This window comes from Gambusia affinis, linkage group LG10 (genome assembly GCF_019740435.1).
Source record: "Gambusia affinis linkage group LG10, SWU_Gaff_1.0, whole genome shotgun sequence".
Classification (NCBI taxonomy): Eukaryota; Metazoa; Chordata; class Actinopteri; order Cyprinodontiformes; family Poeciliidae; genus Gambusia; species Gambusia affinis.
Genome location: NC_057877.1, coordinates 27177874 through 27238821, shown reverse-complemented (window position 1 = coordinate 27238821; position 60948 = coordinate 27177874). Strand labels below are relative to the sequence as shown.

At 35.1% G+C, this 60948-nt stretch overlaps 3 protein-coding genes across 3 annotated transcripts; all 3 read left to right on the top strand.

Moving 5' to 3' along the window:
* The first annotated feature begins 219 nt into the window (after positions 1-219).
* On the top strand, positions 220-15177 carry LOC122839052 (glutathione hydrolase-like YwrD proenzyme). Its single transcript, XM_044130299.1, is given in 13 exon segments — positions 220-402; positions 1488-1641; positions 1722-1875; positions 2372-2449; positions 2452-2589; positions 5322-5474; positions 5556-5646; positions 6757-6928; positions 8657-8813; positions 9280-9450; positions 9659-9743; positions 10736-10831; positions 12124-15177. Coding segments are annotated over 13 exon segments (1695 nt in total). The 5' UTR covers positions 220-302; the 3' UTR covers positions 12270-15177.
* A 100-nt stretch (positions 15178-15277) lies between these two features.
* tm4sf18 (transmembrane 4 L six family member 18) lies at positions 15278-24368 on the top strand. The gene is made up of 4 exons (XM_044130309.1): positions 15278-15789; positions 19734-19802; positions 21178-21320; positions 22142-24368. Exons 1-4 carry the CDS (start codon positions 15610-15612, stop codon positions 22338-22340), a joined length of 591 nt encoding a protein of 196 aa, XP_043986244.1. The 5' UTR covers positions 15278-15609; the 3' UTR covers positions 22341-24368.
* A 1363-nt stretch (positions 24369-25731) lies between these two features.
* On the top strand, positions 25732-43447 carry LOC122838594 (ceruloplasmin). The gene is made up of 24 exons (XM_044129340.1): positions 25732-25979; positions 27336-27580; positions 28348-28560; positions 29647-29820; positions 29896-29987; positions 30658-30820; positions 31573-31711; positions 31792-31931; positions 32654-32794; positions 32880-32924; positions 33012-33226; positions 35040-35190; positions 35310-35522; positions 36637-36841; positions 37744-37883; positions 39039-39167; positions 39288-39394; positions 39830-39885; positions 40221-40292; positions 40795-40886; positions 42033-42172; positions 42242-42298; positions 43081-43186; positions 43271-43447. Exons 1-24 carry the CDS (start codon positions 25819-25821, stop codon positions 43291-43293), a joined length of 3219 nt encoding a protein of 1072 aa, XP_043985275.1. The 5' UTR covers positions 25732-25818; the 3' UTR covers positions 43294-43447.
* Positions 43448-60948: the final 17501 nt, after the last annotated feature.

Below are 60948 nucleotides of genomic sequence, written 5' to 3'. Positions count from 1 at the left end.
CTATTGGTGAAAACACCGAATAATTGATCAAAACATCAATGATTTAATATTATCAGACGGACCAAAAATATTAATATCAAATATTTAATATACATTTTAAAAATATGTCTTAGTGATTTGAGTTACTTGTCAACTTACTAAACTTGATATTAAGCAATTGATGTGTTCTGAGCTCCTCTTTTCTCCCAGCCCAACACAATCAATTACAGAATAATCGATCAGAAGTTGAAAGTCCGCTTCGGTTTGTCTTATTTTCTGCATTTTCGCGCTGTTTTCTCGGTCTCTGCGGGCAGCTGCGCGGTATGAAAGCCGACCTTCCTTTCTCCTCTCGCCGGTCTCCCGTGCTGTGCTTGCACGGCTGCGTGGCGTCCAGTCAACCGCTGGCCTCAGCCGTGGGTCTGGGTGAGTGAGTGGGAGGGTGGACGACACGTGATTTGTTTATTTATTTTTTTCAGTTCTGCGTTTTTAATTTGATCGTGACTAATAAAATCTGAAATGCATGCAACATATGAAGAGGACGGCAGTATTCAGAGTTGTCTTCTTTATGAACAAAACACGCAGGGACAGCTGATTAAAGTATTAACTGCAAGAGCCGCCGAAAACTGGACTTTAGACGGTTCTGTAGGAGCTCAACTGGCAGTTGAAAGAGGGATCTATATGACTTTAAAGCTGCAGTATGTAACTTTAAAAAAATATTTTTTTACATTTAGAAATTGTCACTCTGTCATGACAGTATGGTATGAGACAGATAATTAGTGAAAAAACTGAGTTTCCCAGAAACAACCAAACAGACTTAGCGCTGTCAATCTCTGCCAAATTGCAGCTAGCATAGCATGTTATGAATGCTAAGGCTAGTTAGCATGGTCATCATGATGATGGTTAAATGGTTTTCTTGCAATAGTTAGCTGCTGTTTCTCTGTCATTAGCACATTTAGCATACATATGTTAAGACCCGCCCCCTCGCTCTGATTGGTTGTTTCTGGTGACTTTCACAGATTATCTCTCATAACAAACTGTCATATATTATCTAGTTTCTTGTGCAAACATCTCTGTATACTTGAATTAAGACAAAACTAACTTAAATCTAACTTTTAAGCAACACATAGAAGCTTGTTTTAAGTAAATAATTTTGTAATATTATTTCTGAAAAAACTACTAGTTCCACTTAACAAGACATTTTTCCTATGTTGCGGCAATGGAACTAGTACTTTTCATTAATATTAAGGTATTATTTACTTAAAAGAAGCTCCTATATCTTAAAAGATATTTGTCAGTTACATTTGTCTTATTTCAAGTGTACTTAAATGTTTGGATTGGAAACAAGACCAAAAGTACTTGGTAAGATTTTGTCTTTTTGTTCTAGAAAGTAACTTGTAATAACAGAAGAATCATCAAACATTAACCTAAGGAATCCAGAGTATGTTTTGACAAAGAGCTGCAGGAATGCCATAAACCGTTTACTGTCCTAGGTCTGGTTTTGCGTCCAGATGTCCTGAAGCGTGGCGGGAATGCTGCAGATGCGGCCGTTGCCATGGCAGCGGCTCTGGCGGTAACGGAGCCGTGCAGCACTGGACTCGGCGGCGATGCCTTCTGCTTGTTCTACGATGGGAAAACTGGAGAAATCCGGGGGATTAATGGCAGGTTGAGACTCCTCTGTCAGGTTTATTCTCACCTGGATGATGTTGAGTAATTATCTAAGCTTCATTCATGTTTCTCCTCAGTGGTCGTTCACCTCGAACTTTGACCCTAGACTTTCTGGAAGGACTCGGCTACTCAGCAGAAGCTCCTCCTTCGGTGTTTGATGCTTTAAATGTGACTGTCCCTGGAGCTCCTGCCCTCTGGTGCGACACAGTCCAGTTGTTTGGAAGCCAAAAGGTTCGTCTGCTTCTCTGGTCATCATGTTTTCTGCAATAATCTGGTAATTAAAACCCCATTTAGCAGGAATTTAAAGGACATAACCTCTTTAAAGGGACAATTTTGATGCAAACAGATCATAAAAACAGATAGAAAAGAAAATCCATCTTGTTTGTGAATTGAAGTAAAAATAAAGTTTAAATTTAGAGTTTTTGCTGATCCTTGAATTCATGAGTACATTCATAAAAAGGTTGCATCAGGCCAAGACAGTTTATTTCACACAAGAAAAAAGCAAAATTAGTTCAAGGTCTTTATCTAAAATTAAACTCAACTGATTACATTCAAATAATTTAATATTGATACAGTGCAACACATGCATGTTTTCAACATATGACTGCTATAAAATAAAAACTGTCTGTTACTGACGCTAGCCGCTACAGAGAGGTTTACCACAGTGACTCTGTGTTCCTGCTCCACACTGCTTCCTGTGAAATGCTTCCTCTTCCTGTTTCCCCAGCTGTCCTTGCAGGAGGTTTTGAGTGGAGCGGCGACCCTGGCAGAAGAGGGCTTTCCGGTTGCCGGGGTTAGGGTTAGGGTTCCAGGCACCACTGGAAAAAGTGGGCGGCGGCTTTGGGCGAGTCGGGGAAGGAGCTAGGGGCGGACCTGCTGATCGGCGGCCGTCCACCCAAACACGGAGAAGTGTTTAAAAACACTGCGATGGCTCAAACCATGAAGGTAAATCCCTGAAGTTAATAAAAACAAACATTTTGACTTTTGTTTTTTAACATCCATACATCTTTTTGTAGAAACGTTTAAGCTGATATTTGCATTTCCTATTAGAAAATAGTTAAAAATGAGAGAAACACTGGGAATTTAAATGAAAGGGTGTCCAAAGTGTGGCGCAGGAGCCATTTGTTGCCCTTAAAGTGATTTTGTTCGGCCCCTGATCACAAGTCAAAAAATAGAGAAAATTTTTAAATTGTCTGTTTCCTTTTAATAAGAAAACTTCTTTTAAAAAAACTGTTTACTGCTTATCAGGTAAAACTAAAAACAAAAATCACAATAAACTATTTTTTGGATTTTCAATTTGATTTAATGAAAATGTGTCCCGCCTGTAGTTAAAATGTTCCAGTTTTTAAAACGTTTGGACAGAGGTGGTTTAGAGCAAGGAGGTCAAACTCATTTTCATTTTGGGCCACATCATAATTATAAATGTCATTAAAGGGCCGGTTGTGACAAAATGTATTGATTAAACTCAATTAACAAACTTTAAAATATTAATAATGATGAGTACTTCTTAAAATTAAACATAATAATCTTTTCACATCATTATTTTGACTCTTGTGGAAACAAAATTGTGTGGAAACTCTTTTTTTTTTTTTTAAAGAGCATCTTTTTTATTACACCTACATTAATTAATGTAATGTCTGGCCAATTTTGTGAATATTAGGTTAAAAATATTTTGTAGGAATATTTTTGTATTCTATCAGTTAGACTCCAGGAAGATTAATATGTTTATTTTATTAATAATGTTGTCATTTTTTACTAACATTTGTGCCCAAACTTGTCAAGGCAAAAAATTAATATTTTTAAAAGCTCTAAAACCACAAAACAAAATGAGTATTTTTTTATTAGTCAACAATAAACTAAGCATCCAACTTTTAAATTAAGCAAATAAAGTCCAGTTTTTATAGAAAAGGAAAGTTTATACCATCGTTGATCCAAAACTTAAAAGAAGGTAATTTATTTTGAAAATTATTTTGCTTGTTGTTATTCCCAGCAGTAATAACAAGATTTGGGAAACTCTTTCTTAAAAAATCCTAACTTTATTAAGTCAGGTTTGGTTAATTCAAAGAAGATTTTAAGTTTCAAAGTAAAAGTCAGTTGATAAATGTGTTCTTATTGGTTAGTGATAATTTTGCTTTAATTAAAAATAATTTCCATCTGCTTGCCACACAGAATCAATCCACGGGCCGCAAATGGCCCACGGCCTGCACTTTGGACAACACTGCTTTAAATAATCTGCAAACATTTTTATAAAACCATATTTAGGCAGAATGCTGACTGAAGGGGACTTAATATGTCCTTAATATGAATAAAAATGTGATTTTTCTCACTTTTTCTTTCTAAAACATAACTTTCCCTTCCCCTATTCAGACTTGTAACCTTTATTGTGAGTATTTATAAACCTCCCCTCATTTTTTCTGTCCTCAACACTTCAATAGAGGTAAAGCTGAGGTCACTGTGAGTGGATGTGAGCGTGCGTTATCACCTCTGAAGGAGGAATTCCTGATTTCAATGGCGTCCTAAAAATCTGCATTATGTAACGCCATAAAACTCTCCATACACCCGTAACACAAGCAGAACGTCACGTTGCAGAGCCAGAAGAAACAATGGAAATGACCTCACCCTCAGTGATGGCGGCAGTCACTCCATGATGAAGACAAGTGTGTCATTTCCTTGCTCTCTCACACTTAGACAGCCTTTGATTCACCCCATTGATGGAAATGTACAAAAGCAGACGGAGGCATGACTTCACTCTGACGATTTGACGGTGTTTAGTCACCTGAGTCAGTTTGACTGGGGGACCAAAACTGCAACAAAGAACCGCTGACAGAATCGACACGAAAATCTCTGAAGACACTGAGCGCAACTTCCTTCTTCACAAAACGTAAACAAACATGGAGTCAGATTTTATTGGTGGAAGAATTTTGCTTTTGTACTTGGTGAAAAACACCAAGTGCAAATGTAAATGTTACATTTGTCATGGTAATATTTACCCAGAATGCAGTGCTCTGGTCCAAAATTTTCCTCCTTTTGGATCGGTCTCCGATCAGGTTGGCGTTCACTTCAACCGAACCGAGACCTTGGTTTGTAGGTCCACCAGAATTCGCTGTTTTGATCCACATCAGAGTTCGATTGAGCTAGGATTAAACTTCACGTTTTTTGTTGTCTGGAAAATTAGCCATTTCAAAAACGCCTGAAATATAACATCACCAATCAGCAGACACTGCCTGTAACCTAGCAACCCCAGCAGAGCTCCAGCAAATTTGTTCAGCTGGCATTACTGCTGCGTGCGCTGTACAATGGCTGCTAGAAAGAAGTGTTTTGTTGTTGACTTACTATTCAGAAACCCCTCGCTGCATTCTTGTTGGTTGTGCAGGAACCTCTACTTCTGCTTTTCAAAGACATACGATTGTATAATTGCCCATCTGTTTGCACGTTCATGTCTAAGAGTAAACTTTGAGTTGGGGGGGCGTGGCCATCATCAGCTTATTTGGATTTAAAGTGACAAGACGCCCTAAAACAACTCATTCTGAAAGAAGCTCAAAATACTCAAACATTTTTTTTAATCTTAAGAATGATTTTGTGTAATGAACATGTTTTGTTTAGAAATAAAATAATGAAGCCTCTATAGTGAATGTCGTAATGGTGCACCAACATAACATAAATGTAACTTTTCCCAGGAGCTCGGTGAACAAGGCAAACCGGGTTTCTACCAGGGCCGAGTGGCTCAAGCTATTGTTGATGTCATCAGCCAGAACGGAGGGGTCATGACCCTGGAGGACCTCAGCAGCCACGACAGCGAGGTCGTCAGCCCCATTAGCACAGATTACAAGGTCGGCAACCCGAGTCGGTTATCATGCCTGTGCCTTCATTCCCCGGTCAGCGGCGAGTGACTGGATTTGTTTTGTGTTCAGGGCGTGCGTCTGTGGGAGCTTCCTCCCAACGGTCAGGGCCTGGTCGCTCTGCTGCTCCTCAACATCCTGGAGAACTTTCCTCTGCTCAAAGGTACGGGGCAGGAACTCCGAGGAGATGCAGCCGACATCCTCTGAAGCTCAGAGGGGAAATATTTATCCAGACCCTGAGGATTTTAGAATCTCAGACTGTTGTGTGTGCACTGCAAAAACACAAAGTTTTGATCCCCAGAACTCAACATGGAGAAGCAGCTTTCAGCTTCTGTGCACTGCAACTCTGGAACAAACTTACAGAAAACTACAAAACAGGCGAAAAACTGAGCTCCTTTAACTCCAGACTAAACCCACCTGTTCATAGCTGCTTTTGAAACTTTGTAAATAAAGCATTTCAATCTGTAATGATGGCATAAATGCAAATTTGTGCCATCACAAATTTGAAGTTTACCTTTAGAAGGTATAATAGAGTGGGGTCGGGTGCTAAAATATCTGTAGTTTTTAATACCAAATCTGATAATTTATGTATTCCCCTAACTTTCTTCTTTTTAAAAACGGAGTTACTCAATGTTTTCCATAAGTGGCTTTATTTCAATCATCCCTTCTGTGAGTTGTACAAGGCATAATAGTGGTGGGCTGTGAGAATGTTTGATTAATTACAAGGACAATATTAGCAGCAAAAAGATGCAATTTTACCAGAAAAATGCCCTAAAACTAAAAAAAAAATTTAAAAAATAGAGTTGCTTTAATGAGAAAATAGTTCTTTCTTTAAAATACTCGTTAGATTATTTAATAGTCCTGCTTCTGGTAATTTGATGTTAAAAGATGAAATATTTCCTTACCTGTAAAACCAACAGCAACTTTACAAGAGGCTCATTATTCCTCATTTTTCATATTTTTTGTGTTGGAGTTACTCCTTTACTCTCCAGATATTATGACTATATTCAGTTTTTAAAAAACAACCACTTTAGTCTTTCATTATTTTTGACTCTATTGTTGTTAAAACATGGCTTTATTCTCATAATCGAAAGAAACTCCTACTCTAATATTCAGTTGTGCAGTTGGCATGAATTCAAAGTTCAAATGAAAAGAAGCTGTAAATTACGATGTACTGATCCAATATAAATAAATATATAGAATATAAATAAAACTCTGCAACTGTTTTAATTGAAACATTTTTGTTGCTGCGTCTCGTTGCGTTTCCTTTCAGCTGGAGGCCACAACAGCTCAGACTACATCCATGTGTTGGTGGAGGCCGTGCGTTTGGCGCAGACGGATGCCTTCTGTTACCTTGGCGACGCCGCCCATGTGACCGTCCCTACAGAAAGCTTACTGGCGAAAAGCTACAGCCAGCAGCGGGCGCGGCACATCAGCATGGACAGGTGTGTGTGTGTGTGTGGGTGTGTGTTGGTGCCATGATGTACCAGTTGTTCTTTGTTGACTTTAGATAGGATTGTGGACTTTTACTTCCCTTGACCTTAACGCTCCTCTCTCTTTGTCTCGTCCCTCGCATACGAAGGTGTGGGCCCGTATAGCTGGTGTGTTTACTGACCAGCAGCGTGTACTTTGAACTTTAAATCGTTATCAGCTGTAATACAAATAGACTTAGTATAAAACCGTAGAAATATAATAATCCATTATGCTGAATTCAGGCACACAGAAACACGCTGAAGTGAAAAATTTTAAATTTAGTTGAAATCCTTTTTGGTTTTGAAATGTTTGTCACAATAAGCAATAAATCAATTAATCACATAATAAATTAAAATGAACTCGATAACTTAATTCAGATAATTTATTGTTTTTCTTTCTCTCTTTTTCAAAAACTGGATGACAAAAGTCTTGAGTCTGGTACTTTTGGTCTCAACTTGCCCTTTTTTTTAAAGGACAGTTTTGTTTCCAGAGACTTCATAATTCATTTTATTTATTATTTCTGTTGTTTTGTTGATCTATTTTGGATATTTAAAATGTCTTCCGGTTCCAGTGTTAAATATTCATTAGAAATTAAAGTTTATTGATCTTTGAAAATGTGTTCTTGCACTTTTATCATTACTTGAAAATGGTCTAAAACCACAATATTATCGTTTATCGCAATAACTTCTGGGACATTTTATTGTCCACCAGAATTTATCGTAACGGGCCTAGTTGTTTGTAATAACCTTTAGTGATATATGTTGGGTTTTTATATATTGTAATAATTTATAAAGTGGTAATTTAGGTTAATCTGATGTGTAGGATAGGATAAATATAAGTCTTAAACTTATTTTCAGTCAAGTTGTTTAAATTGTTGCAGTGTTTTGAAATACATACAATTTATTTGAATACTGACTGAATAAGTGTTTTGCGATGTTGCATTGCTGAGCCTCAAACACTTAATAATGTTTATAGCACTGCTGTAATAGTTGATTATAAGTGAAAGGAAGGGCCTCCTGCAAACGTGTTTACTGACAGAAAAATCCCCAACATAAGTTTGGAAATCCTGCTTGTTTAGTTTTCATTTAGCATCAGGTTTAGAGCTCCAACCATTGATTACCTTAGTAATCGCTTATTTTGTAAGTTGTTCTGACGATTAATCGATTATTCCAATGTTTAATTGATCAATCAGATAAAAAATTGCCACAATTTGCAGATTTTTCATTTAACCCCTGAATCGGAAATAAAAAAAATAAAAAAAATGCAGATAAACAAATAATTTCTTTCTTTCTTTAAGTAGTAAATGTCTTTTGTCTTTAATCTTTTTTGTAAAATGTTTATGTATGCTTGATCAACTGTAGATTAATTGATTAATTTTTGCATTAACTGATTAATATTTGGCTAGTAAAATGTGTTTAGTAGGAGATTTTATTTTATTTTTTTACAGAATCTAAAACTATGCCACTAGAGGAATTCTGGGTATAACATATTTACAGAAGGTTTTTTAATTATACTAAATGCTAATGTACCTGTATTTGTACAGTTTTCTTTTAATTACTGCTCTGAATATCTTGTTATTCTGGAAAATAACGAATGATCCAGTTAGCAATTAATCGGTTAATCATGATCAATCCGATTAATCGTTTTAGCTCTGATCAGTTTACTTTCTTTATTGTAAAATAATGTCTGTGGATCTGCAGGGTGATGGCGCGAGTGGAACCAGGTCTGCTGACAGGAAGTGACACGGTCTACTTCTGTGTGATTGACAGTCAGAGGAACGCTTGTTCATTTGTCAACAGCACCTACATGGGGTTTGGGACCGGCCTGGTCCCGAAGGACTGCGGCTTCTCGCTACAGGTCTGGTGTAGAGGAGGATACTGTTCTTTATTCAGGGTTCACACTTCAAATCCTTGAAAATGCTTTAATTTCTCAACCAGTGTGTTGTTTATTCCTCACTCCCTCTGGCTTCTGAACATACAAATTTGTTTTGTGTGGCTCCTCAACTTGGTTTTCCAACAACTACCAGTCAGAAACTCAACATTTTCCCACTTTCTGCTATTATGGCTGGCCTAATTAATAAAGCTGGAATCAGTCAGTCAATAATACGATTTTTAAATATACTATATGTGTCATAAATGAATTAGAGAGCAAAGTATCCTAATTTCTAACCGGTTTTGCATATTAACACCACCTCAAGAAGAACGGCCTGCTTGTGTTTTATGCCGTATTAAATAGTTAATATAGCTGATATTGTTTCCTTATTTAAGCATTAACTAATCAGACTGAACGGCAGCGTTGAAATTCATATTCTTCTTTCTTGCAGAACCGAGGTGCCAACTTTTCCCTGCAGCGCGGCCATGTTAACTGTGTTGCTGGAGGGAAGCGGCCGTATCACACCATAATACCTGCCCTCCTCACCGACTCAGAAAAACCCCAACTACTCGCTGCCCTGGGGGTTATGGGGGCTTTTATGCAACCTCAAGGACACATCCAGGTACGCAGAATTAGGGCTGCAATTAACGATTATTTTATAATCTGTCAATTATTCTGACAATTAATCGGATAAAAAAATAGGCACCTTCTTTTGATTTACACCTCAACCTTTTTAGAAATACATCTATTGAGTATTTTTGGTTTAACCAATTAATAATTATGTAGCAAAAGGTATTTGATAGTAGATTTACCTGGTCTGTTGTGTTAAGGTCCTGCTGAACATGGTCGAGTTTGGGATGGACCCTCAGCAGGCTTTGGATGCACCGAGAGTCTTTGTGGAGTACGATAACAAAAGTATGCACCTTAAAACATTTTTCAAAAGCCAAACAATGAAATCATCACTACAATTTACACCATAGTATGGCATATATCCCTAACAATTTGTTTTTGGCTCTCTTAGTTATTTTGCTCAGGGCCGCAACTGACGATTAATCAATTAATCAAATAAAAAAAGCAAGTTCTGCAGATTTTTTATGAAACCACTGACACTTATTTGCAATATTAGAAAAATAATAAAAATGGCAATAAACAAATTCCTTTGTTAAATAATGAAGATTTGTTCCTTTAGTGAACACTTAATCATTTGAAGCAAACGATGCATCTGCAGCTAAAAACATACTTCTAACATCAACATGTGAAAATCTCAGGACTTTCTGCTGGAATCAACACCAACATGATTATTTTCTGCATTAACCAACTAATAACTGAATAGCAAAAGGTGCTTAATAGATTTGTTGTACAGAATTTAAACCAAGTGAAGCTAAAACTGCCACTTGAAGTTCTGACATATAAAAAAAAAAAATTCAATGCAGTATATTTGTACAGTTTAAACTTTTCTACTCTTAGTGTCTTAATCTTTTTTAAATGCTTTTTTGAGTTTGTATACTTCAGTTAACAATTAATGAAATACAAAATTAGTTGATTATTTGAATAATTGATTAATCACGATTAATCGTTTCAGCCTTAAATGTTTTGTCACAGTACGCTTTATCTATAAATCTTGGATCTTTCATAACTGAATTTTCCAGTGGAAAATAAAAGTACAATACACTAAGTAATGTTATTTGTATTTATTTCAATCCGAATTGACTTACCTTATTTAAACTTTACATTTTCTGCTCTATAATAATTTATTTTATCTTGAAATATAGATATGAAGCTTATTCCTGCATACTAAGGTGATCGATTAGCTCTTTTCTGTCGTGTATTATGGGATCATTAGTATAAAAATGATAATTCTGCATAATTTGAAGGAGAAATTTTTTTTTGGTGATTTTGTCTTGCAGCTGGTCAGTGGTTAGTTAATTTGGAGGAAGGGATCGACCAGGAAGTGGCTGAGGAGCTGAAAAGAAGAGGCCACAGAGTCAACTGGCCTGTTACAGGTATTTTATCTTTAATGTACAAAATATGTTTTAAATTTCTGCATTTAAAAAGTCGGAAATGCTTTTGGTCGTAGTTTGGACTGTTCTGCATTGACTTACAGTTCACATTTTACCACCAGCAGCTAAAGGAAGTTTATGTGCCAGAATAAGTGTTTTATTGATATACTTTATAGTAACATCCATAAAAAATTACTGTTGCTGAAATAACATTCTGTCTTAATGTCAATAAACCACAGTTTGCATTAAACATTTTGGTTCCTTTTACAGGCAGGATGTTGGTATTTGTTCCTCTTCTCTTCCCAAAATGAAACATAGAAGTTAAATCACTTTCCTAAAAAGTCCAAACAGATTATGTCTGTTAAATAACTAAAAAAGTCCGAAAATGGAACATAAAAAAGCTTATTTTAACTACTACAACTAATAATTATTGTAGTCATAAATTTTTCTGTAAATTGTCATGACAATTAGTTGATTATTCTTTCAATTAATCTGATAAACAAAACTGGCACATTATGCAGATTTTTTATTTAATGACTAAAAAATATAACTTTTTGCAAAAAAAACCAAAAAAACATTTTATTTTAGAAATACATAAAAATCCACATAAACAATTAATTCAATTCCTTTTTTAGATCAGATAACGTCCATTTCATTTCCTAAAATGCAATAACATAATAGGATTATTATTGCTTTATTTTTTTTTACAGAATTTAGTCAAGTGAAGCTAAAACTGTAACTTGCGTGTTACAGTGTTTGAGGTGTTTGTGTTGGACATATTTATAGACCAACAAATTTTTCTTTTACATCTCAATTGAAATATATATATATATATATATATATATATATATATATATATATATATATATATATATATATATATATATATATATATATATATATATATATATATATGTATATATATATATATACATATATATATATATGTATATATATATGTATATATATATGTGATGTTCCTCTTTATGTTTTTTGTACAGTTTTGTCTTAATTACTGTTGTGATTATGTTATTCTTTTAGCAAATTGCCTTCTTTGAGTTTGTTTACTGCAGTTAACAATTAATTGATTATTAAATTAGTTGACAATTATTTCAATTATTTATTAGTTATGATTAATTGTTTTAATCATAGTAGATAATGTACACAAATATCTATGGTTTCTAATTACATTTGAAAAAAAAAAACAAGTCTGAAATTGGAGCTTTTACTCAGGAAAAGTGTGAATAATGTTTGAAAAACCTGTTTTTAAGCCACCGTTGTATTTCCATACGTAGGCCACCAGAGGGCTCAGTTTGGGCGTGGACAGATAATCACTGTGGGTGATTGGTGGAGTCACTCCGTCCCTCAAACCGGCTCCCCACCCAGGGTGCTGTGGGCAGGATCAGACCCCAGAGCAGATGGATGTGCTCAGGGATACTAATATCAGAAAGACCAAAATATTGAGAATCATTTCACTGCTAATTAATACAAACGAAATGTGTTTTTCATGATGATTTTGGTTTAATTCCCTCTTTTTTTAATAGCACTCTTGTTTACTTTAGTTTTATGATTCAACCAAATGATTTTAATGCTGGTTAATATTTGACCAACAGCTGGGTTTGTATCAGACATCACATGGCACCTGCATGAGGTGCTTTATTTCCTGATATCAGTATTCATGAGTTTGTTCTGCAAATGTTCAAAGTTCACTGACAATTACTGGATGCAATCAGCAGAAGCAGATCTGCACAGTAACCAAGGGATATTCTCAATATTTCTCTGAAAGAAAACCTGGTGATTGAACCACTGATACCACAAATTGTTGGACTCATCAAGAAATAAAATAAATAATAATATGAAAGTGCTTTTTCATGCTCTGTATGCAAGTCCTTGTGATTGTCAGTTTATTTTTTTAAGGATTTTTCTTTTACAAGGATCTTTTCTGTCTGCAATGGCGACCCCATAGGGGGGAAACGGGTGCCATGGTACCCCATAGAAAAATGTTGGCCACCCAGAGAATCATGTTCAGGTCATAGAAAGCCTTACATAGTCATCTTCTTCAGTCAGGAGCTAAATGTAAAACACAATAAATACATTTATAAAATTTTGCAAACTTCAAATTACACAATTCTAAATTTTATTAAAATTGGAAATTAATAGATAAAAATATAAAAAATATATAGGGGAGGCCAGAGGGCAGCTATAAAAAATCTATATAAAAAAAAAAAAAAAATTATTTTCGAATTTTTGAAGAATTTTTTTTATTGGCCCGAGCTAACCTCCCTTATGATAACTTTTTTGGGAGAAAACACCGTTGGTTGCATTAGTTTTAAATTCTAAATCTAAGATTATTTGTCAGTGCATTATTATTATTCATCTATAGAAACTTATGTTAAACTTGTTTAGAAATGCCAAATAAATTAAAGTGTACACTTGTGTAAATCTTCTTTTGCTACCAGAATCTTTATCTGAACTTTATGCAGCTCGCAATAAGGTGTACCTGAGTTGAAAATGATTAATACTGCCTTTATAAAAGGGCGTTTTGCTTCCCCAAAAGAAGAAAAACATTCGGAATATTGTGTTTTCAGTTTGTTTTTTTAGAGTAAAACATCCAATATAACAGTTATTTTGGCTTCAGGGAAACTAATAAATTAAATAAAATCACCACTGCAGTTTTATGTCATTCCACTTCCTTAATTAGGAAGCTGACAGCAGATGTAAACAAAATAAATAAATACATTTGCTTAACTTGTGTGAAAAAGATGCAAATTGATAACCACGTACACCCAGTATAATATGAAGCCACAGTTTAATAAAAAAATAACAAAAATAGATATGACACTAATTAAAATTAACTAAATAAGACTTAATTAAAAATAAATGTGTTAAAATATACTGTTTGTAACTTTAGAAAATTCATATTGTTTTGTTTGTTTTAACTTTTTTTAATCGCTGTGAACCAGTTGGAGTGACCCAACAACCGACACGAAGCAGGCAGATATTTTTTAAAGTGGAATTTGATTAAATAACCAAAGTGAATCAAATTTACTTACTGTAGGTGACAAAGAGAGACAAAAAGCACTCCATGTATGTAAACATCTAAATAATCTTCATTAATTATGTAATTTTCCTGTTGGCGCTGGATTGTTTCACACAGTCCCTACTTGAGCATAAAATCTCCCCCATGTTGGACTTTGTTGCAGCGGTAATCTCCTTACAGTTCCAAACCCAACCTGGTACGATCCGTTTACTCTGTTAACAACCCACCGACATAATCCAGGCAACATAATCTGCCTGAAACGGCTCTTAATCGAGCGTCCCTTACGTTCAGCTTCAGTTAAATGGACATTAAATGATGAGTCTGTGAAATATAAATGTTTACATCTTTAATCGCTATTGATGTTCAACACATTAAACTTCTTCCTACCTGCTTGGAAGAAATACCTTAAACCTTATTGTTTCTTTTTGCTTTAATTCACATACACACACGCAGTCATGTTTTCACATCTTCTGGGGACTTTACATTGACTTCCATTCATTTTCTACAGCCTAACTCTAACCATCACATACCTAGCCTTTACCATAACTAACCTAACCATCACATACCTAGCCTTTACCATAACTAACCTAACCATCACATACCTAGCCTTTACTATAACTAACCATCACATACCTAGCCTTTACCATAACTAACCATCACATACCTGGCCCCAAACCCAAAAACAGCATTTCCCCTCATGAGGATCAAGAAATGTCCCCATAGGGAACAGCGGTCCCCACAACCCCACAATGTGGACAGAAATAGGTCCCCACAAGGATATAAAAACCAGGTTCTCACACACACACACACACACACATACATGTAATCTAAATATTACAATGACGTATTAGGGCCATGCTGATAAAATAAAAAGATAAAATTATGAGAATAAAGTAAAAATTACTACAATAAAGTTCTAATATTATCAAGTTGTAGTTTTATGAGAATAAAGTTGAAATAATAAGAATGAAGTCATAAAATTATTAGAATAAATTCAAAATAATATGAGAATAAAGTCAAAATTCGGAAGAAAAAGTTATATTACGAGGATAAAGTCGTAGTTTTACGAGAATAGTCTTAATATTATATTAAATACTATTTAAATTATTTCGACTATTTTTGTACGACCATTCTTGACTTTATTCTCATATTATTTCAACTTTATCCTCATGTTATTTTGACTTTATTTTTATTTTTTCCTTTGTGTAGCCCAAACAATCCATCATAAATCCTGTTTTCTGTGAACAATTTAAATGATAAAGTCATAATATTACAAGAATAAAATAGTAGCATTGCAACTTTATTCTAAAAATATTGTGACTTTATTCTTGTAATAATACAACTTTACACTTTAAATATTTTTACTTTTTTAAAATTATTTTGACTTTATTCTTGTAATCTTATCTCAATTTTTTCTTGTATTTACATCAATACACATGTCAGCTGTTTCTTCTGATTCAAGTTATTTTTTTGTCTGATTTTGTCTCTGCTGACTAACGGCCTGAGGGAAACCCCATCATCCTTGTTGGACTTTTTGTTTTTCCATTTGTTCTGGTATCGTCAGCGTGAACGTGTTTCCTCCTTTGTCATGCCAGAACCCCCTCCACCCTTTAACTCCGACAACCCGCTTCCTGTCCCTTCAGCTGTTCCCCTCCTCTCCTTCCCAGTGCCTCTCCAGAGCCGTTTCAGCTCCTCCACCGTCTCCCTCTGCGCGTTGTGATTTTGGTGTTTTTGTTTTCCGATGTGCTGCTCGGTGGGTTTTGCCCGGTCTTTGGGCCTGGCTCTGCTGCCGCTGGCACTCTGCAGCATTTTGGCCAACCTGCTGCTGCTGTTTCCAATGGGAGAAATCACCTACATGCAGCAGGACCGACTCGCCAGCTACATCTGGTACTTTGGTGGACTGGGAGGCGGAGGGCTGCTGGTGAGTAAAAACATTTATTAGAAAGAAACTTTAGTTAGGTTTTTTTTTGTTGTTGTTGAAAAAAGGGCTTTTATGGTCAGGAATTTATTCTTTTAAATCATTTGTTAAAACCAATGATGGATTAAAAAACAAATGTTTTACAAAGGAGCTTATTGGGACCAAAAATGATAAGGATTATGTTAAATAATTATACATCTAAGGATGAGAATGTGAGGTTTAACTGTCATTCAATGAGCTAATAATCTGAGAATTTATCTGTTATGAAAATTTTTTAATGTTTGTAGGTTTTAGTATGAAAATGATAAAATTTTGTATCTTCTACCTGCTTTTTTTTCAAATAATGTAAAATTGGATGTCAATAGGCATGATTATTTTAAAATTTGTATTTTTACTTGCTTTTACTTTTTGTCTACTTAAAATTAAAAAAGAAATATAATTCCTTTTGTATTATTATTGCATTGTTATGTAAATCAATCAAGTTTATTTAAATCAATTTGAAATTTAAATAATTTCAAATTGATTTAAATTGGTTTTACTTTTACCTTGTGTCTTGTAGGATCCTATTTTATGTTCATTTGTGTAAAAAATTGCTCTAAAATTAAAGTATTATTATTAATGTTATAAATGTATTAATGGGGAAACCTAAAGCAATATAAACCATTAATCTTCTTCTACATTTACTCAAAATATATTTTTATATTCATATTTAAAAACCTAAAGTAAAGAATGTATCTTTAGGAATAGTTTTTTGATATTTATGGCTTGTGAACTAAAGCGTTTCCTCCCTTCCTGTCTTATTCATTAGAGATTACACTGCAAAAACAGAAAATCTTACCAACTATTTCCTTTAGTTTTTAGTCCAAATATCTTAGTAGATTTGAAATGAGACAAAACAAACTTACAGTTAACTTTTTGCCAAGTTACAGAATCTTGATTTAAATGAATGATTCCTTAATCTAGTTCAACAGGCAGATTATTTAACTTTTTCCTGGTATTTTTTCATCAATATTAAGAAATTTTTTACTTAAAATGAGCTACTATTTTTTGCTGAAAAGTTCCTTGTAAGTTAGTTTTGTCTTATTTTACTAAGATGTTTACACTAGAAACTGGAGCAAAACTACTTGGTAATATTTGGTGTTTTTACAGTGTAACATTGGCAGAGCTATTTTGTGCTTTTAAATGTAATTTTTTAGTAATTAAAGTGGATTTAGCCCTGAAAAATTACAGAGTAAAAATTGTTCCCCTTTGATACCATTCAGTCTGAGTGAGTTTGCAGTTGTTCAGTGGGAACAAAGAAGTGTTTTGTACATCTACAGTTAATCTGTCTGCTCTGCACGCAGCTGAGCTGATGGGGTTTTGCTCCAATTGAGCAGAAAGGAGTTGTTCTTTTTTACCCAGCAACAACAGAAAGATTGTGCCTTACAACTAAAATTAACTTTGTTTTTCAACTATTTTTCTGTAAACCTAAATACCAATCCATAAAAGTGTAAATTATGACGCTCTGTGCTAATTAAGCCAGTTGCAGGTGGATTTAAAGGAAATAACACAAGAAAATTTAAATAATATATGAATGAAGTGTGATAGTCAGTTAAAGAACTGAAACTGGTCAGAAATGAGGTATAATTACACTGCTTAGCGCCCCCTGCTGGACGGAGGACCACAATAACGATTTGATTTACACAGGAGAGGTTTACAAATACTCCATTTTTATTTATGCTAAAAATAAAAAAATATACAATAACCAATCGATCAAGGATAGAAATCATCCAATTTCCCATTGATCGATGATTTTAAAGTAAAATACTAATAACTTCTAACACTGGAAACTCAAATCAGTTTTGGTCCATTAATACTATAAACACACAGTACTATAAACAGAAAGAAGTAGACTACAAAAACACAAAATCTTACCAAGTATTTTGATCTAGCTTGTTACCTAGCAACCAGCACATTTGGTCAGCTGGCTGTTTTACCGCGGTATGTGCTGTACAGAATCTTACTAAGTATTTTTGTTCTAGGTTTTAGTAAAGATATCTTGGTACACTTGAAATAACAAGCAACTTTTCAGTAAAATGTAAGTGCTTGATTTAAGTCAATAATTCCTTTAAAGTTATATATATAAAGTATTGTTTCAAGTGGGCTAAGATATTTTCACTAAATTATAACCAAAAATACTTGATATGATTTTGTGTATTTGTGCGTTTTAAGTCGAATGAAGATCGGAAACATACATTTTGAGATATAACTAGAGGTAATAATGTAATTTTCTTTTAAATTCCAAGCTTCTCCATATCAAAAAACCTGCAGGACATTTTTGCTCTTTAAAAAATTTCAATTATCAATGAAGTCACACTTTCCAGAATCTGAAAGATCTGAGTAGTTTAATATTTTTGGCTGCTTATTTCTAAGCAGATGGGTGTAAATGACATAAAGTTAGTAGGTAAAAGAACAAACTGAATCCTTCTGAGAATATCCATCTGCAGCTCCCCCAACTTCCCCTCCCACATGCATCCTCCCTCCGTTTTTCCTTTTCTCCTCTTTACAGGCCGTGCACTTCCCTCCCTGTCGTCAGACTCCCTTTTAATCTCTTCTGTTGACATGCAGGATGTGTATTTTAACTAAATTCTGATGGTTGAGCATTTTGAGGGTGTGGAAAACATTTTGGAACATCCTTTCCTTTTGTTAGAATGTGATTTAATGACTCTGGGAGTCGGACAGCAACACAGGAAAGAGGATCAGAGTTCCTCTCTTCCTCCCAGACAGGGGAGCAAAAAAAACAAACTACGTTTTCGTTACAAATGAGTGCAAAACTTTGACTATATATTATGCAGGGGTCAAAAAATTGCTATTTTGCAATTGCGGTGTTTTCATTAAATAAGAAACGTAATTAAAATTAATAAGTAAATAAGTTTCTACACGTGATAAATTGTAAAAAAAACCCATCATCCTTTAACCACTTCCTGTCATCTTTACTTTGTTGTTTCCACCAGTAGTAACGTCCTGTTGTTGATCATGTGAGTTTTATAACTATAAAGCCAAGAAAACCACAAAACCTAGCTCCAAAACTTTGTGTCAAAAAACCTTTTAAAAAATTTTTGTGTTTTCATTTAGCAAATTTATTTGTTTGTGAAATATCAAATTGTGGAGTTATTGTGTTTTCATTAATCATATAATTGTGTAAATTAGAATTACAAGAATAAGTTTGTTTAATTGAAACATGCTAATGTAAGAAAAAAAGCACACAAACTTTTCAATAAAGTTTTTGAAAAAAACTTTATTGAAACCAAGAACCACTATTCTTACAGTGGCAAATTATTTCACTTAAAATGTGGAAAAATATGTTATAAGTGATATAATCTGCTGTTTACTTCTTATTTCTAGCTGACCAGTTCCTTGTTAGTTGGTTTTGTCTTAATTGAAGTTTAATAAGAAACTAGACTAAAAATACTTAATAAGACTGGGTGATTTTGTAGTGCTCTCATCTTTTCTAGTAGCCATTGTACAGTACATGCAGCAATAAAACAAGCTGACTAGGTGTACTGGTTGCTAGGTAAAAGTCCAGGCTTCGCTGGGGTTGCTAGGTAACGAACTGAGCTTAAGTTAGTTTTTCCTTAACTCAAGTGTACTAAGATATTTGCACTAGAAACTAGACCAAAAATACTTGGTAAGATTTGTGTTTAATAAATAAATAAAAAAGTTCTGATCAGATATATGCTTTACTAGTTATTACTTTTTTAAATAAATTTTTATAATGACGTATAGTTGTTTTAATTAAAGGAACTGGGTTTGCATTGAAAACTTAAATCTACAGTTGCATGCATAAACTTCACAATGTTCTTTTTTTATTATTAAATTATCTGGCAACAGAATAAAGGGAATAGATAAAGGGAAAAATGTCATTGTTCAGAAACTGTAACATAAGAATCCATTCTGTGTTTTTCCAGATGCTGATTCCAGCTGTGGCCTTCATCACTCTAGGGAAATGCAGCTGCTGCTGGAATGAAAGCTTAATGGTAGGAGACTTTTTACGCTGGGACCAGTGCTCAAAATATACAAGAGGGGAACATTCTGCACCAGCAACTGTTTATGGAATCTGATAAACATCTAGCAAAACATCCACAAAGTCGGTCCTGGAGGGCCAGCAACCTGGATGTTTTAGTTCTCTCCCTGGTGGCACCAACAACCTTTTCAGCATGCCGATGTTCTTCTTAGGCCTTCTAACGATCCATCATTTGATCCAGGTGCGTTAAACCAGGGAGAGAACTAAAATATGCAGGAGGCCGGCCCTCCAGGACCCACTTTGGGGACCACTGATCTAGAGCATTCAGTTTATCTGACAAGCTAACATTTCAACATGTTTTTTTTCCCAGTCTGTGGTTATCAGTTGGAAACTAGATTCCGATCCTATATGGTTAAAGTGCTAATGCTAACTGGCTCTTTAGCTACCTTTTCGCTCTGTTTGAATGAAACATTTCAACATTGCTATTGTTTTCAGAATTTTTTTCATTCAGCATGTATTTGTGGAGTTTTTTCAGTTTATTAATAGTCAATAAGCAAGATAAATCTAGATTCCTATCGGATAGAGCTGAAGTGCTAATGTACACTAGCACTTAAGCTAGCACTTCATTCTGTTTTTGAGTGAAACATTTTGACATTTGTATCCGTTTCTGTTTCTTTTTTATTTAGTATATAATGGCGTTTTTGCTATTTTTTTTATTATTATTTTGTTGTCACCGCTTTGAGAGTCCTGCATTCGGTCAGAGGTGTCCACTGTTGATCCTGGAGGGCCGGGATCCTGCATGTTTTAGTTCTCTCCCTGGAGGCGCGTTAACAACCTTTCCAGCATGTCAATGTTCTTCTTAGGCCTGTACTGAGCCATCATTTCATTCAGGTGTGTTAAACCATTGGGAAAACTGAAACATGCAGGATGCCGGCCCTCCAGGACTGACTTTGGGTGCCACTGCATTTGGTAGTAATAACCAAGCTAAATCTAGATTTCTATCAGTTAGAGCTGAAGTGCTAATGCTGAGTCTCCCATGATTACTGAACAAGGCTCCCATTGTTAAGAAACACACACCAAAGTGAGCTTGAATACCATTCAAGGCGCATGCACAGCTGCGTCTATACGTGTGTGTGTAGCAGCTGTGCCTGCAGGGATGAAGTGAAATGGTCAACATTTATTCGTTGCAACATACACTCCTATCCAAATCCACACTGCAAAACACAGAAGTATTTTTAAGTCTAGTTTCTAGTGAAAATATATTTCTTTTTCCAAATGTACTAACATATTTGCAGTAGAAACTAGACCAAAATACTTGGTAGGATTTTGTGTTTTTGCAGTGTTTGTTGTTTTTAAAACGCTGCCTGTGTGCCGCTGTGCCTTCACAGATGTGCGGCTCGGTTCTGGCGGCCATCGTCGGTCTCCTGGGCTCTGGTTACTGCTTTGTCATTTCAGGCCTGGCTTTGGTTCAGGGCCCCCACTGCTTCACCTTCTATGGGTGGTCGTACCCCTTCGCAGACCAGCGCGGCAGGTAAGGACACCCCATAATAACAATTACAAAAAAACAAAAACATATTTACATCAACAAGATTATTGTTGTTGCGGGACTTCCGTATATTAAGACTTTTTTTTTTTTAAATGCTGCTGTAGTTTTATGTCAGATGAAACGGGACGCACACCTTCTATAAAGTTCTCTTCAGTAGAACGTTTCAAAAAAAGGTTTGATGGTTTCCTCTCGATCAGGGCTGAAACGATTAATCTGTCTAATTGATTATTCAAATAATTGTCAACTAACTTAGTAATTGTTAACTGGAGTAAACAAACTAAATAAAAGCTATTTGCTGAAAGAACAACATATTCAAAGCAGTAATTAAACCAAAAAATGTTTTACGTATTTTCCACACAACTAGTACCTTTAGATTTACTAATTCTACTGGCAGATTGTTTCACTTACATGGAGACATTTCCCCATGTACAAGCGAAATAATCTTCCATTGTAACTAGAACCAGGTTGCTAGGAGACAGGTTGCTAGCCAAGCCTGGCTAGCAACACCATTTCATTTTTTACACTGAAAAATGTGTTGTTAGAAGTGAAATAATCTGCCAGTGGAACTAATACTTTGTCACAAATATTAAGGAATTATTGACTTAAAACAAGCACCTATATCTTGCTGAAATGCTACTTGTAAGTTAGCCTTCTCTTATTGCAAGTGTACTATTTGCTTTAGAAACTAGACCAAAAACCACTTAGTAAAATTTCATGTTTTTTCTGTGTCCTAAAAGACAAAACCAGCTCTTAGAACCAATCATTTTTTTCTTGGATTGTCACTTTCTCTCTTCTGTGCTTCCCAGGTATCTGCTGCAGCCTGAAATCTGGTCGCGGTGCCTCCAGCCCATCAACATCGTAGAATGGAACGTCACTCTGCTGTGCGTGTTACTGGGCCTCGCAGTGCTGGAGTTTATTATCTGCCTTTTACAGCTTGGAAACGGTTTAGTGAACGCCATCTGCCGGCCCTGCTGCTACAAGCAGGAGTACAGCCTCAACGCTTAGAGAGGCACATCTGCATGGACGCTGGGCGTATCACAGAAACAACAGTACAATACAGCAACAACTGTGATATAGACACAAGTAAGCTGTTTCATGCTGATGGGCTAAAGCAGGGACGTCAAACTCATTTTCATTTTCCTTTACCAGAATGCATTCATAAAACTCATTAACAAACTGTTAAAATTTTAATAAATTGTGTCTCCATATGTGTTTCTTAAAATTAAATAATAAAGAACAACGGCGTATTAGGGCCATTGTAGATGGAGAAAAAAAAGTGTAAAGACTCAGAAATTTTCAAGAAAATCTTTGAAATTCCTGAACTTGAAAAATGTAAAATTTGAGTAAAAGAATCTGAAATTTTGAGATTAAAATAGAACATTTTTGAGTGTCAAAAGTCAAAGATTTTCCACTTTTGAAACCCAGAAAATTTCAAGCAATTTTTCTAGAAAATTTCTGAAATCCACCTCTAAAGTTCTGAGTTTTTCTCTGGCAAATGTTCAACTTTTCAAAACCAGAAATTTTTGTTTTTGCACAAAAATTTCTGAGATTTTTCTTTTCAAACTTTTTTCAAACCATTTCTGAGGTTAATCTCAAAATTTTTTCCTTGACATTTTCTCCAGTTTTTTTGTATCTCATACACTGTTGTAGCCACAGAAGGATTTTTGCAATTTTGCAGTTTTTTTTTGCAATCAACATAACTGATTTTGCAGAGCTAACTTAGAAATACTTGCAAAAAATGTTGTGATATTTGTAAATGATATATGTAAAAGAGCAAATGTGACTTTTTGTTACTTGTCTCATCGATCATGGACTAAAATAACGCTGAGGTAGAAGTAGAAGTAAGAAACTGCCACCTAAAGATTGAAGTTTGTCACTTAAACCCACATAAATCCAATGTTTTAGACCGTTTTTATGAAAAATGATAAATAAATTCACGGCTGTGTTCTATATTTGTCTCAGGTCCAGTAGGTTGACTTTATAACAGAAACACTCAGCATCTCTGTATTTATTCTAGCAATTGAGGTTCTGCCCTTAACATTAAATAAAATACAATAAATTACCCTAAACCAACTACAAAGCAATGATTCCCAAAGAGCAGCTCACAGCAGTTAATTGTAAAATTAAACAAAATTAAAACGAAATTAAAAACAGGTAAAAACAGAAAAACATGACAAAATTACACATGAAATACTGTATATGATTAAAAATCTAAAATGTTAAGAGATAAATCTTCTAAAGAAAATAGAGCTGATTCTAATACATGATACAGTTACCGACGGCAACAGAAAAGGGGGAGGAGCTGTCAGTTACTGGTTGCTACGGTAACTGCCAACCGCTTATGCAAAAGAAACATGACAGAATTTAAATACACCAAGAAATATCACAAGAAACAACCTGTTGACTAAGCATAATAAATTTGAAGAATAAATACGTTTCGACAAACTTATTATCTATAGAAAGGTTAAAATAAAATCTTAGTGAGGAAAAAGTTCTGGGATTTGTTGATTTTGGGTTGACGTCTGTAATTGTGGAATTATGGAGAACTGTACGGACTGATTGATGTAATTTGGCAGTTACAGAAAAAAAAACTGCTTTGATTTGACATAATAATATTTAAAAACATAGCTGTTACTATCCAGGAGTCCCTGTGAGAGGCCACATGATTAGCCACGGTGGGCTGGATTTGGCCCCCGCGCCTCGAGTTTGACACGTCAATGAGTTTAATGATAGAGTGGAGTGACTTTATTGTTGTCTTTAAAATAATCTTAAAAAATAAAGTCAGCTGTTTTCTTTAAGCAGTGTGTAAATCAGACCCTCTGAGTAAATGAAAGTACTTTCAACCTTCAAGTGTCCTTTCATCAAGTTTTTAGGTATCTTGTGTGTTTTTTACATGTTGCTGTAAATTGCTACCTTGATATCCGTCAGTTTGTAGTTCATTATTGAATGACATTTTATATCCGTTTTAGTTATTTTTTTTATGATGTGCTGTTTATTTTTGCTGCCTTGAGTAAATAAATAATTTCAATTTTATTTATACAGTTGGTGTGATTTTTGTAAAGTTTCTCTTCCGTTCAGAAACCATTACGAGGCGCCGGGGTTTTCCTAGCAAAGTTTTGACTAAAAAACAAAACAAAAAAAACCCGTTTTTTAAAATTTATTTTTTATTTACAGAATGTTTGTTTTTTTGACGACATGAAAATAATCTGTTTCAAAAATCTCCTGAATGTAACGATCAGCAGGCGCCGCCCCTGCTGTGAAGCCCAAACTGTTACCTAGCAACCCCCGCAGAGCCAAGTCCCGTTACCTAGCAACCCTAGAACGTTTGGTCAGCTGGTTTTAGCTCTGGGGTGTTCTAGATTTGTCTCCAGTTAGAATACAGATTTTTGTCGATACATTGTATTAATAGATTAAAAAACGTATTTTGTTTTTGTTTATCATCAACCCACTTTCTTTTCTAGAGATAAAAAGCCAAAAATATCAGACATTAATGAGAGCATTTCATAATTCAAAAACAGTATTTTAATGTGTGGTTCTATTCCTTTTTGTTAGGTTTTATATCCTCCCATTTATTTACCATGACTATTTTTAATGACATTTTTATGGGTTTTAGAAATAACAGTATTTCAATGATTTCTGAAGAATTTACATGTGGGGATTAAATGTGTCAGAAAAGGCAAACACGTATAGAAATCCATTGCCTCATGTTTTCGCTCTGGACTTTCCACAGTTACCCATTATTGATTGGTGTGGCCCCAAATTGAGTAAATGTTACCTTTACACTTTGACAGACAAGATAGGACTTGGCGTAATACACAGACTTACCTCATTAGGAAATAACTACATCATTAATCATTTCAAACTTTTTAATAAAGATAAAACCGTTTTGGGATTATGTGATTTTTTGTTACTGAACAGTTATCATGATATAATTATTATGAAATGAAAAGGTAGTTAACCTATTTTTCTGACACTGGGGGGAAAAACTGTATTGACTGGATTAAAAGTCAAAGCATTTTCCTCATTGGTTAAACTTTTGAACTTTGGTGTCAATGATGCCTAACTATGAGTACAAGAAAAATGTAAAAACGGAAGGAAAGAAGTTTATTCTGTTTAGTTTTTGTTTTTTGAGGATGTACAATCCATTCTTCAAAGTCTCCTCTGACTTTTCACACAGTCCTTCCTCACCAGACGTCTGCAATAAAGTTGAAACTAATCCAAACTGGTCCAGGAAACGACAACTTCTGCTGCTAGATTTTAGAAACCGATTGAACGTTTTGAATCACGATTGAAGCGCTTTTCTGGTTAAAGTTTGGATGTTTCCTGACGTTATGTAAGTGTCCGACGGTCAGTGACCTCTTTGGCTTTTTGCCTGATCTCAGCAGCCTGCCAGTGGAAGCAGTATAAAAAGACAGGGAAAGCGCTTAGAGCAGCTGTCCTTGCATCAGTTTCACTTGTTAATGTTTCTCTGATGTTTTAACTGATGAAAATGAAGAAATTTGGAGCTGTGTTGTTGTTGTGTTGTGCTGCAATGTGTGCTGCAGGAATGAGAAGAGAGTATTTTCTTAAGATAGAGGAGGTTTCCTGGAATTATGCTCCAACTGGGAACAACGTCATCCAGAATCGAACACTGCAGGAGGATGAGTAAGTACGCCCGTTAAATAAATGTTCATTTTACTATTTTATAAAGTTAGAATGATTTTTTAGAATTTGCTCAAATTGACATTTTAATAGGCAATTTTTAAACTATTCTAATGTATGGCAATCACATTGGAAATAAAAAACATGTAAAAGTAATTGAGACTAAATGTGTAGCAGGTAAAAAACTTTGACAGAATTTACATATAAAATGTTTCCTACGTTAATTTTAACATGTAAAATACTTAAAACTGCAAAAACAAAATCTTACCAAGTATTTTTGATATCAAAGTACACTTGAAATAATATAAAACTAAGTCACAAGTAAGTTTTCAGCAAGTTAAAGAGCTTGTTCCACATCAATAATTTCTTAATATTGAAGAAAAAGTTCTAGCTCCACTGACAGATTATTTCACTTATGAGAAAAATGTCTTGCTAATTTAAATAGAATGGATCAAATAACTTTTCATCAATATGAAGGAATTATTGACGTAAAACAAGCGTCAATAATTCTAGCTGAAAGGTTACTTATAAATTAGTTTTGAGGATTCAAGATAAAATAATTAGGATTTTTTTTTAGAATTTTTTTGTATCATGCAGTATATAAACCTTTTAGAAGTATCATAAAAAAGGCTACAAACTTTTAGAAAATTGTAGATCCACATTGCTTGTCAAGGGTTTATGCAGGTAAAGCAAAGCAAATGATAATTTTTAAAAATAAACTTTTTGTCCCAAAGCAAGGTTGGCTACATCTACAAAACTGGACAGATTCTGTGTTTTTACTTACTAAACTTATTTTTACACACCTAAAGTTTTTTGTCTTTTTTAAATACATGCTTATATTTTTTCATCCAATTGTAATAAATCAATAAGAAATTGTTATTTGCTGATATATTTTGTCAGACATTACACTGCACCTGCAGCGATAAAACCAGCTGAGCAAACATGCTGGTTGCTAGGCAACAGCCTGGGCTTTGCGGAGGTTGCTAGGTAACAGGCTGGGTTGCCAGGTCAAGGGCAGTACCTGTTTATTTGTGACGTTACATTCTGGAGGATTTTGAAACAACTAATTTTCCAAAATACTTTGTAAGATTTTTGTCTTTGCAGTGAAAAGTCTGACGTTTCCATGGATACCAAATAAGTTTATGTTTAGCTGAGGTGAAGAGTAGGAAAAAAAGTGTAAATGTTTTAAAGCATCCCAGGCAGAATGATGCATTGTGTTGAACAGAAAACAGAAGAAAGGTACTAACTGACCATCTCACCCATTATGGTTAAAACAGCCGATCACAACAACATTTACGTTTGATTTCCATGATATAAAAACAACGTAAATAGTTTTCAACTGTGCAAATATCTTTGCAGAGAAGCTTCTGTGTTTTTAGTAAAACGTCCCCAACGCATTGGCCCAGTCTACAAAAAGGCTGTTTACAAACAGTACAGCGACGCCACCTACAGGACAGAACTGAAGAAGCCGGAATGGCTGGGATACCTGGGCCCCTTGGTGATGGCGGAGGACGGCGACACAGTGATCGTCCACCTGAGAAACTCAGCTTCCAGACCGTACAGCATCCACGCCCACGGACTCAACTACAGCAAAGGGAATGAGGGTGAGAAAAACCAAAACAACACCTAAGCTGTTTGAGAAAAGGAGAATAGAAACCTCATTCTGTGTTCCTTAATGGAAAAGTTCTAGTTCCACTTGTGCTGTTACTTAGCAACCCCAGCCAAGCCCAACCCGTCACCTAGCAACCCAGTTTTATTTCCACCGGCAGATTATTGTAGTTGTAGCATGGGAAAAGTGTTGAGTTATCAGTGAAATAATCTGCCAGTAGAAATAGAACTTTTTCATCTACATTAGAAATTACTAACTTAAAAAAAGCTCCCATTTCTTGCTGAAATGTTACTTGTAAATAAGTTTTCTCTTCTTTCAAGTGAAATACTTTGGTGAGATTTTGTGTTTTTGCAGCGAACTGCTTGTGCTCTGGTGGAAGGATAATCCATTGTTGCAATATGTACATCCTACAGTCACTTACCAGCATCCTTTTCTGTGATTTATTTGGGAAAAAATGGTGAAAAAAATAATTCTTATTGGGAAAAAAGTCAGAATTTAAAAAAAATCTGAATTTTTAGAAAAAGTTATAACTTTCAGAAAAAACTCCCAATATATATATTTTTTTAAAAGTCTGAAATTATAGATTTTTTTTTTTTTTTTTTTTTTTTTTTTTTTACAATTTTAGTAAAAGTCAGAATTCTTAGATTAAAATCATAATTCTGAGGAAAAGTATTTTCCCCAGTGGCTATAACCCTCTCCTGTATTTCTATGTAATATTAACACATACATTTTTAGATTAACATTGACAGTTTGTGCTTCCAGGAGCCTTGTACCCAGATGGCACAGGGCCACAGCAGAAGAGGGATGACGCAGTGGCTCCTGGTGCCACTCAGACGTATGAGTGGACTCTCCCAGAATCCCACAGCCCAACAGCTGAAGACAGTAACTGCATGACCAGGTTCTACCACTCTCATGTCCGCCCCCCAAAAGACATCGCCTCTGGACTTATAGGACCTCTGCTCATCTGCAAACGAGGTACTTTTTCAATCCGATTATAACAACTGCAGCCTTCATACGTAATCCACTCGATTCAAACCTTGCTGAGATTTCTCCCATTGACTTGGATTAGAATTTCAACCGGCCCAATCAGCAAACAGAGGAAGTTGTGAACGATGGTGTTGATTTTCTGAGCTGTTTTGGAATTGTAGTCTGCCTGGCTGCTTTTAGGCCCATTATAGAGAGAAACAAAGGAGGTGAATTTCAGATGAGAACTCAAACAATATGAGAAAAGAACGTTTCTGAATTTAAGAAGTTAAAAATCTCTAAAGAAAATTCCATATTTTTTTAAATTAATTTACGAAATGTTCTAGAAAAACTTGAAAATTTCTGAGTTTGAAAAGTCAAAAATTTTCTAGAAAAAAAAAGGAATTTTGAGATTAATCTTAGAAGATTTCCCTCAAAAAAATATGGAATTTTCTGCGTTTCAAAAGTAAAAAATGTTGACCTTTTGGAGCTCAAAAATTTCCATGTTTTTTCGAAGGAAAAATCTCTAGTTGTAACTGAAATAATTTGCCAGTGGAGCTGGTAATTTTTAATCTACATTAAGGACTTATTTACTTAAAATAAGCTCTGAAAAGTTAGTTTCAAGTGACTTTTGTCTTATCTCAGGTGTAGTAGGATATTAGCAATATAAACTAGACAGAGAAATACGTGGTAAGATTTTGTGTTTTTGCAGTGTAGACACTTTGGATCTCTGTTAAAAAGCCAACTTGTTTTTCTTTACATATCTACACATTTCCTGTCTTACTTTTAAATCACTTCTGCGGCGAATACTGACTTCTTAGTATGAAAAATGTAACGGAATAAAAAAATAATAATATAAGAGCTAAACACAGAACCAGGAGAGACTAAATTCAACTTTTCTGCAATCCAAGACACTCAAAGTACACAAAAAATGTGTTTAATTCCTAAAAAAAGAGGGTTTTTGCATAATATTCCCTTCTAAAATCAAGAAAATTAATCTAGTATTGCATTTTCTACTGACTTTGAGATAAATTGTAAATCTTTTATTAATATAAAATAGACTAATTATTTGAAAATCTGATTTTATCTGCTCTATAGGAACTCTGGACATCCATGGTGACAGGGCAGCCGACTACACCTACGCTCTGCTGTTCATGGTGTCGGATGAGAACCTGAGCTGGTACCTCGACGACAACATCAGGACACACATCACAAATCCCATCAGAGACCTGAAGGAGGACGAAGATTTTATAGAGAGCAACAAGATGCACGGTGAGAGCTGTTGATACTTTTAATATCTGCATGCAAACTGAAAAGTTTAGGTTTAATACTTGGTTTATGTCACAGGGATAAACGGTTACCTTTACGGTAACCTGCCTGGACTGAGCGCGTGTCAAGGCAACAAGATCCACTGGCACCTGATTGGCCTGGGCAATGAGGTAACAGCTTTTACTTTTATTACATTACAAGTTTATTTAAAGTGCTGTAGACATAATTAAATGGGTGTTCGTAGTTTTATCTGGTTTCAAATAATATAATGGGTAAAGTTTTCTACTGCCAATCTTCAGTGCTTCATGAAAACAATATATGTGAATTATATAGTAAGTTGAATCCAGATATATTTCTGAATAATTTTGTCTTGCAACAACACAAAATTTTACCAAGTGTTTTTGGTCAAGTTTCTAGTGCAAATGTCTCAGTACACTTGAAATAGTACAAAACTAGTCACTTTTGAACAAGATATAGGAGCTTGTTTTAAGTAAATAATTCCTTAATATTGAGTATAAAGTCCTAGTTCCACTGGCAGATTATTTCACATATAAGATGGGAAAATGCCAAGTTATAAGACTTTAACTTATTGTGGCAAATGGCTGGGTGATTTTTCTAAGCGCTTGGGATGTTTTTAGAAGAAGTAGAAACCCAAATGAAGTACAAGAATGTGCAAAATGTGAACTTTAAGCGCTTTGTCTCCTCATTCTGGCATTAAATAAAATGAATGTTGTTTGTTGACTTTAGTTTTAGTTTAGTTTCAGTTGAGTTATCTATCTGCCTGGTTTCACTTACATCTAAACAATCCTGCATGAAGTTGTCATTTTGTCTCTCTCACAGGTGGACATGCACTCAATTCATTTCCATGGCCAGATCTTGACCAACCTGAAGCACCACACAGACATGGTCAGCCTTTTCCCAGCCTCCAGCACCACTGCTGAAATGGTGGCCGACAACCCCGGACACTGGCTGCTGACCTGCACCGTCAACGATCATCTGATGGGTGAGGAAACGTCTTCCAGGCTCCAAGTCAGGCCAGCAGTTAACTCAAAACCACTGTTTTCTCGCTCTCTGTCTCGGCTACGCTGCACGCAGACTCGTTGCCACGGGAACCAACAGTAACAGTAATAAGTGATTAGCTGCCGCTGCTTTCGGTTAAGCTAGCACAGGAGTGGTTGGTTAGCTAACTTAAAGACCTGCTCTATTGATGATCTGATTTTTCTTTTCTTAACTAAATCGAAACACCTAATTCCACAGCACATCTACATGTTACAGTTATCATAGTCAAGCTAGCATAGCTAACATACTTACCTCTTCTGCTATTTTTTTTTAAATTAAAACTTTTTCCTGACCTTGTTATATTGTCGTCATAGTATTGACAATTAATAACAAAACACTGCATTCCTTTTTCTTTTATATTTATCGCATATATTTAAGATTTAACATGTTATATTAACGAACTTGACAGCTAAAACCAATTAAGCTCACACTGCAACATGTGTTTAATGCTAATAACCCATTAAAGTTGAACACTGTATTTTGTGTATGTGGGCTGTATGTATGTATGTTTTTTTTATGTGGACATTGCAGTGCTCCTTGTGTTGTTTTTGTTTAATTTTGTTGATGTTTACATAAAGTTATGAAAATCAACAAAAACAAAATAATTTTTTTTTTTTTAAGTTGAAATTCTTCACTCACGTTTCAGACTTTTTCAAGAGTTCTTTTTTTGTTTTTGCTTTATATTTTTTCTTCCAGCTGGAATGCAGGCATTGTTTGAAATCAAGAAGTGCTTCCCTAACGTGCACAAGCCCCGTCCTCACGGTGAGCTCCGGCAGTTCTTCATCGCTGCTGAGGAAGAGGTCTGGGATTATGCACCCACGGCACCCAGTGAAAGGTTGGTTAATCCACACGCTAGCAGACGTGTCGATGTTTTGAGAACTGCTCCAACCACATCCTGTGCTTTTCTGCACACAGCGAGGCAGAAACCTTTGTGACTAGAGGCCCGACCCGCATCGGCAGCAGGTATAAGAAGGTTCGATACGTGGAATATCTCGACAACACTTTCACAACGAAGATAATGCGCAGCCCGGAGGAGCAACACCTGGGGATTCTGGGTAATCCAAGCAAAAACTCATGTTCTAACTTATCTGTTGACTTTTCCATAAAAGATTTCGATTATATCATCAGACCACATCATTTCTTGTGATCTCCATCACACACACACACATATATATATATATATAAAAGTAACGCTAAGAAAAAAAAAAAAAAAACAAGAATAAAGTCACAATATTCCCAGAATAAAGTTGTAATATTATGAAAACTCCAAAAGAAAAAAGCAGTATTACAACTGATTGGTATTGATTTTACAAATAAGAAAATAATCAATTAACCCATCAGCATCAGGTTATTATCAATAGCAGGACTTTGAAACTTTACTCTGGTATTATCACAACTTTATTTTTGTATTATTTAAAATTTATTCTCATAAGACCTTATTCATTTAATTCTATGATTTTATTCTCATAACGTGACTCAATTCTTGTATTTCAACTTTATTCATGTAATACTACCACTTTCACATATTTTGAATTTATTCTTCTTAATACTAAAGTCTTTATGACTAAAGTTATAGTATTTTAATCATATTTGACTAAATATTTTTGCATTTATTTTTGTAATACTACTTCATTCTCGCTTTACTTTTCACTTATTTTTGATAGAAACATTCAAAACTGTCTCTTATTATAGCAATGTTATAATATTTTGGTGAATATTTTGACCAGATTTATATTTTTGTGATTATTTATCTAATTGTACTGCTAACTGTCTGCAGGTCCCGTCCTGCGAGCCGAAGAGAAAGACACGATCAAGGTGGTTTTTAAGAACAAAGCCAGCCGGCCGTACACGATTCAGCCGCATGGAGTTCAGTACAGCATCGAACAGGACGGGACGCTTTACTACAACGAGCTAGAAGGTAAATAACAAAAATAACAATTTCCTGGCTTGAATAGGATATTCCTCACTCGTCTGAGCTTTAAACATTTTATTTTTTTTCTCAGAGTCGCACACAGCAAAGAAACTTCGGGAGCTGAAACGAGAGCCAAGTGAGTTCAAACATGATTCCCTCGTGATTTCATCTCTGGTTTTATGGATAATAATATTATCCTGACATTATGTGACGATGATTTTAGGGGTGGTGACTCCACCTCCAGCCGCCCTGGTCAGACCCGGGACGGTGTACACCTATGAGTGGACCGTACCTGTGGGTGCCGGTCCGGTTCCAGGGGAGCCCGACTGTCTGAGCTACCTGTACTACTCTGCAGTGGATCCTGTTAGAGACACGAGTTCTGGGTTGGTCGGGCCGCTTCTCGTCTGCCGACCCGGGTCGCTAAAGAAAGGAGCACAGGTGAAGGATTTTTATTATGACCGCTAGTTTGTAAAATCACAAAGTATTTCTATTTCAGATCATGGAAAACATAACTAAAACTGAATCTGAGAAAATATTTTTGTGAAAACAATAATTAATGGGGAAAAACTATAAATAACTGGAACTATATCACTCACTAAAACATACTGAAATTGTAGATATAATATGCTTTGTTTTTTATGTTTATAAATCTACTTATTTTTCTTTTGAACTGATGTGAAATTGTGCCGTTTATGTCAGCTCTCAGCAAATTCTGGCACTCCATAATCCTTACGCTAGTCCCAAAATGGCAGCAGCAAAGGTTTGGAGAAAACACCAGGCTGATAAACAATAATTAGATACATTTTTTGAAAATGTTATCTTCTATTGCGTATTTATTACCCAATCGATGTATGCACAATCACAACACAATACGTTTCTGAATTCTGGATCTAAAAATTTCCCAAAATATGAATAAACTAAAACTACTGCTATAATTAATAAAATCTAAACAATACACAACTTATAATTAATTGGTTAGCAAATATCTTCTAGAAACTAATTAAAACTAACTGAAAAAACCCCCAAAAGTCACAACAAAGTAAAACTAAATTACAATGAAAAACCTAAAACTATCACAATCCTGTTTCAGATTTGTAAACATTGCAAGTCCTTCATAATCTCAAACCCATTTATTACTTCTTATGTGCAGTTTGTTTCTTCTACCTATTTCATTTTTTATTTTACCAGAATTTAAAACAAGCTTTTCCGGAATTTAGATATTATGTTCCAAAAAGTAAAGTTTTTTGTTCCAGAAAATCTAGAAAGCAGGGATTAAATATCTGAAACTGAACATGAACAGAGATATTCATAAAAGAGCACAATCTTCAAGACATGCTAGTGTATTAACTCACAACAGGCTCAAAATCAGCCTTGGCGTGATGGTTTTTCCGTCATGTTACAGTTTTTCAGTTCTCCTCACCTTCGTAGAATCAATAATTAAACAGAACCGCATAAAGTGTCTTTTCCATCCGACACTGGACTCTCTTTGTACCGTTTCTCATTCTCCGTCTGGAATGGGCCCGCCGCCATTTTTAATTTCCGTATCAACGTCTCCGCGTAAAGATGACCGGCGGCGCCCTCTGTTGGACGGACACCAAATTACAACACTAAAAAGGGTCTAAACGGGCGTAGTAAACACATTGGCGCTAATTTTAATCTAATAAACCATCAGAGTTACATTTTCTAACTCTAGTTACTGAACTAGAATAGTAACTAGTTACATTTACCTAGCTACATTTACATGAGTAACTTTTTTTGGGGAAAAAATACTTTCAGTATTCTCTGTACTTTTTGCGTTTACCTGAGTAATTTTTTTTATAAAGTATCGCTGCTCTTGAGTAAAATTTCTGCATATCCTACTCACTGAATGAGAAACGAACACGTTTAAACACACTGCAGTTTTTTTAAACTTTCATAAGTTTCATGATGTTTTTTGCTACTTATACGAATTGTCATTTTGATCCTTAAAATACCAAAATTTCCACTTAATTATATATTTTGGTCCATTTAATTATGTAATTTTTAAATATTAAACGATACCAGATATTATTTTTACTCTTGAGTAATTTCTTACTTTTTAATTTCACTTGAGTAAAAATATGTTGAACCATTGCTTCTTTTACTTGAGTACAACATTGGATGCTCTTCCCACCTCCGTAAACCACCACCAATTAAACCATTAATTGGCAATTACTCGTAAGTCAGTGAATTGTTTGCATCTAACATGTTGTTTCTTGTTTTGTTTTTGCAGAAGAACTATAACAAGGAGTTTCATCTTATGGCCACAGTGTTTGATGAGAACCTCAGCTGGTACCTGGATGAAAACATCCGGACTTTCACTACAGCTCCTAACTCTGTTACCAAGGAGAACGAGGATTTCATTGAGAGCAATAAAATGCATGGTGAGTTGAGATTTGAAAATGATTTCAATCTTCTTTTGCTTCATCAGTTTTATTTATCAGGTCTGATTCATGATGTTGTCTTGTTTGAAATAATCTCCATGTCTCTGCTTGTCCTTTAGCCATCAACGGGTTTGTGTACAGGAACCTTCCTGGCCTCACCATGTGTAAGGGGGACAAAACGACGTGGCACCTCTCAGGTCTGGGCACGGAGACGGACATCATCAGCCTTTACTTCCAGGGAAACCGATTCCTCTACCGCCAGAACAGAAAAGACACCATCAGTGTTTTTCCTCACATCTCGCACACAGTGACTATGGAGCCGGACAGCATGGGTAGGTTTGTGTTCATTCACTGCAACTTCAGACAAAAGTATGAAAAAAAACACAAAATATATAAGAAAACATCATCAAGTTTGAAAAAATAATCAAAATATGATCAATAAAGATTAACACTGTAGATGTTTTTAAATTGCACCATTGCACTGAAGAAACACACCTGACTAAAAACAACCAATCGAAGCCAAGGGGAGGGTCTTAGCACTGTCTATCATCCTCATGTACTCTCTGCTAAATGTACTAATGGTGGAGAAACAACTTACTGTTACAGAAAAACCATTTATTGGTGGCCATGCTAACTAGCCTTAGCATTCACAACAGACCATGCTAGCTGCAGCATAGCAGAGAGCAGTGTTAAGAGAGAGAACACACGAAATTATGATTGACAGCATTAACACCCACCTTCTTGCTCTGATTGGTTGTTTCTACCTCATTTTATTTATTCACAGATTATCTGTCACAACATGATGACAATCTCAACAAAAATATTTTAATAAAAGTTACATACGGCAGCTTTAAATCTATATAAGCTGCTGTTGGCCTCGCCTCTCAACTCAACATTTACACTCGCACCTGAAAACAAATGCGCAATTACACAACCGTACATATTTGAAAAGCAGAAGTGGAACCTCCTGCACAACCAGCAAGATTGCAGCAAGTGCTTTCTGGATAGTAAATCAATAACAAAACAGTTGTCTTTTCCAGCAGCCATTGTATTCCAAATACAGCGGAAAAACCAGTTGAACAAACATGCTGGAACTCTCTTTAGGTTGCTAGGCGATGGGAGCTATGCCCTGGGGTTGCTAGGTAACAGCGCAGTGCCCTTGGAATCTGGAGATTTTTGAAACGGCTCATTTCCAGACACCAAAAAGCATTAACTTATTGCCAAAAATTGGCTGGGTGTTTTTTTTTTTTTTTTTTTTTTTTTTTTAGCGTTCTGATTTGATTTTAAAAGCAGTAGGAACCCAAATAGAAGTACAAAAAATATTAATTTTGCATACATGAAAGACTGTGTCTCTCCTAAGCAGAGAATCAAACTTACAAAAGCAGCAATCATCCATTAAATTCTAGACTGAAGAGTGAACTAAAGCAAAAGTTTTTTGTGTTTCAGGTCAGTTTGAAGTCGTCTCTGCGACGGTGGACCATTATCGGGGTGGGATGCGAGCCAACTACACGGTGCAGAAGTGCAGCATGTTTCAGAGTCAGTCTGAGGTGATGCTACATTCAAAGACCTTCTACGTCGCCGCCGTGGAAATCGACTGGGATTACTCGCCCAACCGCACCTGGGAGACGGAGATGTTCAGAGGACATGAAAAGTAGGACACAAAGCTGGTCACTGCTACTTGAATTTTTATCTTCATGAAAATGTTTTTTTTTTTTTTTTATAATTCTTTCGAAGCATATTTTTACTTATGTACTATCATTTTACAATCAAAAATGAGCAGAAAAATCATGCTATGAGTACATACTTTTGAATTTCAAGGAAAAAGGTTGAAGTAATTTAAATAATTCAGATAATATATTTAATAGTTTTATATAAGATAATAGATTTTTATAAGATCCCTAAAGCTACTTTCTTAGTTATTACACAGAAATACAATTAAAAGAAATGTTTATTGTTCCACAGTGGGGAAATTCAGGACACATACTGTATATGAATATTACAACCGACCAATATAAAAACATCTTTTTTTAATCATAAAAATGACACTCGATGCCTGGGGTGTCCAAAGTGCGGTCTGAGGGCCACCTGTGACCCTCTGAAGAATTATTCGCGGCCCTGACAAAAATCCTAGAACAATCCTAGTTCTGGCCTGATTGTTTGAAGTTTATTCTGTTTGTTTCGGGAAAAATTTTCACATTTATAGTTTATTATAGAGCAGATCAAATAAAAAAGGAATACAAAATGTATTTGTGAACTTGAAAATGTATTTTTTTTATTGTGAAGTGTTTTCATTTCAATTAAATTTCAAGAAAATTTCAACCCTGATTGCAAAAGTTTTTTTTTTTCTTGCATTTTTAATGTATTTCCAATACTGTAGAAAGTAAGGTTAAAAAATCTGCAGAAAGAGCCAATTTTTTAAATCTAATTAGTCGTCATAATTACCAATAAGATAATCAATTAATCATTAATTGTAGCCCTATAGTTGCATAATAAATAAAGCTTTTTCTCCTCCGAGCAGATATTTCTTCATAATTAATTTTCTCTCTTCCTCAGTCCTGCCTCTGTCTTTCTGGATAAGCGCGACGGATACATCGGCTCTATTTACAAGAAGGTTGTTTACCAGCAGTTTACCAACGACAAGTTCACCAAGAAAGTGGAACGAACGGCTGACATGGATCACCTTGGAATTATGGGTATTTTGTTTTGAATTTATCACTGCTGGATTATGAAATAACATGTAGAAATAACGGCCTTCAGTATGTCTGATCAAAACTGAGCAGCGACCATTTATAATTGTTGTGTTTTAGTAGTTGGTGACTTTTCAAAATTGTAAAGACAATGAAACATCATCAAGTCAGGCAGATGTGAGTCGATCTTTATAAGTAAATTAAATATTTTTTGTGGTGCTAGTGGTCTTAAGTCACTGTAATCAGACATGCACTGCAGAAACACAAAATCTACCAAGTATTTTTCTCTAGTTTCTAGTACAAATATCTTAGTGAACTTGAAATAAGACAAAACTAACTTACAACTATCTTTTAGCAAGAAATAGGAACTTGTTTAAGTAAATAACTTCTTAATTTGGATGATACCAGTTATGAGAAAAATATTTTTTCAATGGAAATATAAATCTTTCCAATATTATAAATTAAACTGTCTTGATCCACTGACAGATTATTTCATTTATAACTTGTACTCTTTCCATCAATATTAAGGAATTATTCACCTAAACAAGCTACTATATCAAAAACTTATAAGTAACTTTTAAACAAGACGTAGCAGCCTGGATTAAATCAAGAATGTCTTAATACTGATGAAAAAGTAATATTTCCACCAGCAGATTGTTTCACTTATTTCACAACCCACGAGCACTAAGCCGTTACCTAGCAACCTAAGCCAAGTCCAGCTGTCACCTAGCAACGCAGTTCTAGTTCCACTGGCAGTTTCACTTATTTCAATTATAACAAGACATTTTCTCACGTTATAAGTGAAATAATCTGCCAGTGGAACTAAAACATTTTCAAAATCAATATTAAGGAATTATTTACTTAAAACAAGCTCCTATATTTTACTGAAAAGTTACTTGTAAGTCGGTTTTGCCTTATTTCAAGTGTACTAAAAAGTTTACCAAAAACACCTGAGAAAATTTTCATGTCTGATTACAGCAGCACAAAAAATAGTTAGAAGTCTGTTTACACATATTTGCCATTAGCAGTAATAAACGTGGATTGTGTTTCCTTTTTCTTTTAGAGTAATTTACTGGTTTTTGTATGTTTCTGTTTAGAAGTACACTGTTTTCTGGATTTATCTGACACAGCATGTGCTGTCAATGTCTCTGTTGCATTCAGGACCAATGATTCATGCGTCAGTGGGCGACAAAGTTAAGATAGTTTTTAAAAACATGGCATCCAGACCTTATTCTATCCACGCACACGGAGTGAAGACAGAGTCTCCCGATGTTTATCAAACCAAACCAGGTAGAGGAGATGAAGCATCACACTTTTGATCAGCAGAATGGTTAAAGCACACAGAAAAATGGAGTGATTATTTTTACTTACTGGATGGGTTCAGAAAGACTTTCTAATGTTTTTGTCCAGGTGAAACTCACACGTACACCTGGTACGTCAACAAGAACACTGGACCCACCGCAGAGCAGGAGGAGTGCTCTGTGTCGGCGTATTACTCTACTGCTGATGTCACAAAGGTCTGTTGATGAAGCACACTGCAAAAACAAAAAATAACACCATATACTTTTAGTCTTGTTTAAGTGAAAATTTCTTATTACACTTGAAAAAAGAGAAAACTAACTTAAAAGTAACTTTTCAGAAATAGGAGCTTGTTTTAAGTGAAAACCTCCTTCATGTTGATTTTAAAAAGTAGAAGTTCCACCGGCAGATTGTTTCACTTATGGGAAAAAAATTCTTGTTATGAGTGAAATAATTTACCAGTGGAACTAGTACTTTCTACTAAAACTTTACTTAAAACAAGCTGTTATATCTTGCAGAAAAGTTGCATGTTTGTTAGTTTTGTCTTATTTCCAGGGTACTAAAATATTTGCAAGAGAAACTAGACTAAAAATACTTGGCAATGTTTTGTGTTTTTGCAGTGTAGTTACATGCTCTCTCTCTCTTCCTGCCAGGACTTGTACAGCGGATTAATTGGACCATTAGTGATCTGCCGTCGCAGCTGGGCCAGGTGAAGACTGAATTCACTGCAAAAACACAAAATGTTACAGAATATTTTTGGTATTATTTCACATGCAAATATCTTAGTGGATTTTAAATACCGGTAAGACAAAACTTACTTTAAAGTAACTTTTAAGCAAGATATAAATACATAAGAACTGTAAACCTCAAATATTTACATTTGTTATGGTGTTTTTAGTCGTACCAAGACCAAAAATACGTGATAAGATTTGGTGTTTTTGCAGTGTCAAAACACGATGAAGCTTATACTGAGAAATTAAAGAATATTTGTAACGTATTTTATCACTGAACGCCGTGTGTGTAACAAAGTTGTGTCACTTCCAGGTCTCTTGGACTAAAGAAGGAGGTTGAAGAGTTTGCTCTCCTTTTCCTGGTGTTTGATGAGAATGAAAGCTGGTAGGTGTCAAAATTCAAAGAGCAAATTCACCGCCTATATTTTTAATTCATCTTGATAAATACTAAATTCAGTACCAGAAAGTTGAACATTTCAAGTGTACTGCAACACAGCAACACCCTGTTTCATCTATAAATACATCTCTTAGTTATTATGCTTGGCAAAGTTTAGGAAAGTATTAAGTTTGTTGCATTAGAACCACAAATTTTAAGTATTTAATTTTGATTTAATGTGGTACTCCAATCCAAAGTAGTTCGTAATCCGTTCAATGAAAAGAATTGCTAAAATTTTATTTCAAAGGGATGAACATACAAACATGCTATAAACATAAATTTTACTATAAAATAATAATAAAAAAAATCAATTTCCTTTCCAATTAAAATTTTGCTCTATTTTGTTGGTCTGTCACATAAAATCTCACTAAAATACTCGTCTGATGTGATTCTTACGTCACACAGTGTTTTCTCCTGACTGCTCCAAAAAGTGATGCATTTTATTTTGCAGGTATTTGGATGAAAACATTAGACGGAACATCAGGAATCCTCGACCAAACCTGAAGGCTGACGACTCCTTCATTGAGAGCAACAAAATGCACGGTGAGATAAAAACACAGAGAAAACTGGAAACTCACCCGATTCCACAGAACCTGGACGTTACTGAAGGAAAAAAGTTAAATGATACTAGAATGGACTTAAGGGTGATCTATTATGCTTCATTGAACAAGTCAGAATAGCTATATGACCTATAAAACATGTTCCTAAAATTCTTTGGACAAAACTATTCTCAGATAATGAGATTTTCACTTTGAGCTCCTTTCAGGATAAACTCTTTTAGGGCTTCTGTCACTTTAAATCCAATTAGCTGCTGCAGGCCACGCCCACCAACTCAATGTTTAAACTCATGTAAAAGTAGCTGCAAACAGGTGCGCAATTATACAACTGTACATCTTTGAAAAGCATGAGGAGAGCCTCCTGCACAGCCAACGAAAATGCATGGATTCTGGACGGCAATCCAAACAACAAAACACTTGTGTTTTCCAGCAGCCATTGTGCAGCGCATGCAGCAGTAAAACCAGCTGACCAAATGTGCTGGAGCTCAGCTTGGGTTGCTAGGCGACAGGCGGAATGCCACTGGGGTTGCTAGGTAACGGCACAGCGCCCTCGGAATGTTGAGATTTTTTAAATGGCTCATTTACAGACACCAAAAAACACCGGAATGGAAGTACAAAAAAATTGCAAAATGTAAATTTTACATTATAGGTCCCCTTAAAAAAATTCTAAATATTTCCAAATGCTTTTAGATTTAGTTTGAGAAAAAATAGCAAGTTTGAACTCAGATTTGGATGACTTAATGCTAACAGACAGAAATGCTGAAACATTTGAAAATATCAACAACTAAAAGTTAAAAAGGTGTTGAAAAATAAACACTTGGTTAATTTTGTCTTAGTGTTTGAAATTCCTAAACAAGTTCTACTTGATGCAGTTAATGATTTTACTTAGCGGTTTGTATCTGTGTGGATTTTGATGTTCGATCCGGTTGAGTCGGTTAATAATTAACTTCAGGTTTTTGCCCTGTTTGCTATGTTGACATTTTGTTTTATTATTGGTTTTGGTTCATCACTCAGAACATTTAGTCTGGAGTTTCAAACAAAACTTCCCATCATGTCCCAACCAAAGTAAATCAGGATTAAATAAATAAAAACGTACATGATTTTTTTCTTTTTCTTTTCTGCTTGGTTTCAGCTATTAACGGTTACGTTTATGGCAACCTGAATGGGCTGAACATGGAGGTGGGAGATAAGGTGTACTGGTACCTGATGGGGATGGGAAATGAAGTGGATATTCATACTGTACACTGGCATGGTCACAGTGTGGAGTATAAGGTACGCAGCCATATTCTGACACATAATGGAGTAAAAATAATTGATAATTGAATTATCTTTATTCTGCAGCTGGGTGGAGGACCTCACCGCGTTGATTCGTATGAGCTGTTCCCTGCCATCTTTCAGGTAAAGTCTTAAAACTTCGCACATTGTTTCAAAATTGTTTGAAATTATTTTATCTTTTTCTGTCTGTTAAAGCTAATGTTACCGTAAGTTTTTCTTATTATCAGTAAAAACATGTTGAAACTGAAACAAAAACAAATCAGTCTAAATTTCTTCAGACTTTCCCACTGATTATTGAGAAAGGTAAATATATATTTTACCTTTCTTGTAATAATTATTTACTTTTTTTTGTAAACATTTTCAGTTTAGATTGTTTTTCCATATTTGGTTTAACTGTACTTGTATAATTATGATTTCACAAACTTTGTTTACAACCCTACTGAATGTGTAAAAGGATTTAAAGGATTTTTACATATTTAGTGAAATAATGTGTCAGAGGTAATTTTCCATCAATATTAATGAATTATTGACCTAAGAGAAGTTTCTATGTCTTGATGAAAAGTTACTTGTAAGTTAGTTTTGTCTCATTTCAAGTGTTTGCACTAAAAAAATTTGTGCTTTTGTAGTGGATGCATTATTTACAAAGTTAGATTTTGTTCCCTCTTAATAATGGCTTCCAAATTATGATTTGGAAATAAAATAAAAAAATCTGAGATAAATAAAGAGTAATTTATTTTATGGATTTTTTATATGTGGTGTTGATATATTGGTGCTCATTTCTAAAACTAATCTGAATTACAGTATTAAAAGTTTTTGCTTAATTTTGGTTGAAATCTAATGAGGTCATTTATTATTTTTTTTAATGAAATAAAATCTAAAGTAAAAGCTGCTCTTTCCCTGTCCAGACAGTGAAGATGCGCCCTCAGCATCCTGGTACCTGGCTGCTCCACTGCCACGTCACCGACCACATTTCAGCTGGGATGGAGGCCCTTTATACGGTCACCGAGAAACGTAGGAAACTAAATTAACCAAATTCAACTAGTAGAAAGGGACAGATAACTAAAACTGTGGTGATTTTCTTTATCTCTTCCGCAGCAAGAAGAGGATTGTTTGGCTGAACTGTAGAGGAACATGGATCTAGACAGAAACTAACCAAATCACGTTTAGCTCACTAATTTTTTTCATTACAAATTTCCAATTCAATGTAAATAGTGACTGGTAGAAACTGGACACACAAACAATCATGTTCAAATAAAGGTCCTTTTTAAATTATTGCTCTTGATACATATTTTTAAATGCCTGCAACAAAGGCCACAAAAACTGCGTTTTTATTAAAAATGTAACCTTATATTTAGATTAAATAAAATTAACATTTGAGTTTTAACTCAGTGACATTGTGACATAAATCTTTCTTTACTGATTCTAGTTTGTTTTAAATTGAATAAATTATATAATTACATTGGATTTCATGACTGAGGCAAAAGAAATAAGATTCTATTTTTTTTTTTAAATGATTGAAGATCAATAACCTGGGATTAAATGTGGTACTTGCGGTAAATGAACGCAAGGTGGCGATATTGTCATAAATACGCCAACAGAAGGTTTGATTGGTTTAAAGCAGATTAAATGACACAATTTACAGCAAAATCAATTTATGAAGTCTGGATATTTCAAAAAAACAAAACGTAGAGCAATTATTCATTAAGAAACATACTCAAAATAAAGATACGTGAATAATAAAACTCAAATAATTCACCTGAAGACATCAGATGTTAGATCTATATTTTTTAATGCCATTAATCAATTTTTATGAAGTTTTCTGGGCAGTTTCCTCAACTTGTTGTCTTTGTTTTTAAATTCTGGATAAACCATTAACTGGGCAGATTTTTATCTTTTGTAAAGTCGAACAAATGCAAATACTGCAGTATGGAGGACCTGTGAGACTTCTGAGTTCAAGGTGAGAAAGAAATTTATTTATTTCCGTTTTTCCCACCTCAAGTAAAAAACAAGTTTCTCTGTTCCTTTAGAGTATATTTATTTACTGTAACTAGAGTAAGTCGAGGTTGATTTGTACTGAAGGTACTTACTGGAAATATGTGGATGTTACATAACTGTTTTTACCTATTGAGTTTATGTAACATTTACCTAAAGTATCAGCAAAAGAAAAAACCCTCTGCTCTCTCTATGCAGAAAGATGCAGAAAAAAAAAATATTTTACAAGAATATGTACCTTACTCCAATGGAAAAATACAGTAACAGTCACAGGGATGAAGTTCATCCCTGAGCTGACTCTAGCAAAGCCTGAAAAACTCGGATTAGAAAAAAAACTGAGATGGATGCAGCATTTTCATGGTCAAAATGGAAACTTTTCATTTGAGCAGCCGACATGTGAATGAAGTTCAGAAAAGAAGTCATGTCATGTCGCAGACCTGCTCCTTTACCAGCTACCTCCAGCTTTTCACACACACCAAACAAAACTTTGAAAACACCCACACACATGAACTCAATGAACTCCATGATTATATAACCTTCAAGGAAACATCACACATGGATTAAAATGTAAATTAGACTGTAAATAACATTAATTTACCACAGTCTTACCCATTATTTTTAGTCTAGTTTCTACTGCAGATATGCTGGTACACTTGAAATAAAACCAAACTAACTTATAAGCAGTTACCTTTCAGCAAGGTATGGGAAATTGTTGTAGGTAATTAATTGCTTAATATTGATGATAAAGTACTAGTTATTCTTGCAGATTATTTCACTTATGACATGGGAAAATTGTCTTGTTATAAGTGAAATAATCTGCCAATGGGACTAGCACTTTTAAAACAATATTAATTAATTATTGACTTTAACCAAGCTCCAATATATCTTTCTAAAAAGTTACTTTATTATAAGACGAAACAAGACCAAATATACTTGGTAAGATTTTGAGTTTTTGCAGTGTAGAAATAAATCTAAACATAATTTATTTGCAGTCAGGAGTCAGACATGGAAGCATTTTATTTGCTTCTATTCTTAATGCGTCTCTAAGCTGGCAGTGGATGAACTGTTAATAGAGAGGAGTTTCGTTTAAACAATGTAACATATAAATAAAAACGAGAGAAATTAGTTTAGCTCAGGCAAAGATTTAAATTCATTTCGAAAATAAATGTTCTAAGGGTTTTATTAGTCTGTCTTTTCAAACATTCCCCATCGTCACCCACGCACGCACCCACACACACACACACACGCACGCACCCACCCACCCACCCACCCACCCACACACACACACACACACACACACACACACACATGCATGTACACCCACACACACAGCCACCTGCAGTCCTCGGTTAACTGGCAGGGAAATGAAAATCTAAGGATTTACACCATGAAATGTCCCAAATAACGAACTCTCTGACCCAAACCTGTCGGGAATCCTAATTATGTGCCATCATCTCCGTCCTGCTCAACTTTATGGCAAATTGTTGCGCATCTGTTCCTGCTTGCTGTGTTTGACGTCAGCCGATCAAAGCACAGCTGTCCGACGGATGGGGCTCATTTAACGCTGCAGGACAGACTTTTCAAGCAAAACATGAGAATCGGATAAATCCTAATGGAACTCTATAAAGCTACTGATTTTTTGCTTTTGTTGTCCTTAGAAAAATAAAAATAGATAAAAAAAATACAGTAAAAACTGTTGAAATGGAGATTTTGAATGGAGTTTACACCATTCTCAATTTGCAGATATTAAATTGCACCTTGGTGTGATTGTTTGTGTTTTTGTTTTGTTTATCTGTGGAGTATTTATGTTATTCTCTTTGTGTTAGTTTTCTACTTCCATTGTGTTTTGGTTCAGCTGTCTGTTTGTTACTCTTTCACTGCAAAAACCCAAAATCCAACCAAAATGTGCTTACAACAAATGTAGACACATTTTACTTAAAAAGAAAAATGAAACCGCCTGGATTTGTACTTTTATTTTGGCACTGCTAGAGCTCCATACCTCGTCTTTTTGATGAAGGTTACTATTCACTGATGTCGGTCATTGCCCTTAAACTCACGTTTAAAAAAAACAAGCAAACTTCTAGTCATGAGTCTGGCATTTTTATGAATACCAAATACACTGCAAAAACACACAATGGTATTAGACAGATAATCTGTGGAAAAAATTAGCTCCTCTGTCATGTCTCAGTGTTAACTAGAAGCAACCAGTCAGAGCCAGGAGGTGGGTCTAAGCGCTGTCAATCAGCTCGTGAATGCTATGGCGAGTTAGCATAGCCACCGATGACAGCGGATAAACGGTTTACCTGTAACGTTAAGTTGTTTCTCCAGAATTAGCATATTTAGCAGCACTTTCATGAGGTTAATTGACAGCACTAAATTGTGATAATTAAAAGATTAATCTGATTTTTAAAAATTGCCACGTTTTGCCGACTTTTCATTTAGCCACTTATGACTTTTATTTTCTACAATATTAGAAATACAAAAAAAGTGCAAATGCATAAATAATACAGATTTTACTGCCTAAAATGAAATACTGTAGCATTCCTTTTGCAAATCTCAGCAGGGTGAAGCTAAAACTATCCCATTTGAGGAGTTTTGGCTAAAGCATATTTATGGACAGAGGTGTTTTACCTAAATTACTGCTCTGAATGTGTTGTTTTCTATAGCAAATTACCCTTTTTGGATTCTGTATTTAGTCCGCTTCAATCCAACTCCAGTTCGTTTGCCTTCAAAATCTGGTTTATTTACTGAGGTGTAAATCCATAATGGAACCAAAAAAACCAAACCCTGGTCCACCTACAATCCTCGGTCTCGGTTCGGTTGAAGTGAACTGTGGTGCGGTTCGAATGTGAACACAAAGTGGAATGGAGAACGCTACAAAAACAGGAAATGGACTACAACGCAGGGCATCATGGGTAAATGCGATCATACATCAAAATATTGCAACACATATTGATGTCAAGGGTTACAAATTCATCATTTTTCATGCCGTTTTGCAAAACATACAAAAACAAAAACAGGCAGAAAATCGTGTGATGAAATTTTTTGGTGGAAATTTGGAGTTTGTTCTCAAAATTTTTGGCAGGGTCACCTTAGAAAACCGATCAGTAAAGACTCCCAGAAATCCCTCAGTGGTGTTTTTGGACTAAGAATACTACAGAGATCCATAATCACAGCTTCATTCAGCCACATTTGCATTTCTTATAGACTCCCATGTCATTAAAGAAACAGCTGCTTCTTGTGATGTGAAACTTCAGAGGACGCAAAGCCTCCAATAAACATCTGCTTTATTCAGCGCTTTGCTCTAAAACTTCTGCCTTTCTGCAAAGCTCCAGTCGGACAAGTTCACAAACTGGAGGAAAGTATGAAGCAGCAGCATGTCGTAAGTACCGCCTCCATAAGGTTTTACTAGTAAGCTCGTCTTAAATTGGGAATTAGTGCCCATCTCTGAGCGCCTCTGTGGTTATCAAATCCTTAATTAAGCTTATGCTGAATTTACCCAGAGAGACTTGGATGGCAGGGATTTGACTGCAGGTAGCACAAGCCATCTGCTTCCAGCACGTCAATATCACAGCTGATCAGTACTAAAAGGCCTGAGCAAAACAAGCTATTATTTCACCAGAAATCACAAAACACCAAAAAACAGCACAACCCATCTGAAAAGAGATTTTTTATGGTGTTTTAACGCCTGACAGTCCTGTAGACTCCGTTTGATTTGGGACCAATATTGCAACACTTGTTGCATTTTCAGCTGCTGTGGTTCGCTTTCACACTGCTCTGAATCAAATGAACCAAACCCTTTGAAAAACCTGTTCCACTCCTCGCCTGTGGGGGCGCTGCACCAATACTCACTGAAGGAAACGACACAAAAACCTCTGAAGAAGACGCTGAGTGCAACTTCTTTCTTCATAGACAAAAATGGAATAGCATCAGGTTTTAGCGGTTGTAGGTTTTGCATCAATCAATTTCATAAGTCATTGGAACAGTGGCAGGAAAAATGTTTTGTGTGGGCCACAAATGGCCCACTGACCCCACTTTGGACACACCACCAGAGGCACTGATGTCAGTCAGTATCAAAATAAAACTTCAAATCTTTATTTCAAAAAATTTTGACTGGATTTTATTTATTTTTTTTGATTGATTCAAATGAGTTGGTCTAAAAAACAAGTCGTGTCTTTCTCCGATGTTCAAAGTAATTTTTATAAGAAAAAAAATTGGTTTATGTGTAAAAATACTCTCTTAAGTTCTGCAATAACTTTTGTTTCTATCACGTTTTTTTGTTTGGTACTTTCAACCAGAAGCCAAAACTGACTGTAATACCTTGTTCAGATGGGATGTGATAAAAATAATTTGTCACTTTGCTAATTTTCTTTCCAGATGAAGGAAAGAAACGTTTTTGGGAACGTTATGTGACTGTTGGAGCGTAAAGGTAAACACGCTCTCACACCGGTGTAATTAAAAGATTTAATTTTAGATAGAGAAAAGAGGAACAGTTGTTTTCTGGTGTGTGATCATTACTGCCAGGCTATATCTTTGCAGTAAACACAGATTGACTTTTCCCATCAGACTTTAATTTGTGCTGTCCAGATTTATAATTAGATATTACAGAACAATGAAATAAGTGCAGTAACTGTAAGCGTTGAATCCCATCTAGAACTTCAAACACTCATAAGGTTCTTCTTTATAGAGAATAAACTTGTTAACTTTCCCCCCTGCACTCATTACTGCGCCGCCCCGCAATTAAACATAAACAAATCTGGTTTCCATGGAAACGGCAGACTCTCAGCTAAAAGCAGAAAAGAAGCCTTTCAGTTTATGCCCAAAGGCTGCAGGACAGATGTGAAGAACGAGAAACCCTTTATTAAAACACAAAACAAACAAACAAACAAACAAACAAAAAAAAACATGTATGGAGCTCTGGTAATGCCAAAAATAAGTATATATTTTGGTGGTTGAAATATATATTTTTTAAATGTGCCTAAATTTGTTGACATTTTTTTTTTTTACCGAGGATTTCCAAATATTACACGTCAGTTGAATGGACTTGAAGTTTTTAAGTTGAAGTAACTTAAAAAGATACAGGTGAGTTCTGGGAAGGTGAGCGCGGACGTTTTCCGCATAAATTTTTACCTATGGCTTTCTCGAGATAAATTAATTTCCTGAGGGTTTTCTAGATATAACAAATTAATTTCCCAAGGATTTTCTGCATAGACTTTCTCCTGTTGGTTTTGTGGAGATAACGAGTTCACTTCCCGATTATTTTTTTAAGTTAATTCGCTGCAGGTTTCCAAGCGATAACGTGTTTTTTCTTGTTTTTCTGCGCATACGTTTCCTGATGGTTTTCTTGAGATAAGTTGATTTCCCAGTGATTATCGAGATTAATTAACTTCCTTCACACATATACTTTCTTCCAATGGTTTTCTTGGTAACGACTTAATTCCCCTTAATTTCTCAAGATAACTAAATAAGCTCCTGAAAGCATGTTGAGAAAACATTGGAAAATTAACTCGTTTTCTTGAGAAATTCATCTGGAAAAAATGTTTTCATTTTAGCATAAAAAATCTATCTCTTTATATCAGTGGGAAAGGATCACACATTTTGTTTATGCAGATAAAACCACCTCAAGCTTGAATACTCTCTTTATGCATAGAAATACAAATTCTGCAAAATCAGCAATTAAATTAGTTGACTCAAAATCTCCACTGAATAAAACAAAAACGTTGAGTCCAGTAATAAACAGCTGGAGTTTTGTGTTTGTTTATCTCCGTCTTTTCAGATTTCTTTCTTATTGGGTTTTATAGGAAAACGGCATTTGGCTGGAACAAAAGCTCTCCTGGGCTACACCTTATCAGCAGATTATTATAATAAAAAGAACCTGGAGTGGAGACCGGAGCCTTTTTATACATATTGTCTTTCTTTGGACTATGCTTCAGAACATTCAATATGAAATAAAATAATGATATTAAAGTGCAAAGCCTTGGCTTTGAAGTCAGTGAGTAGGATAATTTCTATTTTATCTTAAAGTCTACAGCGGCAATAAAAGTATCAGCTATCGTAGCCGTTATCATGGATCACGTTACATTTCTAGTTAATTATAACAGAAACATTTTTATTATTAAATCAGTTTCAGCTGAACAATTTGTAATAAGTTGTGAACTTCCCATTGCCATTTTTCTACAGTGTTTATTTTACACAGAAAAGATATTTTGAATTCATAAGGCTTGTTTAAATAAAGGGTCTGCAGGCCATTTATGGCCTCTGGTTTGATTTTATGTGCAATGAAAAGCAGGATGAGGTTCTCATCTTGCAACTAAGATGTCAGAATCTGGGAACATCCGACTTCCTGGAGAAAACTGGAGACAAAACACAATTTCTCACACACCTGGAAATATCTGGCTATCTCAAATTGCAAATATTACAGAACAGGCAAATATTTTCAACTGTTGGGAAACTTTTGGAAATTTTTCCAAAGAAAATTTCCAAAACCAGAAATGTTTTGTTATCAGAACTTAGAGATTTCCAAGTGTTTTCTAGTGAATTTCAACAATTAATTCTCAAAATTTCTGAGTTTCTCTTTGCAATTTTTCAACTTTTCAAACTCAGAGATTTCCAAGTTTCTTCTAGAAAGTTTTTGAGATAAAACTAAAAATATCTGACATTTTTTTGCAGAAATTTATTCCTCTTTTTTTCTGTTTATAATAGCCTTAACCCGCCGTTATTGCTATTAGTGTCTTTCCAAATGCAGTGACTCAACATCCCTTTTGAAACTCAGAAATTCCCAGATATTTTTCTACAATATTTCTGAAATTTGTCTCAGAATTTCAGGTTTTTTTTCTGGCAAATTTTCAACTTTTCAAATTAAGAAAGTTTCCAACTTTTATGAGATTAATCTAAAAAAGTATGAAGGTTTTTTTTTTCCCTCATAAATGTTCAACTTTTGGAACCCTGAAATTTCAAATGTTCCTGAAATGTTTTTGTTTTTTTTCTAGAAAATTCATGAGATTTTTGGCCTAAATTCACTCTTTTCTTCCATCTATAATGCCGATAATATGCTGTTGTAAACAACCTGCTGATAAAACCTTTAAATAATAATTTTAAGAAAATCTCTTTAGTGTATCAATAGTGAGATGCAAATCACAGTTTCCCTCAAATATAATTGAAACTTTTGGGATTTCCATACCACTAAGCTATGAAGCTGGAAAGTAAAACATCTGTCCAATTACAGAATGAGGAATTACAGAAGTTATTTTCCTCCTAATCTTATGCAGAATGTCGTTTTTCAGCTTCGTTTTTATGGAAACCTCATCAATCTCACAGTTACACCTTCGCTCTCTTTACCTGAGCAGTAAAATGAAAAACGGCTCATAACTTCACAAGCAGGCAGTGAGTTTAGTCGCATATATTCGTCTTTTTCTTTTGGTGCTGATATGAAAATTTATATTTATGTTTTCTGAGCACAACAGAGTTAAATATTTCAGAAAACTTTCCAACTCTTGGTGACTTGTTTATTCAGCAGCATCTGTTATTAAAAGGTCATTGTATAATAAATTTTGGAAACATTTCCCAGTGTAAGTTATGTATTATTTTTCTTGTATCATTACAACTTTATTCCCATAATATTACAACTTTATTCCCATAATATTACAACTTTATTCCCATAATATTACAACTTTTTTCTTTATTCTGTTATTATAACTTTATTTTAACGCTCAGTTTGTTTTTTGGAAACGTTTGATATTTGTCTTTATACAGACAGATGCTTCATCAAAATATGTTACCTTCAGCACAAACGTACACAGGGAGATAAAAACTGTCAGCATCTTCCAGAAAAAGGAAAGAAGACTGTCTGCATTTCACCGTCTTTTTGATAAATGAGCCAATTTGACGGAGTGCTTGCATTGTTTCTTTTAGGTTTCTGTTTACAAGCTTGAAATGATGCAAACCTATACTGTTTGTTTGGGGGGTTTTTTTTAAACTTTTTTTGGCTGCTTCAGTGGATTCCAGAATCAGACTCCCTATCGACTGTGGTCCCGTGAAACGGGTCAGCAAAGATCCTGACATGCACACTGCCAACCTTTCACATCAATAGTCTGTCAAGGCAACATTTCCACCTTACATTAGACTGTGGTTGGCAACAAAAGAACAATTTGAAAGCAACAAAAGGCTCCACAGATAAAAGCTGCTCTCCACAACTTCTTCTTGTTGATTAAGATAAGGAGATTCTGGGGAACCGGACCATGGGATCAAAGTCAGAAAATTAGGTTGACCTTTGAGTATTATAGCACAATGACAAGTCTTTGTTCTGCTAATCTTATTTCATTTGATTTTTTTTTTTTGCACTCAAGGACTTTTCTCCACCAGTGTTTCATATCTCTAATACCTTCCACCAAAAGATGGGATGAGTGTTGACCTTTAACAGGAATGAGTTTGTATTTATTAAGAGTGTGTAGTGGTCATAACATTGGTTCACTGTCAAATGCATGAGTACACTCCAAGTTAAAGTAAAAAACCCTCCAGTACAAAATGGAACAGTGACCATATTTGATGGCTATTGATGATTTTGAAAATGTAAAGTCTGTCACTGGTTTCTCATTTGACATAAGAAACCAGTTTGCTCTACTTATGTAAAGCGAACCTCCAACAAAGAAACAGTGTTTTAATGGGACAGGTAGTGGAACGCAATGTGTTACCCAAGACATTTTTTGAGCTATTTTTGCATTATAAACCAATACTGAGCCAACGACAATGGTTAAGAACGTATGGTTGTTATGGTTATTAGCAGGAAATAACAAAGAAATCAACATTAAAGCCCAAGTCTTTCGTAATCAGTGGAAGAATGAAGGACACAAAGTCTTATATGCAGTGACTGTGAACGTGGTTTCGGACACATTTTGCACGTATAAAGCGGGTGAGTATTGACTTAAATGTGAAAATCTGCCTTCAGGAAAATGCTTGAAAATAAAAATAAAAAGGTGCTTAAATGTAAATACCGCAGTTACTGCAGCACATGTTATAATGCTGCCATTAAGCTAGTGGAAAATACACACATTGAATCAAGCATAACTACCTTCATTTAATGATATTCAATTTGATTATCAATAAGTGTCACTGTGACAAAAATTTGATGTTTAATACCAGACACCTTCATGCAGAGGAACATGTGTTAGTTGTCATCAGTCACAGTTTCATATAATTGGACCATCCTATTATTTTCCTCATTGCGCTTCAGCAATTATGAACCCCAGTCATGTTGACAGAGCAATTCTGTTAGATTTGGGTAAAATGTGGCCGCTGGTTGACCTTTTGACCTTAAGTTTAATTAATATCATCAAAGCAAAAGGAGCTTAAACAAACATTTGTGCTTCACAAACATAGTTGAGTTGATTGACAACAAAATTGTTTGATTTGAAAAAGGTGGTTGGGTGTGGGGCTGACCTTTCATGACCTCTGGCAACATTTATTGAAATATTTAAAATTATAGTGGAACAAATGAATTTTTTTGTTTTACACAATTTTGCTAGATATGAAGAAGTTTAGTATTAGAGGTCTGCCATCTTTAAGTCAAAATATTTGCAATTTTGAATGACACTTACCACTTTTGATCACAATTTCCCAGTTACTTCACCTCAAAAACTAATGTTTAAGTTTTTAACCAAACATTGAACTCTGCTTCTCACTAGATATTTATTCCACATCACTCCTTTTTTTTTTCCTCCAAAGGGGGATTACTACATAAAAAATGCAAAGGTCTGGTTTTCCTATGAACTTCCATCAGCAGTGAACTGTGAGAGCTGGAGGAATTTTGAAGTCCATTTCTAAAAGCAGCAAATATTTAATCACAAGTGTTGCTTCATTCTCTAAATTTGCACTCCCACTTTGCGCGCCCAAGAACTGCATAATGTGTGCTCCGTATTCTGTTCACGTATCATCATCTTACAGCTGGTTAGCAGGACAGTCGGAGGTTTCCTCAGAAGGATTAATTACACACCCACTGACCAAACAATCGAAAGAAAACTGTCAATCTGCCATTTCTTTGATGCTTGTTTTCCTTCCTCGTCAGAAAAACAAACTAAAAGAGGATTATTTAAAAATTTATTGCTAGGCTTCTCTTTGATGAAACATATTTAAATGTATTTAGGCACGATAATAATGAGTGCTTTTCTAAAAACAGGAGCTATTTTGTTGCCTCATTGTGTCACGTGAGTTACTCTGTATATCAGTGTTTCTCGAACCTTTTCAGGCTGAGGAACTCTTAACTCATTTAACAAACTTTCACTTAACTTGAAATTGCCCTACAATAACACAAAATATACTGTCTAAAATGAAAATAATAGTCTCTTAACTCACTTATTGTTGTTTCTTTGTTCATTTATTTTTTTTGGTAAATATGACAAAACCATTAACAATGTCAACTCGGGCATATTGAGTTATTTACATATTCTGAAAGGGTTTGTAATGATGTCAAACACATAGAAATAAAAAAGAAAGTGTTCTTTACTGTTATGTGCATTAAAAGGGTTATTTGTAATTTAAAGAAGCAGAATAAAAGACAAATAGACTTGAGTTGCTTTGCCAGAATAAAAGGCAAAGCATATGGATATTTAACTAACATTTAAATTATGAATTAAATATCCATAATTTAATGTGGATAACTTCATTTTGAATATGAAATTATTCACCAATTTCTATTGATAGCATTTATCTATTGTATTCAACTAATTTAACTTAATAATTTTTAATTAAATAACAAGGAAGCACAGTCCTAAAAACAAAGAACAGTTCTCACAGTAATGTTCTACGTCACGGCACAGACTCGTTCAAAAGAATTGAATCGTTCGTGAACGATACATTAAAACCGTCAGCTCAGCAGGTATAACTTCCTCTGATCATATAAGTAGCCCTGGCGTGGCTTTCTTTTCTCAGTTTTTCTTCTTAGAGTTGAATATTTGTAAACACAGTCCTTTGCTAAGCTAGCTGTAGCGTCGCACTTTGAGCTGACGTCACGGTAAGTAAACGGTCGTTTCCATGCAGTACCCGGCGGACCACGAGGGGGCGGCCGCGGACCACAGTTTGAGGAAAACTGCTTTAGAGTTTAATATTCTGCACATTGCGCATACATAAAGTTTACCATGCTGCTGCTGCTGCTGCTGCTGCTGTCCTTTGCCGCCTCGGGCGATCTGTTGGCCACCACTTCTCACTTCTCAAGACTTTCTCATTGAGATTCATAGAAACTGTAAGAGGAGGCAAACTTTTGCTTGATTGTGCTTCTTTGTTTCAGGAAGGTGGGGAGTCTCTGGAGTCAGACATAAATTTAGCTGCAGGAATGCTGATTTTTTTTTTTTTTAACTTACTTGACTGGTTATCTTCTACGTCCAGAACATTTCCTCAGACTTATTTTACCTGAATTAAAGTTGTGTTCCCTGCAGCATTTTTAGGGCGTCATAATTGCTCAGTGTGGCTCAGTTTGTGCGGCTTCATGATCTCCAACTGAACAAGGAACGATACAGGAAATGGTTGTGAAAATGGAAAAAAAATAGTCGTACCAGGTAGTTTTAGTCTAATTTCTTGGGAAAATATCTTAGTACACTTGAAATAAGACAAAAAAAATAATAATAATCTGCAACTAACTTTTCAGCATAACAAATTTTTTCATGTTAAAAGTGAAATAATTTGCTAGATGTCAATAATATCTGTTATTCTTCTGTTGTCCAACAGAATGTTGGTTTTACAAAAAGTAAAACCCAAGCATTATGTAATAAACTAAGAATCTCGTTTTAACTTAAAAGAAAATCTAAATTTTAGAGAGTTGAAATCAACACCAGAATACTTATCACCTGAAAATAAAACTCCTATAAGATGTAGCAACTTGTGCACACTGACCATCAGTATGTTTGTGTTGCTTTCATATCCGATCTTCCAGTCAGCTAATTTGGTGAAATTCAACATTTTAAATTAAATTCTGTGATTTGTCTGCATTTTCCACATTATGGAAATCTACAGCAGAGTATTAGGACCATAATAAAAAAAATTAAATAAAAATAAAATAATAAAATCATATTTTTACAACTTTATTCTAGTTATAAAATGAGTTTTTTCTCAAAATATGACTTTATTCTTGTAATAATATGACTTTAACCTAATTTGAACTCTATTCTCGTAACATGATTTTACATAATATTTTGGCTTTGCTCTCATATTACAACTATTCTCATAATAAATTTAATCTTATATGACTTTATTCTTCTATTATTTGAAAATCATTCTTGTAACAGTGACTTTAATCTCAAAATATTACAACTTTATTCTTGAAATACAACTTTATTTTCATAATAGGACTATTCTCCAATTTTAAAAAAAGGTTTTGTTGGTTCTAGTGGCCTTTATTTGAAAGTAGTTTGACAGGAAACTGGGTAATGAAAGAGGGGGAAGACATGCGGCAAACGTCGCCAGGCCGGGAATCGAACCTGTGACCACCGTCATATGTGGGTCGTGCTTTGTCCCTCTGCCATCCCAGCACCCTTCTATTCTTCAATTTTACATTTATACTTGCACAATTTTATTCTTGTAAATGTAATTTGTAATATTATTTTATTATTGTAATGTTACGACTTTAGTAATATTTTTTTTTCTTAGCATGGCTCTTAAACTCCATCGTAGGAAGCATAGGATGCTACAGAAGGATCTAGTATCTTTTTGTCAACATTAGGTAATTAAGGGCTGCACAGTGGTGCAGTTGGTAGAGCTGTAGCCTTGCAGCGAAAAGGTCCTGGGTTCGATTCCCGGCCCGGGGTCTTTCTGCATGGAGTTTGCATGTTCTCCCTGTGCATGGTGGGTTCTCTCCGGGTTCTCCGGCTTCCTCCCACAGTCCAAAAACATGACTGTCAGGTTAATTGGTCTCTAAATTCTCCCTAGGTGTGAGTGTGTGTGTGAACGGTTGTGTTTTCTTGTATGTCTCTGTGTTGCCCTGCGACAGACTGGTGACCTGTCCAGGGTGAACCCGCCTCTCACCCGGACCGTTAGCTGGGGAGGAACCAGCAACCCTCCTGACCCCATTAGGGACAAAGGGTGATTAGATAATGGATGGATGGATGGATTAGGTAATGATTTACTTAAAACAAGCTCTTACAGCTTTCTGAAAAGTTACATGAAGTTTACCAAGATATTTACACTAGAAACTAGAACAAAAACAACTTTGTAAATTCAGCTTTTTTGCAGTGTACCACATTTTGTCCTCATTCCCTTCAGACCTTTGGCCCTGATGTCACACAGATTGGTTTTGGTTCCGACTCGACTTGGCCCACTGGTGAGATCTTCAGTTCTCCTCCCATTGCATTCAGCCTCGTCACTCTCTAAAGGTTGTTAGTGGGTGATGCTGTCAGTCTGGTTTCTTGATTTGATCCAGCCATCTGTGCTGGGAGACAAACCGCTCCGGATGGGTGTCTGTGCTCCCGGTGTCTCCTGGGCCGCTGATTAGCTGTCAGACCAGCTTCATCACGTTCCACCGGAGAACCCGTCTCTGTTTCTGTTCACCTTGGAAACCTCAAACTTTAAATACAATTCAGTCATGCTACCAGCAGAGGTGGGCAAACTACCCAAAAACTTTAAAAGTAGAACTACTTCAACATATTTTTAGTAGCCGTCCAAGAAAGTAAAATTCAAATTATTAATCATTTAATATTTAAAAATAACAATCAGATGGACCAAAATATGAAGTTAAGTGGAAAGTTAGGTATTTTAAGGACCAAAATGACAATAATTAATATAAATATCAAAAAAACAATTTAAAAATACTCCTAAAAGTATATTTTTTCAAAAGAGTTACTCAAGTAAATGTAATGGAGTAATTGTAACTAGTTATTGTTTATTAAGGAGCAGGAAGAGCTGGAGAAAGGGGAATTGGTGAGTAGCAGGATTTGGACCACTGACCAGGGAAATATTGGTGGAGAAAACAAAGAATCTACTCACAGCTGTAAACTTTAAGGGAAAGAAAGCCGAGCTGGTCAACAGCTTGATACTTTAGTCTGCTTCTTTCCGCTACAGAATGCATTGCATTTTATTTATTTAAATGTTTTAAAAATTAGTGGTGGGACTAGATTAAAATTTAGTTAGTTAATTTGTCACATTTTAATTGAAAACCATATATTGACAAAATAAGCAACATTTTCAATTCAGAACTGGTTCCATCTAAATGATTGGGTAAACTGGGAATCTGTTCCAGGAAGAGTTTTTGTGCATTAATTTTTTGTCTGAAAACATTTCAGCGTGGTGCAGCAACCAGTGCAGTCTGGTTGCACCGGTAGGTAAATAATTGTGATTAGGAGAAAAAGTTCTAGCTCCAAGGTGCACCAGGCCAGCCTCTAATTTCACCCTTTGAGTTGCGATTATGTCATTATAAGACTGGGAAAATGTCTTGTTATAAGTGAAATAATCTGCCAGTGCAACTGGTACTTTTTCATCAATATTAAGGAATTATTTATCATCAATATCAGTGGAACAGGACATAATTATCACAAGCAACTCTGTAAAGAGAAGTTGTACAAAATGCCTTCGGATTGAAGAGAGATACATTTAAAGTGATATGTAAAATGAAAACTACATATGTTAACTGCTACATGATGGGGTGTACTGTATTTTTCTTCTGTCCATAAACTGGGTCAAAACTCACGACTAGTTCAAGGCTGTCAGAACTGGTTCCATCCCCAACCGCTGGGTAAACTGGGAATCTGTTCCAGGAAGAGTTTTTGTGCATTAAGGTTTTGTCTGAAAACATTTCAGCGTGTTAGTCAGCAGCAACCAGTGCAGTCTGGTTGCACCGGGTAGCAGTGTGTGATTAGGAGTAGCGATAGCTCCAAGGTGCACCAGGCCAGCCTCTAATTTCACCCTTAGGGAGTAAAACCAAACTCCTTTGTGTCTGCCAGATCAAGTAAGAGCATGTGGAGAAGGAAGCCAGATGTCTTTTTCCCTGAACACTAAAATCTGCTAACTTTCCAAATTTTGCTGACATCCCCACCATAATGGGTATTTCTTAGACTGTGGTGGCTAAACAGCAAGATGAAAATGATGGAGTATATTGTGCAACACAGCAGGTTTCACTGGTTATACGGTGGTAATTGTTCAGCACTTCAACAGATGGAGAAGAAAACATCCTAGAATGGGCTAAAAAGTTGTATTAAGTCTTTGCCACTTTAATTTGAAAAAGGAAAAAAAAGTTACTATTTATTAATTTACTAATTAATCTAATTACTATATTTGCTCATTAATTATCAGGCCTGCTCATTATCAGGCCTGTCACATTAAAAAATAGATATAGAATATAAATTGTCTCAGAAATTATTACAATAAACAATAATATTGTCATTTTGACGTATAATTTGGTAGATAGACAAAAAAGAAAATTTCTGCCAAAAAACCTGAAAATTTTGAGAATAATCTCAGAAAGTTCCAAACGTTGAGAAGTTGTGGGGAAAAACTTTTTTTTTAGATTAATCTCAAATATGGTGTAATAATGAGTCAGAAATTTTGAATCATTAAAATTTTCTCTAAAATTTTCTGGAAAAAACTAGTAAGTTTCTAAGTTTAAAAATTTCCAAGCTTTTTTCGTAAAACTTTGTGAAAGTTTTTTGTGTAGATTTTAAATTTTTCAATCATAAAAACCAAAAGTGAATTTCCTAGTTTTTTCTAGAAAGTTTCAGAGATTAATTTAAAAATTTCTGTGTTATTTTGTAGTAAACTTTCAAATTCTGATCAGACTGATCAGTTTCAAACATGTTTAAAAACAATAATTTAATAATTTATTTAATTTTACAAAGTGCTTATCAGATGCAGACACTGCTGTTAATTAATATTTTTAACAGTTGATGGATTTTACCAACGCATTCAGACACAACCGACTCTTTAGGAACATTCATGATCTTGATAAGGCCCAAAATTGAAATGAGTTTGTCATTCCTGAACTAAACCAACTTAAGAGTAATTCTCCATTGTCCATCCAGTGTGAGTTTCCCAGTTACTCTGCAGTTGCTTATCAGAGCGTCCAGCAGAAGTCAATAATTAATCTGCCAACTTACAGCATGTTTATCTCTGCTGTGGGGTTGTTCCTTATCTTGTAGGATAGCGTTCTGATGTGCAAGGACATGCAGAGGACTAGTGGACAAAGTGATAATTTGATAAAAATAGCTGTAGTTGTGGGTTTGATACTGATTAAAGCTTCATTCATTGTCTGTATGTATAGGGTTTTTTTAATCAGTTTGAAGACATTTTTAATTTTTGTGTAGACAAATATCACCATCTATCTGTAAAACATATTTAAATTTATAGGGGTTATATGCACAATTCACATTTCTAATGTTTTTGTTCTGTCTGAGTTTCCACTGCTTCTAAAAACAACCCAAGAGCTTTAAAAAACCCACCTCACCTTTTTATGGCAGTAAATTGATGTTTTTTGTTTTCTGGAAAATGAGCCGTTTCAAAAACGTACAGAATGGAGCGTCACAAATCAGCAGGCACTGCAACCCCAGCTAAGTAAGGGCCGTTACCAGTGACGTGCGGTCAGGGGAGGCAGGTGAGGCAGTGCCTCACCAGCCATCATGGAAAGAAAGAAAATATATCATCATAAAGTAATTTAAATTGTTATATTCATCCGGTGGTTTGTACTAAAAAATATTTATTTTTCATGTAGCTTCACCAATTTCGATTTTTATTTGTTCAAAATCGCTGAATTTTCTTATTTTCCCATTCAAATGCTTGAAGCGATGCGGTGAGGCAGCAGCGAGCTCTGCCTC

What these genes read in the sequence shown, in the direction of transcription:
- LOC122838594 (XM_044129340.1), top strand. Translation starts at nt 25,819, where the DNA reads ATGAAAATGAAGAAATTTGGAGCTGTGTTGTTGTTGTGTTGTGCTGCA. An exon ending in TGAGAGCAATAAAATGCATG is followed by an intron (nt 35,191 to 35,309) that starts GTGAGTTGAGAT and finishes CTTGTCCTTTAG; the next exon opens with CCATCAACGGGTTTGTGTAC. An exon ending in TATGGAGCCGGACAGCATGG is followed by an intron (nt 35,523 to 36,636) that starts GTAGGTTTGTGT and finishes TTTGTGTTTCAG; the next exon opens with GTCAGTTTGAAGTCGTCTCT.
- tm4sf18 (XM_044130309.1), top strand. Translation starts at nt 15,610, where the DNA reads ATGTGCTGCTCGGTGGGTTTTGCCCGGTCTTTGGGCCTGGCTCTGCTG. An exon ending in TGGGAGGCGGAGGGCTGCTG is followed by an intron (nt 15,790 to 19,733) that starts GTGAGTAAAAAC and finishes GTGTTTTTCCAG; the next exon opens with ATGCTGATTCCAGCTGTGGC. An exon ending in TTCGCAGACCAGCGCGGCAG is followed by an intron (nt 21,321 to 22,141) that starts GTAAGGACACCC and finishes TGTGCTTCCCAG; the next exon opens with GTATCTGCTGCAGCCTGAAA.